General features: G+C 42.9%; 3 protein-coding genes across 8 annotated transcripts in view; 2 read left to right on the forward strand and 1 right to left on the reverse strand.

Annotated features, from left to right (window-relative positions):
- The first annotated feature begins 2,336 nt into the window (after positions 1-2,336).
- LOC139411958 (cilia and flagella associated protein 157) lies at positions 2,337-13,897 on the forward strand. The gene is made up of 9 exons (XM_071158725.1): positions 2,337-2,582; positions 2,984-3,255; positions 4,956-5,109; positions 5,202-5,469; positions 5,631-5,761; positions 6,327-6,477; positions 10,834-11,012; positions 12,484-12,642; positions 12,886-13,897. The coding sequence occupies exons 1-9, from the start codon at positions 2,428-2,430 to the stop codon at positions 13,040-13,042; spliced, it is 1,626 nt and encodes a 541-aa protein (XP_071014826.1). The 5' UTR covers positions 2,337-2,427; the 3' UTR covers positions 13,043-13,897.
- A 5,217-nt stretch (positions 13,898-19,114) lies between these two features.
- Positions 19,115-53,891, forward strand: LOC139410767 (spermatid perinuclear RNA-binding protein-like). Of its 6 annotated transcripts, XM_071156250.1 has the most exons (19): positions 19,136-19,290; positions 19,495-19,530; positions 24,310-24,468; positions 30,749-30,987; positions 31,209-31,374; positions 31,988-32,132; positions 35,497-35,582; positions 38,208-38,303; positions 38,425-38,536; positions 38,703-38,800; positions 41,376-41,481; positions 41,590-41,673; positions 45,145-45,353; positions 45,788-45,985; positions 47,379-47,513; positions 47,667-47,807; positions 47,924-48,050; positions 48,843-48,893; positions 49,753-53,891. In XM_071156250.1, the coding sequence occupies exons 3-19, from the start codon at positions 24,466-24,468 to the stop codon at positions 49,839-49,841; spliced, it is 2,085 nt and encodes a 694-aa protein (XP_071012351.1). In that variant the 5' UTR covers positions 19,136-19,290; positions 19,495-19,530; positions 24,310-24,465; the 3' UTR covers positions 49,842-53,891. The 6 variants fall into 6 exon arrangements, with proteins under 6 accessions (XP_071012352.1, XP_071012350.1, XP_071012347.1 ...); XM_071156251.1 differs by lacking the exon at positions 19,495-19,530 and having other exon boundaries at positions 19,115-19,290; positions 45,788-45,952; XM_071156249.1 differs by lacking the exon at positions 19,495-19,530 and having other exon boundaries at positions 19,116-19,290.
- Positions 53,892-71,668: 17,777 nt separating this feature from the next.
- LOC139411959 (probable G-protein coupled receptor 21) overlaps positions 71,669-72,089 on the reverse strand; it is a 1,124-nt gene continuing 703 nt past the window's right edge. The window contains exon 1 of the mRNA XM_071158726.1: positions 71,669-72,089. This exon is cut by the window's right edge and continues 703 nt beyond it. Coding sequence (XP_071014827.1) covers positions 71,669-72,089 — 421 coding nt within the window.

Consider the following 72,089-nt stretch of genomic DNA (forward strand, 5'->3'; position numbering starts at 1 on the left):
GTATATTATATTAGTCCTATTTTCTGTTATAACATAGGAAAAGTGAGTAATATTTCTGTGCTTGCAGCAAGCAAAGCACACTATTGTTATTGCTCATACTTTTTCTTGTTTATTATTCCTGACACTTTTTGGGACCTATTTCCTACAGTTTTTACACTACATACACAATTCATACATCAAACTCCTGCAGAGCTGGATGCTGATGTGACATGCTGTGACTTCTTGGGGGGGACATCTTCTACATCCTGAAATATTTTTTTTTGGGGGGGGGGTTTATCATTATTGTTGTTATCAAACTTAACAACCTACTTAACTTACAGTACACTATGTACATTGCAATGGAAGCACAGTGTGATTTCACTGAGGTATGTATAAATTATGAAATTCTCATCACTAGTGGATATAATGTTTTTTTGGTAAACCCATTCAATTATGTGATTTTTTTTTTTTCAAAGAAAAATACGCAGCAAACTAGGCGATGGTGGTGCCTAGTTCTCCTGCAGAACTTTCCCATACAGTAAGTCTTGAACATTACAAAATCTTTTCATTTGCATCCTTAAAATCACTTGTTTCACTGTAGCCAGACTGACCTGAATATATTGAATGTATGTAATGTATGTCATTCACTCACTAAGGTCTGAAGAAGAGAGGTTGAAAGATCTAAAAAGGTGGCAAAAACAAAGCACACTACAGGTAGGAGGTGTCATGATGAGTGGTATAGTCTTAAACCAATGTTTAAAGACTTCAACCCCGGCCCTCTCCAATATATTTCAGGATGATGTTGAAGATGTCCCCCCCCAAGAAGTCACAGCATGTCACATCAGTATACAGCTCTGCAGGATCAGGTACTAGGTAATAAGGCTATTAGCTAAAAAAGGTGGATTCTTTTTGGATTCTTCTTGGACCTTCTTTTAAGGTGCATTCTTGTACACACATCCCAAGAGGTTCCCTTACATTACTTAATGACCACAATCTGTTTTCTTTCTAGACGATACTGAAAACAAAATGCACGGCGAACTGGGAGCTGTAAACTGGGTATGTAGTCTACTGTGTTTAAGGCTTAAGGCATGATGCATGGTGAACTGGGAGCTGTAAACTGGGTATGTAGTCTACTGTGTTTAAGGCATGATGCATGGCAAGATATAATAGTTGTGATAACTTGTTGAGTAGTTATAGATAAAACCCCTTTAGTAATAGGGGCATTTGTTTGCATGGTGGTATTGTGAAAGTGGGGTGTAATTTGACTTGATCACCCAATGAGGCTCTACTCATATTTATTCTTCCTTTTTCTTCAAGGAATCAGATGTTCTTCAAATTAACACCCTAGAGGCAGCAAGGGAACGACAAAACATTTAAAGGCACCGTTTACCTCCCTAGTGTAATTGGGATGGGTGGGGAAGACCGCATTACAACCCTTAAAGAACTACGGTTGTATGATGGCCTGGATGAAGAGGAACATATTATCCTCTAGGAACCGTTCATGTTCCAGCTACAGAGAGATTATGAGATGTTCTATGTGGAGGCAGCTGATGTTCTATGTGGAGGCAGTTGATGTTCTATGTGGAGGCAGTTGATGTTCTATGTGGAGGCAGTTGACAACAAGAAAATGACTGTCTGCCTCTTTTGAGGAGCAGGAGTGAAGCCATTTTTGAGGAGTGGTCAAACCTTGTTTTTGTCTGCTGTGTTAATTGTTTCAATTGTTAATTGTGTTGTTTAGTAAAGATGATGTAGAAGTCACCCGAGTCTCTGATCTCTGTACTGGAGCTGGTATAACTTCATGTACAAAGCACATTCAGCTTGTCAGTATGTCTGTATGGTATATTCTGTCACCATTCTCATGTGGAAAGTAAATAGCAGTATAAATCAGGATGGGTAGTAACTGTGTGTGTGTGTATATGTGTGTGTGTATATATATATGTATATGTATATATATATATATATATATATATATATATATATATACTGATATTGTTGCAGGGAACAACAGACTTGTCATGTACTGTTAAAACTGTGCTGATAAATGTTATAACTTTGCAATTATATTATTTAATTGGTACAATTTAACAGTACATGACAAGTCTGTTGTTCCCTGCAACAATATCAGTAGCTGGCCTCAAATATAGGATGAAGCAAAAAACGTTACAACACATATGTTGGTACCACTTTATATAATATTTCTTATGATCTTCAAAAATGAAATACGTTTGTATTCAACGTGTGCCTTGCACAAACGTGTGTGTTTGTATTCAGTGTGGGACTGTCAAAACTCAGATGGACCAAAAAAAAAGTGGGCGGGGTCAAACGAGACTTGGCGCAGACTGACATTCCAATTCAACGGGTCAGCACCTGACGTCATTCTCTTGGTAACAACGTGTGTTGTGGTTGCCGAGTTGTTTAATAGTGCAATCACAACGTTTCATTGCAAATATGCCAAAAAAGAATGGAAAGAAAAGCGGAGATAAATCAACCAAAAAAGAGATCATTGGATTTGGAGACAAAACGTGTTTTGACGACGCATTGTCTGAAGGTGGAAAAGATTTCTACCGGTCGCAGATACGAGACTTGGAGGAACAATTGGAAAAGTGAGAGTTTTCATTGGGTGGTCCGCACAGATCATTTCTATTCATATTTAGGCTCTTTAGGCTCTGATCCTCTGAATAAGAAATAATGCTGCAAGTCAACACGCACTGACACCATCAGATTATTGTTGGAACAATATAACCACATAATGACAAAATAGAACCCATTGTCGTTATGAAAACTGCGGTGCATGTGCGTAAAATTGTCAATCAAACACGAATCAGTTAGGACTAATGCAAATAATTAAAATATGTGTTATTTATAAAATACGGCACATTAACGTTTAAAACAAAATACACCATAATAATATGAAACTAAATCATGAATATGAAACTAAACATTCCAATCAAGTTTCCATGACTGAATCCCACCATCATCCTATTTTCTCACCTCATATTTGCAGATATCAGCACAAATGTGATGAGTTGGAGGTGCAACAGAAGGACTTCTCCTCTCAGTATTTCACCGTTGAGAAGGAGAAGAAAGACATTGTGCTCTACCTGAAGCGCTCGCTGGCCCAGAAGGAGGATGAGCTAACAGACTTGTTGGAGAGACTGGTGGGACTGCAGCAGGCCAAGGATGCTGAGAAGGACTCCTTTGAGCTGCAGCTCAGTCAACTTCGCCAAGAGTTCCAGGAGAACAAGGACAAGTTTACCTCAGAGAACATGGTCCTTGGTAAGATACTAAGAACCTCGACACCATAACATTCCATCCACATGATCCACCACCAGACTTTTATTTAAAACCAGCTCTAAAATGTCTGATCAAACTTTGATCATTTACAGTTGAAGTTGGAAGTTTACATACACCTTAGCCAAATACATTTAAACTCAGTTTTTCACAATTCCTGACATTTAATCCTAGTAAAAAATCCCTGTCCTAGGTCAGTTAGGATCACCACTTTATTTTAAGAATGTGAAATGTCAGAATAATAGTAGAGAGAATGATTTATTTCAGCTTTTATTTCTTTCATCACATTCCCACATTCCAAGTTTACATACACTCAATTAGTATTTGGTAGCATTGCCTTTAAATTGTTTAACTTGGGTCAAACGTTTCGGGTAGCCTTCCACAAGCTTCCCACAATAAGTTGGGTGAATTTTGGCCCATTCCTCCTGACAGAGCTGGTGTAACAGAATCAGGTTTGTAGGCCTCCTTGCTCACACACACTTTTTCAGTTCTGCCCACACATTTTCTATAGGATCAAGGTCAGTGCTTTGTGATGGCCACTCCAATACCTTGACTTTGTTGTCCTTAAGCCATTTTTCTACAACTTTGGAAGTATGCTTGGGGTCATTGTCCATTTGGAAGACCCATTTGCGACCAAGCTTTAACTTCCTGACTGATGTCTTGAGATGTTGCTTCAATATATCCACATAATTTTCCATCCCTCATGATGCCATCTATTTTGTGAAGTGCACCAGTCTCTTCTACAGCAAAGCACCCCCACAACATGATGCTGCCACCCCCGGTGCTTCACCGTTGGGATGTTGTTCTTCGGCTTGCAAGCATCCCCCTTTTTCCTCCGAACATAACGATGGTCATTATGGCCAAACAGTTCTATTTTTGTTTCATTAGACCAGAGGACATTTCTCCAAAAAGTACAATCTTTGTCCCCATGTGCAGTTACAAACTGTAGTCTGGCTTTTTTATGGTGGTTTTAGAGCAGTCGCTTCTTCCTTGCTGAGCGGTCTTTCAGGCATCTTCACATGGTCCTTTGCTGTTGTGCTGGGATGGATTTGCACTTTTCGCATCAAAGTACGTTCATCTCTAGGAGACAGAACGCGTCTTCTTCCTGAGCGGTATGACGGCTGCGTGGTCCCACAGTGTTTATACTTGTGTTCTATTGTTTGTACAGATAAACGTGGTACCTTCAGGTGTTTGGAAATTGCTCCCAAGGATGAACCAGACTTGTGGAGGTCTACAATTTTTTTGTTGTTGATTTTCCCATGATGTCAAGCAAAGAGGCAATGAGTTTGAAGGTTGGCCTTGAAATACATCCACAGGTACACCTGAAATTGACTCAAATTATGTCAATTAGCCTATTATACGCTTCTAAAGCCGTGACATAATTTTCTGGAATTTTCCAAGCTATTTAAAGACACAGTCAACTTAGTGTATGTAAACTTCTGACCTACTGGAATTGTGATAAAGTGAATTATAAGTGAAATAATCTGTCCGTAAACAATTGTTGGAAAAATTACTTGTGTCATGCACAAAGTAGATGTCCTAACCGACTTGCCAAAACTATAGTTTGTTAACAAGGACATTTGTGGAGTGGATTGAAAAACAAGTTTTAATGACTCCAATCTAAGTGTATGTAAACTTCCCACTTCAACTGTAATTGTATTACTCCTATCTCCATCCCCATGCAGCTGGTAAGCTAGCAGCTCTCGAGGAGTTCCGTGTACAAAAGGAGGAGCTGATGGCCCACTTGGAAGGCCTGGAGGAGCAGCTTGGGAAGCAGAGACAGGAGCACCACACAGTCATCTACAGCCTGGAGAGGAAGGCTGTGCTGGACAATGACAGGTCAATGCCATTATGTTAAGAAGCCATTTGTACACTGTATGATCTGGTCATGAGCTCCTGCTCATGCTGTCCTCCCTCCCTGCCCCCTCTAGACTAAAGAAGGAGATGCAGCAGCACGTGGCGGCGGTGGCAGCCGAGTTTCGGCGCGTGTCGGACAGGAAGATGCCAGAGACGACCATGAGGGCCATCCACGAGAATGTGTCTGTGACGGCCCAGCTTAGTCAGCTGTCAGACAAGAGCAAGCAGCTGCTGGAGGAGAACGAGGATCTGAGGGATAAAGAGAAGCATATTCGCAGAGAGATGGAGGTCCTGGAGCCCTTGTTCAACAAGATGACCCGTAAGAGCCTCAGCAACCAGAAGGTACTGGGGAGGGATAAGGGGTGAGAGTGATGATTGTCAGCTTGCATGATTTTGGTGTATCAACAGCTCCACATGATAATGACAGGACCTGTCTGAAGCCTGATTTGATTGCTGACAGGTTACCCTGCTCTTCCTCTCTGCTCCTCTTCTCTTTTCATCAGGTGATCCATCAGCTCACAGAGAAGTGTAAGCAGATGCAGGCTGAGCTGGAGGAGTATGCTAGGGCTCAAGAGGAGCATCAACAACTGCAGAAGGATCATGTTGTACTGCTGGCAGAGATGCATGCCCTAAGGTCTGATGTTTCCATTCAGATTTCAAAAATACTCCAGAGTTCCTGTTTTGTACATCAGGGGTCCACAATTCTGGTCCTGGTAAACCGCAGTGTCTGCTGGTTTTGTTCCTTGTCATTCAGTGACTGTTCTCTGAGCAGTCAGTGTAATTTACTGATCAATGCCTTGGAGAAACCAAAACCAGCAGGACTGCGGCCCTGTACATGATTTAATTAGTATTTTGCCTGGCTAACTGACATTAATGTGTAACAATGATACAGTATATCTTATTCATGTCAGACAAAGAAATAATAATTCATTCAGCCTGTGACTGTGACATTTAAATGTCAGGTGCTCCCCTAGTCAGTTTATTGTTACACGAAGGCCTCAAATGCCAGCGACGAGTGAGAGATATGTTCAATTAACAGTCAAACTAATTCTCACAAAATCTATTGAATTTCAATGGAACTGCATGCATGGAACTTCCTGAAAAGTATGATTTCTGTCTTTTGTATTTTGTTTTTAACCCAATTGATATTGAAGAACTGAATTAGTAATTAACCCCAACCTTCTGGTTTGTTCCTACAGGCAGGTGCAGGCCTCTCTGTTGGAGGAGACAGGGAGGAACTGTGCCGAGGCAAACAGGCTGGGGAGAGCGCTGGAGGAGGAGAGGGACGTGAGAGGACAACTGGAGACCATCCTACAGGCGGCTGCATTCGCCCTGAAACAGGCCCTCATGGTAAAGAAGTGATAGGAATCAAAATCATAGCAGTGTAAACCAAAGGCGGTCGGTGCCGTTTAACACGAGCCTCCTATGTTTTGTATTGAAGTCAATGTACCCAGAGGAGGACTGAAACTAGGTGTTCTCCGGCTACACCATGGTGCTGTCCTACAGAGTGCTGCTGAGGCTACTATAGACCTTCATTACAAAACAGTGTGTTTTAATCAATTATTTGGTGTCATGTGTGACAAGATGGCGGCAGAGAACAAGGCTGACGTTTTACGTATTCCTAACCAGTTGTGGTTTTTTGTTTGTTTCTTAGCGTTGTTTGTAACTTATTTTGTACATAATGTTGCTGCTACCGTCTCTTATGACCGAAAATAACTCCTGGACATTAGAACTGTGATTACTCACCACGGTCTGGCAGAATCCTTTAATTAATTTAACAAGTCCGAGGAGCCCGGCGTGAATGATATACTGCTTTCCCGGGAACGCAATACGAAACATGTCCCAGTCCACGTGGTGGAAGCAGTCTTGGAGTGTGGAGTCAGCTTGGTCGGACCAGCGTTGGACAGACCTCAGCGTGGGAGCCTCTTGTTTTAGTTTCTGTCTGTAGGCAGGGATCAACAAAATTGAGTTGATCCTGTGTTGATCCTCAACAAAGGGGCCCCTCAGGGGTACGTGCTCAGTCTCCTGCTGTACTCCCTGTTCACTCATGACTGCACTGCCAGGCACGACTCCAACACCATCATTAAGTTTGCCGATGACACAACAGTGGTAGGCCTGATCAATGACGAGACAGCCTATAGGGAGGAGGTCAGAGACCTGGCCGTGTGGTGGCAGGACAACAACCTTTCCCTCAACATGATCAAGACAAAGGAGATGATTGTGGACTACAGGAAAAAGAAGACCAAGCACACCCCCATTCTCATCGACGGGGCTGTAGTGGAGCAGGTTGAGAGTGTAACGGTTCTCCTCTTGTGAAGTAAAGGCGGACCAAAGCGCAGCGTGGTGGTTGTTCATTGTATTTATTGACAAACCTATACATGAACAAACTAACGAAAACAAAACAAGAAACGTGAGAACTCAAAACAGCCCTGTCTGGTGCAAAACACAAAAACAGGAACAATCACCCACAAACAAACAGTGAAACCCAGGCTACCTAAGTATGATTCTCAATCAGAGACAACTAATGACACCTGCCTCTGATTGAGAACCATACTAGGCCGAAAACATAGAACTGACCCAAAACATAGAAAAACAAACATAGACTGCCCACCCAACTCACGCCCTGACCATACTAAATAAATACAAAAACAAAGGAAATAGAGGTCAGAACGTGACAGTACCCCCCCCCAAAGGTGCGGACTCCGGCCGCAAAACCTTGACCTATAGGGGAGGGTCTGGGTGGGCGTCTGTCCGCGGTGGCGGCTCTGGCGCGGGACGCGGACCCCACTTCGCCATTGTCTTAGTCCGCCGTATTGTCCGCCTCCGTGGCTTACTCCCCATGCCCACCCCTCTCAATGACCCCACTGGACAGAGGGGCTGCTTGGGACAGAGGGGCAGCTCGGGACAGAGGTGAAGCAGCAGCTCGGGACAGAGGGGCAGCTGCTCGGGACAGAGGGGCAGCTGCTCGGGACAGAGGGGCAGCTGCTCGGGACAGAGGGGCAGCTGCTCGGGACAGAGGGGCAGCTGCTCGGGACAGAGGGGCTCTAGCGGCCCCTGGCTGACTGGCGGCACTGGCGGCCCCTGGCTGACTGGCGGCCCCTGGCTGACTTGCGGCACTGGCGGCCCCTGGTTGACTGGCGGCGCTGGCGCTGGGCTGACTGGCGGCACTGGCGGCCCCTGGTTGACTGGCGGCACTGGCGGCCCCTGGCTGACGGGCGGCACTGGCGGCCCCTGGCTGACGGGCGGCACTGGCGGCCCCTGGCAGACGGGCGGCACTGGCGGCGCTGGGCAGACGGGCGGCACTGGCGGCGTTGGGCAGACGGGCGGCGCTGGCGGCGCTGGGCAGACGGGCGGCGCTGGCGGCGCTGGGCAGACGGGAAGCTCCGGCAGAGGCGCCGGAAAGGCGGGAGCCTCCGGCAGAGGCGCCGGACAGGCGGGAGGCTCCGGCAGAGGCGCCGGACAGACGGGAGACTCCGGCAGCGCTGGAGAGGAGGAAGGCTCTGGTAGCGCCGGAGAGGCGGGAGACTCCGGCAGCGCTGGAGAGGAGGAAGGCTCTGGACGGATGGGCCGGAGAGACAGCCTGGTACGGGGAGCTGCCACCGGAGGGCTGGGGTGTGGAGGTGGTGACGGATAGACCGGGCCGTGCAGGCGCACTGGAGCTCTTGAGCACCGAGCCTGCCCAACCTTACCCGGTTGAATGGTCCCGGTCGCCCTGCCAGTGCGGCGAGGTGGAATAGCCCGCACTGGGCTATGCAGGCGAACCGGGGACACCGTGCGCAAGGCTGGTGCCATGTAAGCCGGCCCAAGGAGACGCACTGGAGACCAGATGCGTAGAGCCGGCTTCATGGCACTTGGCTCGATGCCCACTCTAGCCCGGCCGATACGCGGAGCTGGAATGTACCGCACCGGGCTGTGCACCCGCACTGGGGACACCGTGCGCTCCACAGCATAACACGGTGCCTGCCCGGTCTCTCTAGCCCCCCGGTAACCACAGGAAGTTGGCTCAGGTCTCCTACCTGGCGTAGCCATACTCCCTGTTAGCCCCCCCCCAAGAAATTTTTGGGGCTGACTCCCGGGCTTCCATCCACGACGCCGCGCTGCCTCCTCATACCAGCGCCTCTCCGCTTTCGCCGCCTCCCGTTCTTCCTTGGGGCGGCGATACTCTCCTGGCTGAGCCCAAGGTCCTTTACCGTCTAGTTCGTCCTCCCATGTCCATACCTCCTCGCGCTGCTCCTGCTGCTGCTTTTTCCTTTGCCCATTACCACACCGCTTGGTCCTGTTGTGGTGGGTGATTCTGTAAGGGCGTTCGTCTATAGGAGGAGAAGAAGCGGACCAAAGCGCAGCGTGGTGGTTACTCATGTTCTTTAATTAATGGAAACTGAACGATACATGAAATAACTTAACTCTACAAAACAACAAACGGAACGTGAAAACCTATACAGCCTATCCTGTGACACCAAACACAGTGACAGGAACATTCACCCACCCAACTCACGCCCTGACCATACTAAATAAATACAAAAACAAAGGAAATAGAGGTCAGAACGTGACAGAGAGCTTGAAGGTCCTTGGTGTCCACATCACCAACAAACTAACATGGTCCAAGCACACCAAGACAGTCGTGAGGAGGGCATGACAAAACCTATTCCCCCTCAGGAGACTGAAACAATTTGGCATGGGTCCTCAGATCCTCAAAAGGTTTTACAGCTGCACCATCAAGAGCATCCTGAGTAGCTGCATCACTGCCTGGCATAGAAACTGCTCGGCCTCCGACCGCAAGGCACGACAGATGGTAGTGCGTACGGCCCAGTACATCACCGGGGCCAAGCTTCCTGCCATCCATGACCTCTATACCAGGCGGTGTCAGAGGAAGGCCCTAAAAATTGTCAGACTCCAGCCACCCTAGTCATAGACTGTTCTCTCTGCTACTGCATAGCAAGCGGTACCGGAACGCCAAGTCTAGGTCCAAGAGGCTTCTAAACAGCTTCTGGGTAGCCATTTGATTAGATGTTCATCTGATCAAATGGCTACCCAGACTATTTGCATTGCCCCCCCCCCCCCCCCCCCCCCCCTCTTTTACACCGCTGATACTCTCTGTTGTTATCATCTATGCATAATCCATTTAATAACTCTACCTACATGTACATATTACCTCAACTAACCGGTGCCCCCGCACATTGACTCTGTACCGGTACCCCCCTCTGTATATAGTCTCGCTATTGTTATTTTACTGCTGCTCTTTAATTACTTGTTACTTTTATTTCTTATGATTATTCATATTATTTTTTTAAACTATATTGTTGGTTAGGGGCTCGTAAGTAAGCATTTCCCTGTAAGGTTTACACCTGTTGTATTTGGCGCATGGGACTAATACGATTTGATCTAAAAAGGGCTTAACTTATTTTTTCAATTGAGATTTTTTCTAAAATTCACTGAGGATGGTTCTCCCCTTCCTCCACTGGTGTAAACATTGCATGCGTGTAGATAGTCTTCTATGTATTATAAACTGTTTCCTGAAGCAATTATTGTGTCATTACATTGTAGTTATGAGTCAGAATTTTGTTACTTTAGTTATAAACACGTGTGTAAAATGTTTCCACATTGAGATGAGTAATTAACACTTGTGGTTAGATTTACCTCGCATTTGCTCACCAGTTGGAAATGCGATTAGTAGCACTAACGTAACTCCTTCGCCTATCCTAACAGGAGGTGCCTAAAGAGGAGGACTCTGAGGTGAAGACTCTGGTCCGGAGGAACCAAATGATGCAGAAGCTGTTGGCTGTGTTGGACAGTGCTGCTCTGTTGGGGAAAGGGCCTGCCATGAAGGACTTCATCCCAGAGGGAGACTCCATCCACGAGCTCAAGACCGGCACTGGCCCAGGAAGGTACTGGAGGCTGCCTACGTACTGCCTTCCTCTCATCTAATGCTAGTGTAGCAGATGTGAGCTAGTGCACTAGTAACCATTGTGAGTATTGGAGAAAGCTGTCAATACAGAACTACAGCAACATAATTATTCTATAACAATTACTGTTTATTTTTTTTATGTTGCAAGAGTTAGTACATTGTTGCCATATGGTATGATTATCAAGAAGCTCAAGATTCACTACATGGTCAACATCATCCAACATCACATTCCAAAATAATGGGCATTAATATGGAGTTGGTCCCCACTTTGCTACTATAACAGCCTCCACTCTTCTGGGAAGGCTTTCCACTAGATGTTGGAACATTGCTGCCGGGACTTGCTTCCATTCAGCCACAAGAACATTAGTGAGGTCGGGCACAGATGTTAGGCTCGCAGTCGGCACTCCAATTCATCCCTAAGGTGTTTGATTCGATGGGATTGAGGTCAGGGCTCTGTGCAGGCCAGTCAAGTTTTTGCACACCAATCTCGACAAACCATTTCTGTATGGAGCCCGCTTGTCCACGGGGGCATTGTCATGCTGAAACAGGAAAGGGCCTTCCTCAAACTATTGCCACAAAGCACAGAATAGTCTAGAATGTCATTGTATGATGGCGTTAAGATTTCCCTTCACTGGAACTAAAGGTCCCAAACCATGAAAAACAACCCCATACCATTATTCCTCCTCCCCCAAACTTTACATTTGGCACTATGCATTCGGGTAGGTAGTGTTCTCCTGGCATCTGCCAAACCCAGATTCGTCCATCGGTCTGCCAGATGGTGAAGCGCGATTCATCACTCCAGAGAATGCGTTTCCACTGCTCCAGAGTCCATTGTCGGCGAGCTTTACACCACTCCACCCAACGTTTGTCATTGCACATGGTGATCGTAGGCTTGTGTCCAGCTGCTCGGCTATGGAAACCCATTTCATGAAGCTCCCGACGAACAGTTCTTGTGCTGACGTTGCTTCCAGAGGCAGTTTGGAACTCGGTAGTGAGTGTTGCAACCGAGGACAGACAATTTTAAGCGGTCCGCGCTTCAGCACTCAGCAGTCCTGTTCTGTGAGCTTATGTGGCCTACCACTTCGCGGCTGAGCTGTTGTTGTGCCTAGACATTTCCACTTCACAATAACAGCAGTTAGTGTTGACCAGGGCAGCTCTAGCAGGGCAGAAATTTGTTGAACTGACTTGTTGGAAAGGTGACATCCTATGACGGTACCACATTGAAAGTCACTGAGCTCTTCAGTAAGGCCATGCAACTGCCAATGTTTGTCTATGGAGTTTGCAAGGCATGTGCTTGATTTTATACACCTGTCAGCAACGGTTGTGGCTAAAATAGCCAAATCCACCAATTTTGGAAAAGTATCCACATACTTTTGTATATATAGTGTATTTCTCTAGCTCACTATGTTTCTTAAATGACATGCATACTTGTCTCCTACACCCTCCTCCAGATCATCAGGGCTTCTTGGTCCTCTTCTCAAGGACACCACCCAGCTGTCTCACTTCAAGACAGGAGACCTGGGCCTTGTACCGCGACGGACACACAACTACAACAACATCCTGTCCAAGATGGGACCCCTCTCCAAGAGCACCCGCCTTCAACTGCACAGGTGATTGAGCTGCATTTTATGCTTGCCAAAAATACTCTTAGATTAGGAAATGCAATGTCATCAGTGTATATATTAATACATATTGTAACTTAGTTACAGTAGATCATTGTTTTTATTGTGGGGAATGTTTTTATTTAATTCAATGGTCAGAGGGATATTTTATGTTAAGTGGATTTTTTAAATATAAACATGTAAACCGATTTGTGTCAATGTATTGGTGACCGTAGTGCCTCTGTTTGTCAGGAAAGTCTCACCACCCCAGAAGAGGACCAGCCCATCCAAACCCTCTGGTCCAGAGAGCCTGGCTCCTCCACTCAGGGACCCTCCCAGAGGGAGACTGCTTTCCTCCCACAGGCCCTCTCCAATCAGGGGCAGCGCCGCTGAACCCATCCTCAGATAGGCAGGACTGGGACTGGGATTTAAACCTCTTTTAATGGGACATTTCAACAAAAAATAAATGTTGCTACATGGTTATGCTCACTTTTTGGAATGACATGACTAATTCTGTTTCTTTTCCAACCACTAGGTGGCAGGAGCAACTCTTAGAATTTGTTGTACTGAAGCAGACAAAGACTAGACTATAATTTTATCTCTAGAAATCTAATAAAGGCTCTGTTATTTTGTGTTATGATTTAGGTCAAATTTATTTGGAGACTAAAACCAAACAATAAACATTAGAAATGTATACTCAAAATAATAAAGGTGATACTGTAACAAAGCCAATTGTCCATCTACTAAATCCAGTATGTAGTTCATGAAGTAATAAACAGAGGAAAATACTTTTAAAATGCTGATCTTTATAAGGCTGATTTTACAAGGTTTTCAATGGTTGTTATGAGGACAGAATGTGGGCTGTTGTACTGTACATCTTTTACATTAAGTGAAGTCTGGTGTTTGACATTGTCAAAGTCTCTATAATGCAAATAAACACAAAGTCTATGAGGACATCTGGTTTATCAAATTAAAATGGGCCCATCACTGCATTACCATCTGCCTTTTGAGATGTAAGCTTGTTCATTTATTAGGGTTACATTTTCACTGCACACCATGTACACTATACCTATCAAATCATTTTTAGACCTTCACAAGTTCCAAGGGTGTTAGAAACATATGATCATAGAGAGGATATTCCCCATGGAATATATATTTTAATAATGAGACAATGGCAATCTCACAGACCTTTATTGTAGAGCTGACATGACGTCCTGATTTTATGCATTGACGTATTGATTAAATCCTGATCTTCTTGTTCTCTAAACTCTTTGTCTTTGTATCCCTTTCTGATGGAGGCAACGTTTTTTTTTAAGTGACTCTATGGGACCCCAGGCACAATGGTGCTTGTGTTTCAACAGCAGCAATGTTTACATCTTTGTCATATGAAAGCTCTGTGACTAGATTCATGTGAATAAGGGAATGTGGATGGGGACATTTCTTAGATATCTTTTTGTGAGCTCATTGCAAACATTTTGGGACTACTACCCTGTAAATGTGCAGCTGTATCATATATCTTTTTCATAATTCAACGTGCTTTCATGATGTCTTTACCTGTCAAAGCTAGGTAAAAATATCTCTCCCTAAATTAATCAGTGTCTCATTTGTAGGGACATATAATTTGATGGGTCATGAGAAGACATCACAGGCAGTAACTCTTTTTAATTGGTGTGATTTATCACCTTCCTCTGCAGTAATTCCCAGGTGAACATACCTGTCTTCTCAGCCCTGATAAAATGATTTATTTCTTGGGCCAGTGAGGTTTTGAGAATGTAGATCTTTCCTTGCTGGATCCACACAATGTTTTGTTCCAGGCCGGGCTATCAAAATGGTTCCTGCCTCATTTTGCTGCTTGGAACCACCTCGGTGCAGCTAGAGCTTAAAGGAAAACAAAAGGTTTGTATGAGCTGACCAATGTCCTCTTTTATTTCCCTTCAACAGCAGACAGATGGACCTCTCAGTTCCTTTTAAAAGGCAGTCCGGCTGGATCTGAAATGGCATCCTATTCCCTATGTAGTGCGCCACTTTTGTGCACATAGGGAATAGGTTGTGGGCCTTGGTCAAATGTAGTGCATTAAAAAAGGTAACAGAGTTCCATTTCAGACTCAGAGCTATCAGAAGCTGTTATCACATCACGTTTTGAAGTGTTGCTGCCTTATTTTTAAAACAGATTGGTAAGCTACCCACCGTTAGTCTGGCTGAGACCAAACTCGAAGTCTTCCTGATTACAGTCTGGAAAGGCTCCTCCTATATGTTGTAGGCACAATGCATTGATAATGAAGGGAGCTGTGTTTTTTCTGATTGAGTGAGAAAGACAGGAGAACCATACACCCATATTGACAGCCACACAGCCCATGAGTGCCGCCCCCTTCCAAAACAACTGTTGAATTTTCAAGTCTAAACAATGAGATGTCTCAACCCCAGGAAAAAAAACTGAGAGAACCAATCAAAGCTCAAGACAATTTCTGTGTGAATATTACACCATCAATGCTCTCCTGTCCATACCAGTGTGTAACAGCACTCCCTTGCTGTGTACCATGTGAGTCGCATCAGCCAGGCTAACCCAGTGTAGGATGCACTCAGAAAAAGGCTTACAAACGGGTTCTTCGACTGTTCCCAATAGGAGGACCCTTTGGGTTTCATGTAGAACTCTCTGTAGAAAGGGTTCTACATGAAACCCAAAAGGGTTCTTCAAAGGGTTATCCCATGGGGACAGCCGAATAACCTTTTTAGGTTCTAGATAGCACCTTTTTTCTTAGTGTGGGCATCTATACTGATGCATGAGTGGCAACTGAACTGCAGTCTACTGAGACTGAGGCATTGGCATAGCAATCAAGTACATGGTTATTTTTATACAGTGCTCTCCTGCCATGCTTCAATTATGTATGTGTTCAGTATCGATGATACTTCAATGATGCATGAGTTCAGTACAGGTTTTGATTGAATGGATCAGGGATCTCTCATAGTCTTCACTCCTCATTCATACATTTTTCAATGGCTAGTGCGTTAGGTCAGTGCATGGTGTTTGTAGCATCAGGGTTGTGAGTTCAAAGCTCTCATTGGCCACTTATGCTGAATATATGTATCACTGTCAGTGTTGACAGTACTGTAATTTGCTTTGGATAAAAGTGTCCATAATGATATTATTATCATATTATTGTCAGCTGAACAGCAGTGAGGTGTGTTAGCCATCCATCCTCTTTCTCTCCCTATAGCTGCAGTCATTTCCTCTTGACCTTGAATGCCCATGAATCAGCAGAGTAGTTGTGAACATGCAGCAGCCCATCAATTATTTATACCCAGATCTAATTCAGGACTTCATGTGGTTTTCCTTTGCTTTGGGGCCAGGATCCATCTCTCTTGGGGTTGAGTAAAGTAAAAAGAAACAAATCTGTATGACTGCTCCAGCTTGCTTCAGAGTAAACATGGAGGAAAAAGGGATTTTTTTGGAGGAATGTATTTTATTAGATTTGTTTTTTTTAAATCTCCAATTCACATAAAAATCTGTTTTAAATACTCAAGTTAATTCGAAACACTGAGATGACCTCAATTTACTGGGAACCGCGATATCATTCACATCCCCTCCCTTCCACATCAACATGCTTCCTCCTTCTGTATCACATATTACAGCTCTTAATGTTACATGTAATGTGCTCACTGGCCTGGTAGCATCCCCCCCTCTCCCAATGCAGTTGATGCCCTGTCACCACTCCAGTAGCAATCCCCTGTTGATTTAGCAGACTGCTCTGCTTTGTTCCCTCTCTCTGTCCTGATCCCCTGATAGGAACTCACAGCAGAGGTGAAGGCCAAGCTGCTGTTTAGGTATCTGGGAAGGAAAGACCAGGAGAAATTCTACAGTGGGTTGGATTGAAAAATAAATCAATAGGGTGACAGTGAAGGTGACACTGATAAAGAGAGAATGAGCGAAATGTTTGTGTCAGAGAGAAAAAAGAATGGGGATAGAGAGAGGGAGAGGAAGAGAGCGAGGCAGCAAGAAAGAGAGGCAGCGAGAGAGAGAGGAAGAGAGAGAGAGATAGAGAGAGAGGGGGGGGGAGAGAGAGGGGGAGAGAGGCAGAGGGAGGAATAAAGCTAGGCTAATCTCTAACATCTGGATGGGCTGTTCAGTGTTGTTGTTATTAGTTGTGTCACAGAGTTTCTAAACCCAGAGGCGCAACATCGCGAGACATCCGGGATCGCTTGCGAAGCAGACCAAACAGCAGGCCGGGGTTTGGGGTTTGAGAAGTCAATGAGAGAAGTGACGTCTAGTTCAACGTCTAGTTTTGATTTACATTTGGTTGAGTTGTCAACTAATGTGAATTCAATGTTAAATCAACAAAAGGTTTATGGATGACGTTTTTAAAATCCAATCAGTTTTCCACGTAGATTCAATGAAATGAAGTGGAAACAATGTTGATTCATCCAGTTTTTGCAGTGATTTTTCTCAAAATCTAAAAGCACAACCAAGATTCAAACCAATGTCTTAAGTATAGAGTAAAAATAACTTGATGCTGGATAATGAACAATGCCGAAATAGCCAAAACAAACTTCCAGAAGTAATCAAGGCACTCTCATGTACTGAATATTCTTCTTTCTTCAGTTTTAAAGCTAATTTTCTTGCAATTCTATACATTTTGCAATGTGTCTAATGTGTATTCATGTGATATGGGCTAAAAAACCTACCTAAAAAATGCTAGCTGACGAGCTAGTTGATCTGGACATTTCTGACAAGTTATGAATAGCTTTCTAAGGTGTGGAACGACTGACATGAAAAGACGAAAACTGATGATGCACTACCCAATTTCGAAATTGCACTTTGTGCATTCTACTCTTACAACTTTCAAGAGTAAGTTGAAAGCCGTTATGAGTTCACCCCTGCCGACCCGAACACCCCCTAGCCCCTAGTGCAGGCGATTGCCGACTGACTGTTCTACAAATCACCTTGCATCCTAAATAACCCCTCAATAATATTTGTAAATCAGTCAATTTACCCATGATATATCACCCTTTTGATGATCTCGAACATGGCCAATGACATCACATGATTAGTTGGACTAGACACACGTTTCATACCTGTTTATACCTGAGTTTTAATTTATCTTTTGATATAGGAATATGTCATGTAAATTAACTACATACAGACAATAATTTTAAGCTACGATAAAGCCAGACAGTATCAGCCAGGTGTGTCTGCAGAAACACTCGGTGCTGGTGTGTGAACTCACACACTACAGGATAAGATGAAACACATTGCACTTCTATATACTTTCTTTTTCACCTCATTTTGTAAGTGTTGAAAATAGCTGTTCCTTGTCTACTATCCTACAGAACACCCAGATGGTCGTATACGGTTCCTATAATTGCAGTGTTTAGCATTGAAAGATTCAATCATAGGAGTTATTATTTTTCGGACATCGTTGTATCCACGCCACATTCCATAACCTGTAGATATGAAGGTCTGATGTGACTTGATTAATACCAGAGACACAACTACCTGGGTATCTAAGCACTGCAGTGTGTCCTGTCTATACGCATTGTCAAACCCCTGCATGTTTGCTGATCTTGCTCTGCAGTGCAATGGCTGTCTCACCTTGAGGTACACCTGCTGCTGTCTGACGCAGGTTGAGAACACTCCCTCCAGCCGAGCCTTCTGCTGATGGAGCTGAACCACAAGCAATCTCACAGCCTGAAACGAGACCGTTCTATAGCACAGTACAGTACTATCATATGAAACAAGATACTATTATAATATGACAATTGAAAACCATAACGTCTAGCACAGTGAATCAAACAGTCATGGGCATTCAGTGTATGAATGATCCGACACTGGAGATCAAGCAAAGAGCAAACTATTGATCTTGATGATATTGCAGGCTAAGAGTCAACATCACCAATGCCTGTGTGTGTGTGTGTCTGTGTGTTTGGAGGTGATGCACACAGGACTTAAATTATCAGCTGTCAGAGTGAGGCCAATAACTCATTCTCATAATCAGAGTGTATGTGAAAGGAGTGTGCAAGAGACTCTCAGCTGAAACTATATACTAATGGATGTTATTTAACAAACTGTATAATTATGCATGTAACATGTCTATTATATCCACCCCTGACATTTTCCTACCATTGAGGTTTGACATTATGTCCTGGTCTTATTATGCAGGGGTGGATGTAATTATTGTGCTGATTGACTTTGATTTTAAGTAACACTGGTTAATTCCATGCCGTTTCTATAGGCCTAGCCAATGTTTTATTGGCTTGTTCGAGGTTGTGAATAATTCACACTGTGAAATGTTGGGACAAAAAGCAAGCACCCACTACTTATTTTCAGTCATATTCATTCTCACACAATCATATAAGCCTAGTCCAATTCTCCAAGGCATAATTTGCTTACCAAATGCAGCCATATGTCTTGCGTTTTAGCGCTGAACAACCATAACGCGCGTGCGCAAATATTCCGCTCTTCGTTGCTGCCACGGTCAGTGAGTGCGCCTGACACGGTTGTGACCAAGAAACAAGCGTGTGCTGTCGGGTGCTGAATCCACGCTGTCCCAAACCGAGATGAAAACGGAGTTGGTTGCGCAAACACGAAGTCCTACCAGTAAAAAGCTACCATTGAAATATTTGGGATGTGTTGCCTTGGTTTGGTTCAAGAACTGTAACTATGTAAGTATTTACTCAATGCCAAATTTTGCTTGAAATAGCGCAGGCAAGGATGCATATCCTGCTGCACTGTTGGTCAGCGGTGCTGCTAGCAACTTAAAACAAGGCAGCATGCAAATTCCGAACGTTCTCTGAACATGATAGGTGGCGACTTGTTATTTCCCCCTTTATATGACATGCACTCTTCTGGATGTTTTTATTTTCCAGTGACTTTCAGTGATCTAATCATTGATGTCTGTCAAGGTAGGAAGCCATGCCATTTGGCTAGCTAGTTAACGTAATTTCACAATTCAAAAGGATTGTCAGAAACCAATTGAAAAGTGGACGAAATTAACTTATGTTGGTTCGAGTTTTTGTATATTTATATTTTCACTTGCGGTTGTTTGATGTATAAGTACACCTGTCATATCATGCTACTTATCTCAATTTACTCCTGAAAGTTGTAATAGTAGAATGCACAAGGTACACTTTCTTCTTGTCATTGCAGACCTTAGAGAGCTATTTATAACTTGTCAGAAATGTACAGATCAACTTGCCCATGTGTGCAAAATAAATGTTGCTCTGTTTTTTTTGTCCATAGATGTTGCTGTAATGTTTGTCCCTCAAATAACACATGAACACACATAAGACATGGCAAAACGGCAACATGTTATCTGCACCCAATGACAAAATGTGTAGAATTGCATGAAATGAGCTTTAAACCTGCAAAATGTTCTCTCTGCCAACAAGATGAGTGAACAGTTTTTGTCATGAACAGTGCTTGTGCCCATTGAAATAGAAGTGGTGTGTGTGTGCAAACGGGGGGGGGGGGGTGCGGAATGTTCCCCAATGCTGGAAGGGGGCCCTGAGTGAAAAAGTTTGGGAACCCCTGCTGTACAAGACTGTAGACTTGGGCGATATGGATGAATTTTTTTATTTTATTTTTAAATGACCCTTTTAAACCACTGCTACTACAAGTTTGGTTGTAGCCATTAACAATCACCATTATTAGTAAACCTAAGGAACGATATCAGCAAAATGCCTGCGATAAGTGTTTGTTATGGTCGGTGTCGATAATGTTTTATCGTCCCAGCTTTACTGCAGAGTAAGCAGCAGAGTGCACAGACTGTAGCAGGTACTGGTCCTTGCCTATAGAATGGAAACGGTAACCTGAGCCTAATTTCCTCAGGCTCCCTGGCCCAGTCAAGCTAAACTAAACGGGCATGGAGTGCACGGCTTGTAAATGAGAAGTGTGTGAGTGACATTTCGTTTTGCAATTATTGTTATGCGTCTTGTTTATACAGAGTACACCACTGTTTTCTCAACCACACGTCTAACAGTGAGGCTACTGTCAACAGTGCCAAGGTGGTGGTGGTGATGCAGTTTTTGCTTGCCAGTTTTTTTGGGTGTTACTTTTTCAGTAATAGGAGAAGCCATACTATAACCAGCAGATATGTCATTGAAGAGCAGGATAGAAAGGTTGAAAGGAAGAGTCCAGTAATGGACACCTCGGACTCGTAATATGACCACTTTGAAATTGATTAATTGCATTCCATTGATCAATGGTACATCTACAATGACCACTAAACCATCTCAATGATCCTGTTTTATCTTCAATCCTTTTCGTAATACATGATGGGTTGTCTGTTTGTGGGTGTGCATAGTTATACATTTTGAAAGCACCCAAATTCCCTGCTATCAACATATTCCAGTGTTCCATGCCCAAGGCTCCGCTGCTCAGAAGGGGATGTTTTGGAATTCAGTCGCTTCATAGCCTAACTGTTAAACTGAAACCATATCTGCCTCAACTAAGTGTTGGCAGTCATCAAGGCCTAATGGATGGAATGTTCTCTCTCTGACTTGATGGGTAAGATGTCTTAAGATATTATTGCTGAATTGCTGTTTTTTTAATCTCCTCTTACACACGTGTGCGCACACACAATCTTTGAAGATTATTGTTGGCTTATTGCTGGGTGGCTGAATCCCAGACATCAAAGACAGTATCCCATAATGACTAATAAAATGCTGATCACCAGAGGTGTGCTCTTATAGACATGACGCCCCCCCCTTTCTACTTTCCACACACAGGGAGGAGGATGCCTGAAACAAGTGTATATGGTGTGGAATAGCGAAGTCTTACTTAGAACACTCATTTGGCCTTGTCTGAAATATGTGCTTTACCCAACGAGACGGCAGAATTGAATGATCTCGGGGCTTCTTTCTTCCTCAACTATTTAATGTGCTATGAAAAATGAAAACAGTTTGAGTGTGTGTGGGCAGATTATTCTCTACTGCACCTGTAAGAGGTTTGCAATGCATTATCATGCTCAGGTTGTAGCTACACTACTAGCCAGTAGCCACATTGTTGACCAAATTCCCAAATTAAGTTCCATATAAAGGCTGGAACTCGATTTGCCTCTTGTTACTGTCACAATGGTAGGCCTGGTTTGGAGCAGGTGTGTGAATAAATAGGCCTACCTGAGGTGATGTCAAACCTCAGATAAACACCAGCTAGTTACTCCTCGACAGACTCTTTCCTTTGTTATCCTCACATGTCTTCTTCAGCACTTTAATGTACTGCTCATGAAGTCTGCCTCTAACTGTTTTCAGCATCACTGATAGAGGCTTTTTTACTGACTGTTTTACTGGCACTGAAATATTCATGCCAGAGTTTTTGAACAGGCACAACGTTCTCCTCTTTCACTGTGTTTTGAACAAGCACCAAGAGGCTCTCCTCTTTCTGACGCATTTAGCTCTCCCTTCAGCTCTCCCATGGAGGACTTTCTAGGTCCCTTGGGGTAGTCACTGACTTGCTGGTTGCTGCAGGCTAGTCAGTTGAAGGTTTGGTAGTGGTGGTGACAGTGGTTGAGTCTTTTACCTCGACACCAGTTAAGTGGTAAAGCTATGTGAGCAGTGGTTTAAACTTTAGACACGCACACGTAATCCAGAGTTGTTGTAAAGATATCCCCCCCAAGGTTGGCCTGCTGCTTGTCCAATGGACTTGGTGGATAATAGTCTCACGGATGGTGAATCTGAAGCTCTGAATCTGAAGCTCTGAATTGGCTTCTATCTCGAGGTCTACAAGCCTATATGTAAGCTGTCCTGATTGTGTCCACTTGATCTGCATGAAAGTTGTGTTTTGGGCACAGATTCATCTATGGTAGTCTCTCCGCCTTGTCCATTTTGGCCTACTTGCACCGTTTGCTGCCTGTTTGCTCTCTATCCTCCCCAGTACCGCCAATGTGGCTCTGTCTGATGAGGTGTAGTGGATGGGACTGTGATTGCTGCTGTTCAGTGCTCACTCATGCATGGGAACATGATGTTTCCATTACCTGGGAAATAGACAATGATAGCTCTCAGGTCAGGACAGGGGTACTCTGCTGCAGCTCCTATAGACTCATAGACCCAAACCCAACCTGTGTGAATAGGAAATCAGCTAGGCCTGAAACGAGGACACGAGCGCGCGCACACGAACATGCATACACACGCCCTTTCTGAGCTGCTTTTAGGAACAGACTTTGATAAGAGCATTGTACGTGTGCTGTAGGCATACAGCACATCGCACTGTTTTCTCATAGATCCATTAATGTATTAACGAAGGCATAATCCTAAATATAAAATGTGTTTTCCTTTTAAGCCGGACATTTCATAACAGATGCAGTTCTTTGTGCAGTCCCCATCAGGGATGTGTTGCCCAGTCTGACACAGCGGGACTCTATAAATACGCTTTTGAGAACAGATGAAACAGTTGAGGGAACCACAACATCTTCTAGGCCAGTTGTTTCATTCAAATGAACATGCAAGTTAAGTTACATTACTATAAGAATAGACAAAACTGTCCTCATGTAGCCTGTAAGTGAGTGGACTGGAGAGTCCTTGGGCAGATGGTTTGGCCTTTTGAGAAGGAGACCTCCTGTGTCACTATCAAGACACTTTAGACTACTTTATCAATCCCGTTGAATAAGAGCAGTTGTTAGCGAACCAAAATGGAGAGCTCTATGCCTTGCCCGCTGCTCAAATTGTGTACCACTTAGCCTAATCTGTTTTTTTTTTTAAAGCAGCCAGCTGTGCCTCTGTTACATAAGGGCCAATTTCACAGACAGATTAAAGCTTCCCCCCTGGACTAAATTGCACTAAGTTACTTGGTTGGTTTCAGGAACATGGATTAGGACTTTGTGTACTCTTAAGTCCCGGAATTTGACTCGTCCGCTAGTGCATATTTGACACTTAAATATATATATGTTTTGTCCAGTTATTTATGATCTGACTCCAGGACTGTGGGATCCAAGGTTAGTTATGGAATTGGCGTAAGTCATAACTTTGAAATCATGTTAACAATGTGATTTACTAAGTGAGAAGTTAACATTGTCATACATCAAATGTTGAGCGACGCACCATTTGAAGTGGATAGCTATAGGCTAAATAGGCCTTATTCAGTGAGCGCTCATCTGTCCTGGCCAGTAACATGGTGCAGACAGAATGTCATTTGGAAGAAGTCCTCTGCCAACATAAAATCCCAGCTCCATAAAGTCTACTGCAGTGAAAATGACCTAAATAAACACAACCCCAAAATAAACCTCCCTGGGTTCACATAACCTTCCCCAAATAGAGGACAGGAAGGGGAAGTGCAGACAAACCACTTCTCTAAAAGTTGGAAATGAGGCTACCTGAGCAGTGCCATCCTGGGTTTTAGATTTCAAGATCCTACACCGTTTGCTATCCTGGATCGGAGTACCCCTCTGACGATTTGTAAAACGCAAACACATTCTAACTGTTCTGATTGGTCCCAGAAACCGATGGATTGTGCCAGAGCCAGAACACACGTGGGTAAAGAGCCGTTTTGAAAATTTGGCATTGGGTAGAGATTATCTAATCGCTAATGACTTTTTTTTTTGTACAATACTCCTCATTTTGACATCACAACAACTAACTTCAGTGATTGCAGTCTCAGACTGAAGTATGTAGCAAACAACACAGCAGTGGAAGAATTCCATTTGTCGTCAGGCAATACAGTGTGCTAATGCCTATCATTGTATCCCACAGCTTTTTCCACAGCTGTGCTGATTTACCTGTATCTCGAGCTAGCTGAAGGGTCAGAGTTGACTGCATGAGGAGGCAGAGTTAAGGGAACCTGGTCCTGACCTGGACCCCAACCAGTCACACTTCTAGACCAGAGGTCTGTGGTCCTCTCCTCTAGAGATGGTGAGTGTTCTGTGTGTGTCTGAGGAGGCTGGTGGGAGGAGCTATAGGTGGACAACTCATAATGGCTGGAATGGATTCAATTGAATGGTACCAAACACATGGAAACAACGTGTTTGACTCCGTTCCATTGAATCCATTCCAGCCATTACAATGTGTCCGTCCTCCTATAGCTCCTACCATCAGCCTCTGGTGTGCCTGTCTGAGTGTGAGGATGTCTGTCTGAGGTGGCTATCTTTGTCTGTGGCTATAATGTATTTTGGGTGTGACGGTCTGTGTGTATGTTTCTGTATGTCAGTTCTTACATAAAGACAGGTTGTTTGAGAGGAGAGAGAAAGAGTCAGAGGTGATGTGTAATGTATTTGTTTTGGTTGTTGATGTGCACCCCTCTCTCTGATGTAGAGGTGTGGTTTTCCCTGCAGTGTTAATTTCACTTTAATGAAATTTAACGAGGCGATAATTCCACGTGAGACTAATGGACATTCAAGTAGACATGAAACTCTCATCTGTTTTGTCCAATCATAAGCATGCATCCCTGTGCAGAATATATCATGCAATCCTCTCATTGACTGATAACATCTTTCTGTTTCACAGGGTTTTTGCGTTGATCCGGCTCTCCCACACGCACACAGCTCCCGGACACTTCGGTCTCGGTCTCTTTTGAACTGATTCTTTTGAATTGCCTGCACAGTCAGGACAGTTCAATTGTAACAAACTAACCTCAATTAGAAACGATCATTTATTGGAATGTCTTTGCTTTCATATATGCCACTTTTGCTCTGATCACATCAAAGCTCTATTTTGCCATGTGCGCTGTCATTTATCTGCGTGTTGCCTTTTCTGATTGGAAAAACAAATGTTTTTCGCTGAAATATTAGGAGTACAGTAATACTTCTGGCTTTGTTGGAAGGCTCATATTCTCCCCTTTAAAAGGAAATCAATGTTATTTACACCCCTCCGACAGTTATTATGTAGAGAAAATCAGAGCTAAATCCTATAGCCTGTGGTTAATTTTGGCTGGCATTGGTTACAATGTTGTCAGTTAAGGAATATGAGGCAATAATAGGCTGAGTGTGCACATGATGCAAGTAAGAGGTAAATCTAAATTGTTTAATGGGGAAAAAAATGCACTGACTCAAACTAGATGGTAAATAACTAAAACAAAGAATGAAATTACTGAAGTGACTAAGACCAAAGTATATTTTAAGACTTAAACTAAGAATAAAACTGAATCTAAAATAGCTGCTAAAAGTATCCCTTTACACCTTTGAAAATGTGAGATTTGGGTACTGATAAGCTCCTCAATAGTAACGCATTAGCTGTACAGGAATATTATATAAATGACGTCAGCGCTCAGGCTGTGCTCTTCACAGCTCTGTATGGGTTTTGACTGACAGCCGTTCTGAAATTGAGCACCACACACGATATAAAGTTGCCCCCATCTCTCCCGCTAATTTGGCAACTTTTGCAAAACAAATTGTCTGAGTGAGGAAAATGCTATAAATTTAAGAGGGCTTGATATATTTTGAAAGATGATACGTTGAGGATTATAATAAATACCTGCTTTGATGTCATACAGGGCCTTCAGAAAGTTTTCATATCCCTTGACCTATTCCACATTTTGTTACAGCCTGAATTCAAAATCAATTATATTTATTTTTCTTCTTATCAATCTACACTCAATACCCCATAACAACAAAGTGGGAAAAAAAATGTGGGACATTTTGGCAAATGTATTAAATGAAATACAGAAATATCTCATTTACATAAGTATTCACACCCCTGAGTCACTACATGTTAGAATCAATCTTTCTAAGTAAGTCCCTTTAAGAGCTTTCCACATCTGCATTGTGCAACATTTGCCCATTTTATTATTTTCAAAATTCTTCAATCTCTCTCATTTGGTTGTTGATCATTGCTAGATAACCATGCTCCATCCCCAGTCCTGATTACAAGCAAACCCATAACATGACAGTCACCACTATGGTTGAAAATATGAGGAGTGGTACTTAGTAATGTGTTGTATTGGAATTACTCCAAACATGACACCTTTGTATTCAGGACAAAAAAGTGAATTTGCTTTGCCACACGTTTTGCATTATTACTTTAGTTCCTTGATGCATGTTTTGAAATATATTTGTTTTATTCTGTATGCGTTTCCTTTTCACTCTGTCAATTAGGTTAGCATTGTGGAGTAACTACAATGTTGATCCATTCTCAGTTTTTTCCTATCACAGCTATTTAAACTTGAACTGTTTTAAAGTCCCCATTGGCCTCATGGTGAAATAAATCTCTGATCGGTTTCCTTCCTCTCCGGCAACTCAGCAACTGAGTTATGAAGGAAGCCTGTATCTTTGTAGTGACTGGATGTATTGATACAGGATCCATAGTGTAATTAATTACTTCACGCTCTGAGGTATTCAATGTCTGCTTGTCAATTTTTTCCCATCTACCAATAGGTGCCCTTTGCGAGGCATTGGAAAACCTCACTCTTTTTTGTGGTTGAATCTGTGTTTGAAATTCAGTGGTTGACTGAGGGACCTTACAGATAGATAATTGTATGTGTGGGGTACAGAGATGATGTAGTCATTCAAAAATCATGCCAAATATTATTATTGCACACACAGTGAGTCCATTCAACTTATTATTTGACTTGTTAAGCACATTTTTTCTCCTGAACTTATTTATGCTTGCCATAACAAACGGTTGAATACTTATTCACTCAAGACTTTTCAGCTTTCCATTTTTTATTAATTTGCAAAAATTTCGCAAAATGTAATTCCTCTAACATTGTGGGGTATTGTGTGTGTAGGCCATTGATATAAAAAAGAAGCAATTTATTCCATGTTAAATTCAGGCTGTAACACAACAAAATGTGGAAAATGTCAAGGGGTGTGAATACTTTCTGAAGCAAGCCAGAGAGTCCAAATGTGCACTTCAGATTTCCATATAAAACTCATGTCATATACAGTGTCAACGTTTATGTTCACTATGTTTGATCATCTTGTACAGTTATAAGATGACATGGCGCCACACCTTGGGTTGTTCTGAATACAATGTTTTGTCTATTGTGAAGAAACCTTGCCACAGAAAACACACACCTGAATGCACTTATGACTCCTTTCTATTTGCACCAGAATTACAATCTGTTAGTCAGAATTGCCTTGTTAAAGTCTAACACAGTAAGATATTATAACTTCGCTGATCAGAACAAGCTTTCAAATGATGCCCACCTGACCCAGATTGCGATTTATAATGGGCCATTTTTGGATTGCTTTAACAACAGTAATTGTGTAATTACGGGGATGTAGGGTTCTGTTCCAAACAAAACAACTAAAAGTATGCTTGCTCTAGTTCCTCAACGGCACAGCTAGGAGAGCTCAAAAAAAGTTGAAGACTCTTCTTTGAGTCATAAATGTGCATTGCAATTACATAGGAACTGTGCACACTTTAGAGAGGTGTGGCCACTTGGAGACACCAGTTAGTCTTCTTACTCAGTTTTTTGTTGTTGTCTTATGTTACACCTACAGTACCCCACATTTTCCAGGAATATTCTCATCTTACTTAGGGATGTGCATCTTTCCCTTTCAAGATAATTCGTTACATGGACTCTGATACGATAAAGAAACTATACGTTGTAGTTTGAAACAATTCGGGGGGTGGGGGGCAGCAATATGTCATCTGTTTTTTGTCCCCCCACTTTGGTTCTGAATTTACTAGCACCCACTAATTAACTTGTAATTTTTGCAGATTAAGTGTTTGGGCTAGTAATGTATCCATTTTTATTGTTTACAAATTAGTTATGACATAGCCAATGAAAAATATATATTCACACAGTGCATTTGGAAAGCATTTCCACATTTTGTTACGTTACAGCCTTATTCTACAATGGATAGTGTTTTAAAGTCTTCATAAATATACACACTGCCCCATAATGACATAGCTAAAACTGATTTTTAGAAAATGTTGCAAATGTTAAAAAATATATAAAAAATAAAAAACCGGATACCTTATTTACATAAGTATTCAGACACTTTGCTATGAGACTTGAAATTGAGCTCAGGTGCATCCTGTTTCCACTGATCATCCTTGATCTTTCAACAACTTGATTGGACTCCACCTGTGGTAAATTCAATTGGTTGGACATGATTTGGAAAGGAGCACACACCTGTCTATATAAGGTGTCACAGTTGACAGTGCATGTCAGAGCAAAAACCAAGCCATGAGGTTGAAGGAATTGTCCGTAGAGCTCTGAGACAGGATTGTGTTGAGGCACAGATCTGGGGAAGGGTACCAAAAAATGTCTGCAGCATTGAAGGTCCCCAAAAACAGTAGCTTCTATCATTCTTAAATGGAAGAACTTTGGAAGCACCAAGACTCTTTCTAGAGCTGGCCGCCCTGCCAAACTGAGCAATTGGGAGATAAGGGCCTTAGTCAAGGGAGGTAACCAAGAACCCGATGGCCACTCTGACAGAGCTCCAGAGTTCCTCTGTGGAGATGGTTGTCTTTCTGGAAGGTTCTCCCATCTCTGCAGCACTCCACAATCAGGCCTTTATGGTTTAATACATGGATCCTGGACTTCCTGATGGGCCGCCCCCAAGTGGTAAGGGCAGGTAACAACACGGGGGCCCCTCGGTGTGTGCTCAGTCCCCTTCTGTACACCCTGTTCACTCATGACTGCACGGCCAGGCACGACTCCAACACCATCATTAAGTTTGCTGATGACAACAGTGGTAGGCCTGATCACCGATAACGATGGGACAGCCTATAGGGAGGAGGTCAGAGACCTGACCTTGTGGTGCAAGGACAACAACCTCTCCCTCAACGTGATCAAGACAAAGGAGATGATTGTGGACTACAGGAAAAGGAGGACCGAGCACACCCCCATTCTCATCGACGGGGCTGGAGTGGAGCAGGTTGAGAGCTTCAAGTTCCTAGGTGTCCACAACACCAACAAACTATCATGGTCCAAATACACCAAGACATTTGTGAAGAGGGCATGACAAAGCCTATTTCCCCTCAGGAGACTGAAAAGATTTGGCATGGGTCCTCAGATACTCAATGTTTTAAAGCTGCACCATCGAGAGAATCCTGACGGGTTGCATCACTGCCTGGTATGGAAACTGCTCAGCCTCCGACCGCAAGGCACTGCAGAGGGTAGTGCGTACGGCCCATTACATCACCGGGGCCAAGCTTCCTACCATCCAGGACCTCTATACCAGGCGGTGTCCGAGGGAGGCCCTAAAAATTGCCAGCGACGCAGATGTATAAGATCAGGAACAGGCCACCTACCTCACATGGGTCAGGAAGCAGGGCGCATTTGGACTAGGCTACAAATATTCCCTGGGGTGGTTCGGCATGAAAAATGATTTGTAGATCAATGACTGTCAACACAGCACAACATTGAAGGAGAGGAAGCATCAGTTGTCCTATAACACAGGGTATTTTCGGAAGGTAGAACGTAGTAATAAAAATGTGTGTGTGAATCGGCGATTCGTAACGTTTTAATCGATTTTCTGACCAATGCATGCTACATTTGGATCAGTTTGGGCTCCGCGGAATGTTGCAGTCAACTTTGAATCGGGGACCGATACGTGTTAAGTGAATTTTGTTATCAACAAATGCGGCAAAGTACAGTAAAATGAACAGTAATATTTGAATTCAGTCTTGTCACATGAACTATTGTCCTCAAATTTGGTCTAATAATTGTCCCATAATCACCAAACTCTTCCCTTTCAATTGCTACCATGATTATGCATATGCTTTTCATATTTGTTCTGTAAGAATATAATTTAGACCTTTCTCTATAAGCCAATTCTCGTGAGTGTAAAGCGTTAACACTGATGCAGACAGGCAGTGCAATGTATGTTTCCCATGCCACTAAAGCCCATTAACATTGAATAGAGAGGGGGAGAGGAATAGAGAGACTGACCTTGGACTCAGAGCTCCACATGGTGCTCTCTCTACTGTGTACAGTTAGGCTTGCGAATCGGCACACATTAGCTGATGCAGCTCATTTCTAGGCAAGCACGCTATCCCTACGAATATCTCGTAATGTTAATATTGTATTGAGCAACATTGGCTTTGTAAGTAGGACAAATGGAAATATGCTGCAGCACCTGTTGCTAGGAGGTGTTACTGTCAAGTATATGCAGTGTAAGATGGCTTGTCTGGCTCAGCAAACAAACACCTAACTGTAATTGGCAAAGTCATTTGGAGTTTTTCTTCAGACTTTTTTACAAAGGATCATGTTCTCAATTACTTTGTTCTTTCTTCCTCTCAGAGGTCCATCCGATTGTTTGCCAATGATGACCGCCACGTCATGGCAAAGCACGCCAACATCTACCCTTCGCCAGAGGAGCTGGAGGCTGTCCAGAAGCTGGTGTCCACTGTGGAATGTGCCCTCAAGCAGGTATCAGACTGGATGGACAACCTCAACGCCTCCCAAAGCAAGGTCCCGACCCCCACCACCAGCGACCCCAAGGATGTTGAAGACTCTACCGGCAGCCGCAGCACCACAAAGTGAGTCTTCTTCTCCCATGTTGCAAAAGCTTGAGACACTCTACATGGTAGGTTTTTACAAAGCACTTATACAGTTACTGCCACCTATGTTCTGGTGAAAATGTGTGGGCTACATCAATTTAATTTTGAGCGTCTGAAAGCAAAATATTTTTAGTAAAAATTGACATCCTTAGAAACTAGTGTTATGTGGCTGATTTACTGCTCTGCTCTATCCTCACCAGGCCCCAGAATGCTTCGATCCTGTGTGGGGTTATGCGTGTTGGTCTTGTGGCTAAAGGCCTCCTGGTTAAAGGAGACATGGACTTGGAGCTGGTCCTGATGTGCAGAGACAAACCCACCAAACTACTGCTGTACACTGTCGGCACCAACCTGCCAGTGCAACTACAGGTCTGTTTCCACTCAAGCATTTTACATGAGCAAACTAACTGTAACATTTTAAAACGGATGGGATGGCGCGGCACATTATCCTAAAAAATTTACAATTTTCCAATGTGAGTTTCGAATACCAGTACTTTAGGTCGTGCAGTGCAGATCTGAGCCTACCACCATTGCTTTCTGTAATATAGTGCAGACCTAACAACATCCACAACTGCAGTCTCTAGTGCATTGCAGAGCTGACTACTGTACTGTACATGGTCTCCTCGTCAGCCAGTTAAATACCGCTCCAGCCTGCTGTGAAGGTTATCATCAAGGGACGATTCCATTAGCACCTTTCGGCTTCACAGCACAGGGGGTGGAGAGAGGTTGTCACAGAAGTAGAGCGATGATGCATTCTTCAAAGGAACTAGCAGGAACTAGACTAGATAATACACCTGCATCTTTCTCCCTTTGAACATAATCACTACAAAATAAGATGCCATGCATAGAAAATTGAATTGGAAGTTTCTTAGTATGTTGCCTGTAAAGTTGAAACTTTAGTAATATAATAGTGTGTGTGTGATGTTGGACGTACCACAGCTGGCTTATGATCTATCTCAACCCTGGTTGGTTGCCCTTTCAGACGCTGACAGAGGACAAGTATGAGGTGCGGCCGAGTGTGTCGGAGTCAGCCATCCAGGTGGTCAACACCAACAACCCCAAATTCACCCTGAAGATTACCCTGTCCTCTCTGGCCATGAGAGAAAAACACACTGCCACAGAAGAAGGTATTTACCCCTCCTGTTTGTCCTTGCCATGAGATGTTTTTTCTCTCTTATTTAACCTTTTAATAGAGTTTAAAAGTATATTATGTTGTCTCCAGCTGAAACAGTTTTATGTTTTAATTGTCTGATAAAATCATACATTCATACCTTGAATTCCTTAAAGATGTACACAGTAAAACCTTAACCCTTATTTCCGTTGTGGTCTTCTCCTTAAATTAGCGAGGCAGAGTTGAGGGAGGGGGAGCAAAGGAAAGAGGAGGGAGACTGCAGGAATGAGGGTAGTACAAAGCAGAGGTGAAATGGGTTGTGGAGATAAGGGAGGGTGATTGAGGAGCGTTTAAAGGGGACAGGAGAAAGGGGAGGGACGGGAGGGACATGAATCTGGTAAGTGTCTCGATAGTAAGATCTGGAAGCGGATCTCCGTTGGGATACAGCCAAGTGTAAAAAGAGCCATCTCTGCTCAGGTTTCTCCTACAGCGTTCTGCCTCATCATTCTTGTCTAACAGAGAATCAGGATGCTTATTTCCTTGCCCAACATCCAGTTAGTGGGAAACTGGAGAGTGAGAGGAGTGCTTATGCTGTGGTTTTTAAAAAGGGAATGAATGAAAGGTGAGTCAGACATGAAGAGCAGCCATTATGTAACACCTATTGTTGTGTCAACCCCACTGGGGGAGACTGAAAAAGGTTTTCAGCATTCTGTACAAAAGGTCGTTGCAGCATAAATATTGCATTGAGTTTTAAGTGTAATACTGGAGGAGATAAATTCTAGGAGAGAAAGATTTTGTCCTGAGCCTCCAAATAATCCAAACAGCACAAGCAAAGAAGTAACCAATACAATATGCCAGCACAAGTTCTCCGGCAACCTCTAGTTTTGGGGAATAACCCGAGCGGAACATTGACTGACTATTCTATCCATAGAATTTAAATTAGGATTAAATTTACACGGTTCCATCTGGCCTCGCAACTAGTTGTGGTACTTTACCGTAACATCCTCAACCCTGAGGAAGGCACATTGCCCTGAAACAGTTCTCTCCATTGAATGTTTGGGAGTATATGTGCAAATGTCTGTATTTTACCACAGCACTCCAGCCCAGCGTGTGTGGATTATTAAACCTGGGAGCTCCGGGCTGGGAGCCCGCCTAGCAACGAGGCCCAGCGCAGGACGCCCGGGTACAAGGGGCTCCCCCTTCTCTTCACTGGTTTACTGTATACCATGACATTTTGGTCCATGTACATTTCAGAGCTGACCAAAGACAGACAAACTGGTATCCAACTGCCTTCTTGACTCCTGATATTCATTATATTTTGTCATTTGTGGAAGACTGGTGGTCTATGCCCATTGATAATTGAGGCCTCTCTAACGTTGCAGTTGATTTGCTCAGAATGACATCCCATAAATTCATGTTGTAAAGTCAGTGGTATTAATTTTCTTTGGTTTTTGGTCACTAATCAAAATCTAAGTTGATGACGTGTGGGATAGCTCATTGGTGTTGTCTTATTGGAATGTGGTACTTATGGTTGATGGCTTCTTCATGACCTGCTGCTGGTGGAGAGCATAGGAAGGGCTCAGGAGGTTCCATTTGCCTGGTTTCTTGGACAATCTCATTTCCGCAGAAAATATCACAAAATCCCTGAGAAATCCTGAAAAGACTGAGATTTAGTGTGTATTCAGTGCCTCTATTGTCCTATTTATGTCCTTGCAGCCTCTGGGCCAAGATCCTTATCAGATGCCTGTATTTTATTTCCCAGATCTCCCCTGGCTCAGACCATGAAGGCCCTCAGTCTAATATTTGGAGGTGGGACATGGAATGACCCTGTGTTGTGATACGGGTTGACCCTGGCCTGTGTCACTCATTGGCTTGTCTGTTAGTCCTCCACCTCTTCCAACCTCTTCAGCTTTCACAATGGACTCTATAGCAAAGATCTGCAAAACCACACACACAGTGCTCTTACAAACCCTTCCGTAAATACAGTATACTACCGCACATGGCTACCTGCCATGCATTTGAAATGGCCAGTGTGGCCACTAAATAGCTTCCTCTATTCTCCACAGCTCAATAAAACAAGCAAGGAATTAACATTTAAAACCTACAAATAAGTGTCTCTTACTGTCCAATTTCATTAGTCTTATTGATATAAATATTTGCAGGAAAATATGTCCCAACGGAGTCAATTATCCATCAAAAAATACAATTACTAATTCTAAAATAAGAGGTACGACCTAATATAATTACTGCCGAAAAGGCATTTGATTGTGAGGAGTGGGGGCTAAGTTTTTGTACCTTTTTGAAATAGCCAGTGTCATTTGTGGTTCTAGCTGTAGGCCAATATACAGTAGATGTAATTGAATGTGAATTCCATTGCCAATTTGCCACGGTAATTATTTGGGAGGAGATGGAGAGGTTCTCTTACTAAGCTCGGAGTTCTTTAGTGTGGTGTGCAGTATGTTTGCTCGGCCCAGAGTAATCACCTCCTAGCTAGTTGCTCCCGAGAAAATGAGCTTCCACTTTCTTTCCAGGGTGGCGTCCTCACTCTGATGTTTATGTTGTGCCGTTGCTTTTTATTTTCTCCCACGGCTCAGTTCCAGCCATGGCACGGCACGGTTGATCCCACAGGAAGCCAGTGTGGAAACTTTTTAATAAACATAAACATCTGATCAACCTGCAAGACAGAAAATACTAGCATGGCATCCTACTACAATACATTACAAATGAATTGAATTATGACTAAATTACATTTTTACAATTTCAATTCCAAGGCTTTCCAACTACTTCTCTAAACATCCTATGGTTACAGAACTAATCTCCAGACATGATCCCCTTACATTATTCTCATCTAAAAGTTTGTCGTGTGTCCTGAGATGTGGCCATGCTCTCATTTTCTTTGTCCTGCACTGAACCGACAACACACTATTCTGGTGGTGAAGCCATCTCAGTGCCACTGATCTGCATCCAGACTTGAGTGTCCATCCGGCAGAGCCACTGCAGAAGCATGCACTCACATTTACTTATGTTACAGCTCTGTAACACTTCTGTCAGCTTCTGTGCAGGAGGGGGAAAAAATCTAACTTTCAAACTTCAACATTTCCCCTCAACTCATTCTATCAGATCAGTGGGATGCTATTTATAGCCGGCCACCCTACTTGCCTGTGTGTCGGTCCTAAATGATAGCCTATTCCCTAAACGTGCCTGTGTGTCTGTGGATACATCCTAAATGGCAGCCTATTCCCTAAAGTGCTCTACTTTTGACCAGCGCCCACATGGGTAATAGGGTACCATTTCAGATGCAGCCCGTGTCTGTGTGGCAGTCTTTCTGAAGGTCCCCTCGGCCAACACAATGTGTGTCCTCATCCTGTCCCTCTCTCCAGAGGAAGGCGTGGGGGACCTTGAGGTGCTGGACGAGCGGCGGTGCCAGGCCGCACTGGCAACACTCAGACACACCAAATGGTTCCAGGTGGGACATCTGTTCTGATTTCATGGTTTGATATTCAATTCATATCTCATTCAGATAGAACAGTTTGCTTCCTGGGAGATATCTAGGGAACATTAAATGGCTGAGGGGAGAGTGGGCTATGTTTAGAAATGCTTTGTCAAGGGATTCTTTCTAACAAATATACACTGCTCAAAAAAATAAAGGGAACACTAAAATAACACATCCTAGATCTGAATGAATGAAATATTCTTATTAAATACTTTTTTCTTTACATAGTTGAATGTGCTGACAACAAAATCACACAAAAATTGTCAATAGAAATCAAATGTATCAACCCATGGAGGTCTGGATTTGGAGTGACACTCAAAATTAAAGTGGAAAACCACACTACAGGCTGATCCAACTTTGATGTAATGTCCTTAAAACAAGTCAAAATGAGGCTCAGTAGTGTGTGTGGCCTCCACGTGCCTGTATGACCTCCCTACAACGCCTGGGCATGCTCCTGATGAGGTGGTGGATCGTCTCCTGAGGGATCTCCTCCCAGACCTGGACTAAAGCATCTGCCAACTCCTGGACAGTCTGTGGTGCAATGTGGCGTTGGTGGATGGAGCAAGACATGATGTCCCAGATGTGCTCAATTGGATTCAGGTCTGGGGAACGGGCGGGCCCGTCTATAGCATCAATGCCTTCCTCTTGCAGGAACTGCTGACACACGCCAGCCACATGAGGTCTAGCATTGTCTTGCATTAGGAGGAACCCAGGGCCAACCACACCCGCATATGGTCTCACAAGGGGTCTGAGGATCTCATCTCGGTATCTAATGGCAGTCAGGCTACCTCTGGCTGTGCGGCCCCCCCTAAGAAATGCCACCCCACACCATGACTGACCCACCACCAAACCAGTCATGCTGGAGGATGTTGCAGGCAGCAGAACGTTCTCCACGGCGTCTCCAGACTCTGTCACATCTGTCACATGTGCTCAGTGTGAACCTGCTTTCATCTGTGAAGAGCACAGGGCGCCAGTGGCGAATTTGGCATTTGCCAGAGAACACCAAGATTGGCAAACGTCCTGCATGGTGTTGGGCTGTAAAGCACATCCCCCACCTGTGGACGTCGGGCCCTCATACCACCCTCATGGAGTCTGTTTCTGACCGTTTAAGCAGACACATGCACATTTGTGGCCTGCTGGAGGTCATTTTGCAGGGCTCTGGCAGTGCTCCTCCTGCTCCTCCTGGCACAAAGGCAGAGGTAGCGGTCCTGCTGCTGGGTTGTTGCCATTCTACGGCCTCCTCCACGTCTCCTGATGTACTGGCCTGTCTCCTGGTAGCGCCTCCATGCTCTGGACACTACGCTGACAGACACAGCAAACCTTCTTTCCACAGCTCGCATCGATGTGCCATCCTGGATGAGCTGCACTACCTGAGCCACTTGTGTGGGTTGTAGACTCCGTCTCATGCTACCACTAGAGTGAAAGCACCGCCAGCATTCAAAAGTGACCAAAACATCAGCCAGGAAGCATAGGAACTGAGAAGTGGTCTGTGGTCCCCACCTGCAGAACCACTCCTTTATTGGGGGTGTCTTGCTAATTGCCTATAATTTCCACCTGTTGTCTATTCTATTTGCACAACAGCATGTGACATTTATTGTCAATCAGTGTTGCTTCCTAAGTGGACAGTTTGTAACTTGGAGTTACATTGTGTTGTTTAAGTGTTCCCTTTATTTTTTTGAGCAGTGTATATATTTACATATATTTCAGGATGTTTGTTACCTTTTTAAAACCATGTCCATCTTTATTTCCCAAACACAATTCAACACAGTCACAATTGCATTTTTGTCGATTTTAATAATTGTAAGACTTTTAACACTTAACATAGGCCAGGCCCTGTTATTACCTCATATCCCAGTGATGTGGTATAAAAGGTTACGCCTCGGAAGAAAACACTTCAATTTGCCATTTGCTCAACTTACCCCAAGGCAAACATTTATACTATAGGGAAAGGAAAGTTGTCCAACTAAATGTATTCAACTGAAATGTGTCTTCCGCATTTGAACCCAACCCCTCTGAATCAGAGAGGCTGCCTTAATCGACATCCATTTCTTCAGCGCCCGGGGAACAGTGCTCAGGAGAACCACAGATTTGTACCTTTTTACCTTCGGCCCAACGCTCTAACCACTAGGCTACCTGCCGCCCTTGTATATTAGCCCACACAGCTACAAGAATGCACTTTTTGTTGTAGCTTATAGCGATCAATCTACACTGAACAAGAATATAAATGCAATTTCGAAGATGCAAGCATCATGAAAACGCTAACACAATTTAATTTGACTTGGTGAAAATAATTATTGGGAATCTAACTTGCTTAACCTAACTTACTTTTTCCATGCGTACTCTTCCTTCTCACTCCATGAAATGATGACCTCTTCTTAAATATTTGGTCAGATTACTAATTTTCTGTATGGTTTCCTACAAACAAGACTGGCTCAATTTACCCCTTTGGCTCAACTTACCCCACTCTCCCCTAATATCCATTGTATGACTGAAGGATGGAGTAATTATTTTGGTAGACTGTACATGTTGTTTTTAGCATCACTGGACTTTGAAGGTATATAGAGTTTGTTTACATTGTCTTGTCTGTCCCCCATGTAGTCCAGAGTGACAGATCTGAAGTCGTGTGTCATCGTCATGCGTATTCTCAGAGACATGTGCAACAGACTAATTGTGTGGGAGCCTCTCAAAGGATGGGTAAGTGGTCCAGGGAGAGATGTGTGTGTGACAGAGTACATCATGTCTCTTTGGTCCCCCCCCCCCCCCCCCACCACCACAGCCCATGGAGCTGATCTGTTCTCTCACCCCCCCACCACAGCCCATGGAGCTGATCTGTGAGAAAGCCATTGCTACCTGTAACCGGCCCCTGGGGCCCGGAGAGGCCCTGCGCAGGGTCATGGAGTGCATTGCCTCAGGGATCCTCCTCCCAGGTTAGCCACAGGGAATAGGTTTTATATCCAGGCCTTCCTGGGAAAGAGGTCTGCATTTAACTGGAACTTTCCGGTTAAATAAAAATATTACTTGCCTGTTCACTAGCCCAGTAAGCCCATACAATGTAAGAAGCTTTTTGAATGTTGATTTTGACTGCTGTTCCAGATGGGCCGGGAGTTCACGACCCCTGTGAGAGAGATCCAACAGACACCTTGTCAGTGATCACTGGCCAACAGGCTGAGGCTATCACTCAAAACGCACAGGTGAGACACCCTAACAATACATCTACAATACTGTAAAGTCAGACAGTTGAAGTCGGAAGTTTACATACACTTAGGTTGGAGTCCTTAACTAATTTTTCAACCACCACAAATTTCTTGTTAACAAACCATTGTTTTGGCAAGTCGGTTAGGACATCTACTTTGTGCATGACACAAGTAATATTTCCAACAGTTGTTTACAGACAGATTATTTCACTTATAATTAACTGTATCACAATTCCAGTGGGTCAGAAGTTTACATACACTAAGTTGACTGTGCCTTTAAACAGCTTGGAAAATTTCAGAAAATTATGTCATGGCTTTAGAAGCTTCTGATAGGCTAATTGACATAATTTCAGTCAATTGGAGGTTCTGCTGTGGATGTATTTCAAGGCCTACCTTCAAACTCAGTGCGTCTTTGCTTGACATGATGGGAAAATCAAAAGAAATCAGCCAAGACCCTGGGAAAAAATTGTAGACATCCACAAGTCTGGTTCATCCTTGGGAGCAATTTCCAAATGCCTGAAGGTACCACGTTCATCTGTACAAACAATAGTACGCAAGTATAAACACCATGGGACCACACAGCTGTCATACCGCTCAGGAAGGAGACGCGTTCTGTCTCCTAGAGATGAACGTACTTTGTTGCGAAAAGTGCAAATCAATCCCAGAACAACAGCAAAGGACCTTGTGAAGATGCTGGAGGAAACAGGTAAAAAGTATCTATATCCACATTAAAAAAAGAGTCCTATATCGACACAATCTGAAAAGCCGCTCAGCAACGAAGAAGCCACTGCTCCAAAACCGCAATAAAAAAGCCAGACTACGGTTTGCAACTGCACATGGAGACAAAGATTGTACATTTTGGAGAAATGTCCTCTAGTCTGATGAAACAAAAATAGAACTGTTTGGCCATAATGACCATCGTTATGTTTGGAGGGAAAAGGGGGATGCTTTCAAGTCAAAAAACACCATCCCAACCATGAAGCACGGGGGTGGCAGCATCATGTTGTGGTGGTGCTTTTCTGCAGGAGGGACTGGTGCACTTCACAAAATAGATGGCATCATGAGGGATGGAAAATTGTGGATATATTGAAGCAACATCTCAAGACATCAGTCAGGAAGTTAAAGCTTGGTTGCAAATGGATCTTCCAAATGGACAATGACCCCAAGCATACTTCCAAAGTTGTCTCAAAACGGCTTAAGGACAACAAAGTCAAGGTATTGGAGTGGCCATCACAAAGCCCTGATCTCAATCCTATAGAAAATTTGTGGACAGAACTGAAAAAGCGTGTGCGAGCAAGGAGGCCTACAAACCTGATTCCAGCTCTGTCAGAAGGAATGGGCCAAAATCCACCCAACTTATTGTGGGAAGCTTGTGGAAGGTTACCCGGAACGTTTGACCCAAGTTAAACAATTTAAAGGCAATGCTACCAAATACTAATTGAGTGTATATAAAATTCTGACCCACTGGGAATGTGATGAAAGAAATAAAAGCTGAAATAAATAATTCTCTACTATTATTCTGACATTTCACGTTCTTAAAATAAAGTGGTGATCCTAACTAACCAAGGACAGGGGATTTTTACTTGGATTAAATGTCAGGATTTATGAAGAACTGAGTTTAAATGTATTTGGCTAATGTGTATGTTAACTTCCTACTTCAACTGTACATCAGGAAAGAAATGACACTGCTCTCCTCATTGTTACCTTCCCCCTAGCGTTGATTGGATGATGATGTTAATTTAAAGCCGGCTACGGCCACTCCAGAGGCCCAGTCCAGGTCTATAGTTAGATCAGTGCTGCTGCAGTACTTCAGACTCGACCTCTACAGCCCCTTGGAGCTGAGGAGACTGACGATTAGCCCACTAATGAGCGTGGGAAAGCACTCCCTGCACGCCAGCAGTGCTTTGTGCTGCTTACTACATGAAACACTTCTAGACTGCCCTGAGCAGAATGCAATGTGAATGTATAGGGAGGTGAGGATCTCTCCATTTCTCGCTCTAGGCAGGAGGAAATCTGTTCGTCCTTGCACTATGCAGTAAGTCGAGGTTTTTGTGAGTGTGAATCTGCTCCCAATGTAAAGATTCTCTCCAATGCCCAAAAATCCCATAAGGACATTGACCTTAATAAAAATCCCCCCCTCTGTGTAAAGGTGAGACACCCACAGGCCTCACGACTCACCTGAAGGTCCCTGGTACCAGTTCAAAATTCATGGAAGTACTGTGTATACAGTTGAAGTCGGAAGTTTACATACACCTTAGCTAAATACATTTAAACTCAGTTTTTCACAATTCCTGATATTTAATCCTTGTAAAAATTCCCTGTCCTAGGTCAGTTAGGATCAGCACTTTATTTTAAGAATGTGAAATGTCAGAATAAGAATAATATACTTAGACTTAGACTCTTATGGGTTAAATACACACTTGATTGATATTTACATTTAATTAATCAGTTGATTACATCCTCGTAGGTATTTCTAGCATTACTCTTTCCTAGAGGAGTTGTGGGTGTGTTTGACTCGTTTTGTGCCCTCATTCTATGTGGTTTCATACTGTGTTTCTGCTGTGTGTTTCAGCATGCCCTACGTCTCCTGGCCTTCGGACAGCTTTATAAGGTTCTGAATATGAATCCTCTCCCTCCAACAAAACCCTCACACAGACTCTCAGGGTCAGACAAAAAAGGTGTGTGTGTGTGTGTGTTCACCCTTGAGTGTATGTGCTAGTGCGTAAACTCAGAGATCTCAGGTGGTCTCTGCCCTCCTGAAGGTGAATCCATACTTTGTTCCACAGGAACCTGCCGGAAAAGGCAGCATGAAGATGAACACACTAACGACAGACAACTCTTCAAGAAGATGAAATGCAACCTGATGGGAGGTCAGATTCACTGTTGCTCTGGCTCAACATTTCTGAATCCTTTTCCTCTCTACTTAGCCTGGAGAACAACTTAAAGTAATGTAGATGCATAGTCTTTCTAAAGATCAGCCTATGCCTGTCGACCATACAGGAACTCTAGAATAGAATGCTGGTTCATTTCAGAATGTCATTACTCAAAAACAGCAGTCTCACACACAATTATCTATCTCTCTCAGGAAACCCTACCTACATTACAGGACACTCTACCTACATTACAGGACACCCTACCTACAGTGCACTCAAAGTATTCACACCCCTGGACTTTTTCCAAATTTTGTTACATTAGTCTTATTCTAAAATGTATACCAATATTTGTTTCCTCATCAATCTACACACAATACCCCATGATGACAAAGTGAAAACTGTTTTTAGACCTTTTTGCACATTTATTATTTTTTAACAGAAATACCTTATAACTATTCAGACCTTTTGCTATGAGACTTGAAGTTGAGCTCAGGTACATCCTGTTTCCATTGAACATCCTTGAGATGTTTCTACAACTTGATTGGAGTCCACCTGTGGTAAATTGAATTTATTGGACATAATTTGGAAAGGCACACACCTGTCTATATAATGTCCCACAGTTGACAGTGCATGTCAGAGTAAAAGCCAAGACATGAGGTCGAAGGAATTGTCTGTAGAGCTCCGAGACAGGATTGTGTTGAGGCACAGATCTGGGGAAGGGTACCAAAAAATGTCTGCAGCATTGAAGGTCCCCAAGAACACAGTGGCCTCCATCATTATTAAATGGAAGAAGTTAGGAACCACCAAGACTCTTCCTAGAGCTGGCCACTGGCCAAACTGAGCAATCAGGGGAGAAGAGCCTTGGTCATGGAGGTGACCGATGGTCACTGACAGAGCTCCAAAGTTCCTCTGTGGAGATGGGAAAACCTTCCAGAAGGTCAACCATCTCTGCAGCACTCCACAAATCAGGCCTTTGGAAGTCACTCCTCAGTAAAAGGCACATGACAGCTCGCTTGGAGTTTGCCTAAAGACTCTCAGACCATGAGAAACAATATTCTGGTCTGACGAAAAGAAGATTGAAGTCTTTGGCCTGAATGCCAAGTGTCATGTCTGGAAGAAACCTGGCACTATCCCTACGGTGAAAAATGGTGGTGGCAGCATCATGCTGAGGGGATGTTTTTCAGCGGCAGGGACTGGGAGGCTAGTCAGGATCAAGGGAAAGATGAACGGAGCAAAGTACAGAGTTCCTTGATGAAAACCTGCTTCAGCGCTCTCAGGACCTCGGACTGGGGCGAAGGTTCACCTTCCAACAGGACCACGATCCTAAGCATACAGCCAAGACAACCAAGAATGGCTTTGGACAAGTCTCTGAACGTCCTTGAGTGGCCCAACCAGAGCCCGGACTTGAACCTGATCTAACATCTCTGGAGAGACCTGAAAATAGCTGTGCAATGACGCTCCCCATTCAACTTGACAAAGCTTAAGAGGATCTGCAGAGAAGAATAGGAAAAACTCCCCAAATGCAGGTGTGCCAAGCTTGTATTTTTATTAGATTTTTTTATTTAGCTAGGCAAGTCAGTTAAGAACAATTTCTTATTTACATTAACGGCCTACCCCGGCCAAACGCTAACCCGGATGACGCTGGGCCAATTGTGCACCGCCCTATGAGACTCCCAATCATGGCCGGTTGTGATACAGCCTGGAATCAAACCAGGGTCTATAATGACGCCTCAAGCACTGAGATGCAGTGCCTTAGACCGCTGCGCCATACCCAAGAAGACTCAATGCTGTAATTGCTGCCAAAGGTGCTTGAACAAAGTATTGAGTAAAGGGTCTGAATACTTATGTAAATGTGATATTTACATTTTATTTATTTTTTTAAACCTGTTTTTGCTTTGTCATTATGGAGTATTGTGTGTAGATTGACGAGGGGAAAATAAGGCTGTAACTGGAATTGGGGAAAGTCAAGGGGTCTGAATATTTTCCGAATGCGTTTTTTTTTATTTTTACAGGACACCTTACTCACAGGACACCCTACCTCTCACAGGACACCCTACCTACATTACAGCACAATCCATGTATTACCACCACCACCTCCCACTCTGACACACCTGTTCCCTCCCTCACTATCACTCCTCGTCGGCCTGGGCATTTAGATTAGAACACACCTTGAACACCTGCCGTGCTGATCTAGTACAGAATCAGAATCCTCTGTATAGAATTAGACCTTGAAAGTACTGTACAGAATGAAACTACTCAGTTGTTCAGAATCACAATGTACCACATACAGTTGAAGTTGTAAGTTTACATTCACTTACGTTGGAGTCATTTAAAACTTGTTTTTCAATCACTTAACACATTTCTTGTTAAACTATAGTTTTGGCAAGTCTGTTGTGTCATCTACTTTGTGCATGACACAAGTAATTTTATAACTATTTTTTACAGACAGATTATTTCACTCTATCACAATTCCAGTGGGTCAGAAGTTTACATACACTAATTTGACTGTGCCTTTTAAACAGCTTGGAAAATTCCAGAAAATGATGTAATTGCTTTAGAAGCATATGATAGGTTAATTGACATCATTTGAGTCAATTGGAGGTGTACCTGTGGATGTATTTCAAGGCCTACCTTCAAACCCAGTGCCTCTTTGCTTGACATCATGGGAAAATGAAAAGAAATCAGCCAAGACCTCAGAAAAATTGTAGACCTCCACAAGTCTGTTTCATCCTTGGGAGCAATTTCCAAATGCCTGAAGGTATCCCGTTCATCTGTACAAACAATAGTACGCAAGTATAAACACCATGGGACCACACAGCTGTCATACCGCTCAGGAAGGAGACGCGTTCTGTGTCCTAGAGATGAACATACTTTTGTGTGAAAGTGCAAATCAATCCCAGAACAACAGCAAAGGACCTTGTGAAGATGCTGGAGGAAACGGGTACATCTATATCCACAGTAAAATGAGTCCTATATCGACATAACCTGAAAGGCTACTCAGCAAGGAAGAAGCCAGTTTGTAACTGCACATGGACAAAGATTGTACTTTTTGGAGAAATGTCCTCTGGTTTGATGAAACAAAAATAGAACTGTTTGGCCATAATGACCACCGTTCTGTTTGGAGGAAAAAGGGGGAGGCTTGCCAGCTGAAGAACACCTTCCCAACCATGAAGCAAGGGGGTGGCAGCATCATGTTGTGGGGGTGCTTTGCTGCAGGAGGGACTGGTTCACTTCACAAAATAGATGGCATCATGAGGGATGGAAAATTATGTGGATATATTGTTCTTAAAATAAAGTGGTGATCCTAACTGACCTAAGATAATTTTTATTAGGATTAAATGTCAGGAGTTGTGAAAAACTGAGTTTAAATGTATTTGGCTAAGGTGTATGTAAACTTCTGACTTCAACGGCATACTTTTGATTGATGTTATTGAATGCCTGTATGGTCTCCATGTTTCCTCCTCCTAGTTCTGGACAGTAAGATGATGGACCCCAACCACCCCATAAATGCCCTGATGAGACTGAACCAGGTCCACCCGGGGCTGCATTATAAGCTGTTGTCCCAGTCTGGCCCGGTCCACACTCCAGTCTTTACCATGTCTGTGGACGTACAGGGCACTGTCCATGAGGCCTCTGGCTCTTCCAAGAAGACTGCCAAACTCAAAGTAGCACTTAAGGTAACAAACCTATTTCTGTAAATGTAACTTGAGGTTGGTGGCAGCTTTAATTTGGGAGAACGAGCTTGTGGTAATGGCTGGAGCGGAATCAGTGGAATGGAATATGATGCCATTCCATTAGCTCCGTTTTGGACATTATTATGAGCTGTTCCCCTCAGCAGCCTCCTGTGAATGGGATACATGTTACGAGAGGATGAAGATTAACAGGTAGGACATGCAGAGGACAGAAGTGGATTTTGAACAAAGACGTAGAATCATCTGTACCTGTACTGTAGCACTGTGACACGGACAGTATTACATGGACTCATGGCAGATATGACAAAACTTTGAGGTGCTGTCAATCATGATAACACACTGTGTCCAAGTAAGTGCTGCTCCTCTTACAGTGCATATTATTTGACCACACCTTTGTTCCTCTTGCTCATGGTCTCCAGGTCCTACAGGCTCTTGGTTACCCAGCTGGCTTCGAAGTGGACCTGGACTCCCTGAGTGCCGATGAGAGGTCTGACAGTGAGGGACGCAACCACAGAAGTGAGAGAAACGACAGAATGTCCACCAGCTCCAGAAGCAACTCTGTCACCTCCACAGACACATGTGAGGTAACCACACAACCGTCACACCGACAACACGAGGTAACCTCACAACCGCCACACTTGGGCTGGGCGGTATACCGTATTTTACTATATACCAGAAGTGATGCATGGACCGGTTTGGGTTTTTACTTTACCTTATATAACGTTATTTGACTGTTTGGTTTGTTAAATGTGATATGCGGTGTGTAACTTCCATTTTTATAGTTTACTCCGCTACTTGAGTCCTCTCTCTCTCTCTCTCTCTTTCTCTTTCTCTCTCTCTCTCTCTCTCTGCTTTCTTCCACGCAGACCTACTAGTCCCACCCCGTCACTCAAGGAGTGCATTTGTTGTTGCTTGACCACATTGACCAATTTGATCTTAATATAAATCCACAAGCATTCTATAAATACAATATTAGTTTGTGTTTCTTACATCTGCTAACAGCTAGTTTGTATTTTCTTATTAAGTTAAGCTAAACCGTGTTAGCCACTAATGATAATAACTAGCTAATAAAAGTACTGAGTCAGAGCAAACGAAGCTAGCTGATAAAGCCTGATACCAGTGCTGGGGAGGCCTAAATCAGTATGTTGTTTGTGCAACAGTATCTTCTAAATCAAAGAGTAATAGGCGAAGCATGAATATGTTGGCTATATGAATAAAGATTTCATGTAGCCAAAGATTATAGGGTCCCCTAGGAAACACAGAACATCACTTTAATTCGTTGTCATGTCAAACAACACTGTATTCAAAGTGCCCACTATTATTTATATTCTAATTAGAGTTATAAGAAACATTTTATATTTCCATGATTCCAGAAGTTCACCCAAGTGTTTTGATGCGAGTCGCAATTTCAACATTTGGTTAAAAATAAGGCCTAGTATTTTTGCCCGTATTGGGGCAGTGTGAAAATTCTCAAATGAGTGCAGGAAATGCAGAAATTGATGGAAATGCAGGAAATTATTTTTTAGGTTGAATTGAACTGTATAAAACAATCAGAATGGAGAAAGACCCATTAAAATAATTTAGAATAGATGTGTTGCCACCCAAGGGTCACGCACTTCTCACAAAGCAAGTGTATTACTTTTATTAATCAAAACATAAAATACCGTAAAAAAGTTGAAAAATACCATGATATTTTTTGGCCATCTCGCCCAGCCCTATATCACACTAACCGCACGAGCTAACCACACAACCGTCACACTAACCGCACGAGGTAACCACATAACCGTCACACTAACATGACAACCTGTTCTGTCATAACAGCATTTGAAAGCTCATTATTCAGGTCCAGATTGTCTGACTTTCATTGTGTTTGCTTATAAGTTAGAATGATGTTAGAAGGGTGTACATCCCGGATTAATGTTTTGTGTGGTTCACCGACTAGACTCATCCCTAACATTGCTCAGTTCAACTATACGGGGGTAGTGATTTCCCTCATATTATCATCCCTAGTCCCGCATCCCAGGCCCTCTTCTCACGCCAGGGGGCAAGAACCCAGTGATGGAGCTGAACGAGAAACGCAGAGGCCTGAAGTATGAACTCTTATCAGAGACTGGTGGCAGCTACGACAAACGCTTCATCATAGAGGTCTTTATCCACACACACACACCACAGCCTTGCACCTGCTTGACCTTTCACTTTACATAATTTATCTGAATCTAGAGCTTTGCTATTTCACTGGGCTGTGACATGGCCCTAGTGTAGTTCTGAATGATTGACAGTGTGTGGTGTGTACTGTAGGTGGAAGTTGATAAACAGAAGTTCAGAGGCTCTGGGCCCAATAAGAAAGCAGCGAAGGCTAGTGCTGCCCTCGCTGCTCTGAAGAGACTCTTTTCTGACTCAAAAGACCCCCACAACAAGACGATTGGGCCCAGGACACCGGTGGGTGGACAAACATCACTGTCAGCACATCCATAGAATTCATATTAGTCGTGCAGCATACGTCCAAATGTCTGGAAAGGTGACGCCATAACCGTAATGAATGTGTGTGTTTGCAGGTGAAGAGAACTGTGTCGTCAACCGTGTCTATCCCAGTCCATGCCCACAGCAGGCCTAGAACCAGGCCAGTGATGCACAGAGCACCTTATATCAGCGCTCCACCTACCCATGGGTACCTCCCACCAGGTAAGACCCGGGCCTTGGTGTGTAAGTGCGTGGTCCGTCAGGTTTGGGGTCAAATTCATTTAAATTCCAATCAATTCAGGAACAACACTGAAATTCCATTTCTCTTCAATGCTTTAAAATTGGGACGATTTGGAATTTGGTGAATTTTCTGAATTGACTGGAATTTAAATGGTATTGACAACACTCCTGGTGTCTGTTAGGTTGTTGCTATACACTGAGTATATAAAACATTAAGAACACCTGCTCTTTCCATGACATAGACTGACCAGGTGAATCCAGGTGAAAGCTATGATCCCTTATTGATGTCACTTGTTAAATCCACTTCAAACACTAGATGAAGTGGAGGAGACCATTTAAAGAAGGATTTTTAAGCCTTGAGACATGGATTGTGTATGTGTGCCATTGATGGTGAATGGGCAAGACAAAATATTTAAGTGCCTTTGAATGGGGTATGGTAGTAGGTACCAGGCACACTGGTTTGTGTCAAGAACTGCAACGCTGCTGGGTTTTTCATGCTGAACAGTTTCATGTGTATCAAGAATGGTCCACCACCCAAAGGACATCCAGCGAACTTGACACAACTATTACAAGCATTGGAGTCAACATGAGCCAGCATCTCGGTGTAACGCTTTTGACGCCTTGTAGAGTCCATGCCCTGACAAACTGAGGCTGGTCTGAGTACAAAAGGGAGGGGGGGCGCAACTAAATATTAGGAAGCTATTCCTAATGTTTGGTATACTCAGTGTAGAAGTACTACTCCTGTAACTCAAGTTCCTTGACCTCTGTTTTCAGGCTATGGAGCTCCATTTGGCTATGGTCCTGCAGCTCCCTTCCCTGCCTATGGTAAGCAGGGGCCAGCAGCTACTAGACCGTGTCATGCATGTGCTTGTTGTTCCACCTCACCTTTCCATTTCCTGATTTCTTAATGAGGGTGGTCAGACATAGAACAGTCAAATGTGAGATCAGTATTATATCTGCACTTTTCCATTTTTGATCTCTTGACTGGTACAGTCCACTGGACTGATACACAGGACTAGACTATGTTCTAAGTTTAATTTTAATGGATAGACTACATTTAAAAAAATAAATTTAAAAAATCTTTGTAGGTTTTTGCTCGAGAATGCCCTCTGTAATGTTCCCTGTTCTACAATTGTCCCGTCTTCCGTCTCGCACCACGACTCCGATTTAGGACGGCTGTTCACCCCCATGTGTACAACTTAGACAGAGACTTTAAAAAATATGATATGATTGTTTTTATTTTATATTTTGTATAGTTTTTGTATGATATATTTTTAAGGGTACAAAAATACTTGCTTGAATGCACTGTAAAATCGATCTTGTTCAATGGATATTGATTGTAAATACATCTGTTATTAATACGTCTTTTGTTCCTAATCTATACATTTAATTGGTTACTTGAGTTGTTTGAGACATATTTTGAGATAAATAATATTCATTTATTTTTTTCAATTGTATATCATTACTTCTTGCCTAATGTTCTGAAATTCACAGCTAGACCCAAGTCACCACTTTTTTGTTTTAAATATCCTCCGCAATCCTCTCATTCTTCACCTGATCCAACACAGCAAATCCTGACCAAAAATGGCGTCATGTCTACTAGTGTGTAACACTGATTCCTACAGGCCACGGTCGTAACTAAAGTCTCTCTGCTCCCTCCCCTTCTTTCTCCCTCTCTCTGTAGGTGGTTTGTACATTGACAGTGCCTTTTACCAGCCACAGACAATTGCCACTCCTATTATCATTCACCTGGGTCCTCAGGATTTCTTCTGATCTCGCAGCCAGTGGGGGATGACTTGACATTTTGAAACTTCCCGTTTCCTGTCTGACCAGGCTTTATCTACCTTACTAAGGCTGTCCAAATTCTCCACCCTTTTCACGTATTGTGCAAGTGCACACAAGGGTGGAGAATCAGGACCCATCTCTCTGAGCAGACATCAATCCAAGAATGAGAAGAAGCACAACATTGTCAGGGTTGGAACTTTCCAGTGTGTTGCAATACTTGACAATCTTTTATATCTACTTGAAATAGTGGAAATGTGCTGTTTTGGAATGGACGTTGCATAACACTGCAATATTCGTGTGATATAAACTCAGCAAAAAAATAAATGTCCTCTCACTGTCAACTGTGTTTATTTTCAGCAAACTTAACATGTGTAAATATTTGTATGAACATAAGTTTCAACAACTGAGACATAAAATGAACAAGTTCCACAGACATGTGACTAACAGAAATTGAATAATGTGTCCCTGAACAAAGCAGGGGAGGGTGGTCAAAATCAAAAGTAAGTCCGTATCTGGTGTGGCCACCAGCTGCATTAAGTACTGCAGTGCATCTCCTCATGGACTGCACCAGATTTGTCAGTTCTTGCTGTGAGACTCTCCACCAAGGCACCTGCAAGTTCTCTGACATTTCTGGGTGGAATGGCCCTAGCCCTCACCCTCCGGTCCAACAGGTCCCAGATGTGCTCAATGATATTGAGATCCGGGCTCTTCGCTGGCCATGGCAGAACACTGACATTCCTGTCTTGCAGGAAATCATGCACAGAACGAGCAGTATGGCTGGTGGCATTGTCATGCTGGAGGGTCACGTCAGGATTAGCCTGCAGGAAGGGTAACACATGAGGGAGGAGGATGTCTTTCCTGTAACGCACAGTGTTGAGATGGTCTGCAATGACGACAAGCTCAGTCCGATAATGCTGTGACACACCGCCCTAGACCATGATGGACCCTCCACCTCCAAATCGATCCAGAGTACAGGCCTCGGTGTAACGCTCATTCCTTCGATGATAAACATGAATCCGACCATCACCTTTGAGACAAAACCATGACTCGTCAGTGAAGAGCACTTTTGCCAGTCCTGTCTGGTCCAGCGACGGTGGGTTTGTGCCTACAGGCGACATTGTTGCCGATGATGTCTGGTGAGGACCTGCCTTACAACAGGCCTACAAGCACTCAATCCAGCTTCTCTCAGCCTACTGAGGACAGTCTGAGCACTGATGGAGGGATTGTGTGTTCCTGGTGTAACTCGGGCAGTTGTTGCTTCTATCCTGTACCTGTCCCGCAGGTGTGATGTTCGGATGTACCGATCCCGTGCAGGTGTTGTTACATGTGGTCTGCCACTGCAAGGATGACCAGCTGTCCGTCCTGTCTCGCTGTAGTGCTGTCTTAGGCGTCTCACAGTACGGACATTGCAATTTATTGCCCTGGCCACATCTGCAGTCCTCATGCCTCCTTGCAGCATGCCTAAGGCACGTTCACGAAGATGAGCGGGGATCCTGGGCATCTTTCTTTTGGTGTTTTTCAGAGTCCGTAGAAAGGCCTCTTTAGTGTCCTACGTTTTCATAACTGTGACCTTAATTGCCAACCGTCTGTAAGCTGTTAGTGTCTTAACGACCGTTCCACAGGTGCATGTTCATCAATTGTCTGGTTTATTGAAAAAGCATGGGAAACAGTGTTTAAACCCTTTACAATGAAGATAAGTGAAGTTATTTGGATTTTTATGAGTTATCTTTGAAAGACAGGGTCCTGAAAAAGGGACGTTTCTTTTTTTGCTGAGGTTTTTATATATATATATATATCACTCACACACACACACACACACACACACACACACGGTACCAGTCAAGTTTGGGCACAGCTACTCATTCAAGTTTTTTTATTTATTTATAACTTTTTTCTACATTGGAAAAAATAATAGTGATGACTTCAAAACTATGAAATAACACACATGGGATTATGTAGTAACCAAAAAAGGGTTAAACAAATCCAAATATATTTGAGATTCTTCAAAATAGCCACGTTATGTCTCAACCAGCTTCACCTGGAATGTTTTTCCAACAGTCTTGAAGGAGTTCCCATATGCTGAACACTTGATGGCTGCTTTTCCTTCACTCTGCGGTCCAACTCATCCCATACCAATTGGGTTGAGGTCAGGTGATTGTGAAGGCCAGGTCATCTGATGCAGCACTCCATCACTCTCCTTCTTGGTCAAATGGCCCTTACACAGCCTGGAGGTGTGTTGGGTCATTGTCCTGTTGAAAAACAAATGATAGTCCCACTAAGCGCAAACCAGATGGGATGCCGTATCGCTGCAGAATGCTGTGGTAGCGTGCCTTGAATTCTACATTTTTCACTGACAGTGTTACCAGCAAAGCACCCTCACGACACCTCCATGCTTCATGGTGGGAACCACACATGTTGATATCATCCATTCACCTTCTCTGCGTCTCACAAAGACATGGCGGTTGGAACCAAAAATCTCAAATTTGGACTCATCAGACCAAAGGACAGATTTCCACTGGTCTAATGTCCATTACTCGTGTTTCTTGGCCCAAGCAAGTCTCTAACTTCTTATTGGTGTCCTTTTAGTAGTGGTTTCTTTGCAGCAATTTGACCATGAAGGCCTGATTCACGTAGACTCCTCTGAACAGTTGATGTTGAGTTGTCTGTTACTTGAACTCTGTGAAGCTTTTACTTGTGCTGCAATTTCTGAGGCTGGTAATTCTAATGAACTTATCCTCTGCAGCAGAGGTAACTCTGGGTCTTCCATTCCTGTGGCGGACCTCATGAGAGCCATTTTTATAGCGCTTGATGATTTTTTTGCGACTGCGTATGAAGAAACATTCAAAGAAACATTCATTTTCCGGATTGTCTGACCTTCATGTCTTAAAGTAATGATGGACTGTCGTTTCTCTTTGCTTATTTGAGCTGCTCTTGCCATAGGCCTATTTGGTAAAATACCAAGTATATACTATCTTCTGTATACCACCATTGTCACAACAGAACTGGTTGGCTCAAAATGCATCAAGGAGGCGGCAAATTAACTTTTTTAACAAGGCACACGTGTTAATTGAAATGCATTCCAGGTGACTACCTCGTGAAGCTGGTTGATAGCTTTGCACACTCTTAGCATTCTATCATCAAGGAAAAGGGTGGTTACTTTGAAGAATCTCAAATATATTTTGATTTAACATTTTGGTAAGATGATTCCATATGTGTTCTTTCATAGTTTTGACGTCTTCACTATTATTCTACAATGTAGGAAAGTGTACAAATAAAGAAACCCTTGAATGAGTAGGTGTGTCCAAACTTTTGACTGGTACTTTGTGTGTGTGTGTATGTATGTATGTTACAAGTTTAATTTGTAAGTACTGTAAAAACAATTTCCACATTTTAAGTGTTAGCAGAGCTTAGACTAATACTAGTCCATTTAAAAAAATGTCAAAGTAGCAGTTAATAGCATAACTCTACTCAGGCCAGCACATTTACATCTTGAATGATATCTATAACCAGGAATTAATAACTAAATTTCTGTCTCCATCTCTCACACATGCACCTAATCCTGTAACAGTGGGCAAGACATGCATGTATTTTTCAAGTTTTCTCTGTAATTGATGTATCTATCTTCAGAAAGTCTTAGGTCCTGTTTGTTGTGGTTTAATGGCTTTGCCTGCACTTGATCAAATGCTGCTGGTATTGAATGTCCTCTAAAGTTAGTGCACACTGTCGTGTCGTTTGTCGTGTGCTCATGGTATTACGTGTTCTATCCATTATTTTCTCAGAACAATATTCAGATGGACTTGTGATTTGATTTGTTAAAAAAAAAAAAATTCTCTGTGAGAATGATTTCTTTGTAAAAACACAACACAACTTTCTGAAACCTGAGCGCTCCTTCAGTGGCAGCTTTGTTTACCCTCCAGTTCAATTATTTGTTGTTTTCTGGACATTTTCTTTTATCTTTTTGTGAATGTACGGTCTCATTGACCTCAACTATTTCTACAGTCTTATGAGTGTCTCAATCCTAGAATAAAGGGCTGACTATACCTGTTATTAGTGATTTTACTGCTCTTGGACCCAGTTATCCATCCGTTTCCTCTTGAGCTGTTACTGCTTACCACAGGATTCTGTTTTGTATGAGCATGCAGTGGGGAGTATCTATGTACAGTACAAATTGAATTTAGCATTAAACAAACCTTTTAAAGAGAGTCTTGGACATGTGAGTTAGTTATAAGCCTTGTCACCTGGAGTCAAGCTCTCCATGGTAGCCACTAGAGCCCCTTGCTTCCAGCCTTGCCCACTTAGCAGCTTGTCCTGACGTTGGCCCCGAATGGGACCCAAAATAAGCTCTAGTTGCATCTTCACACACTGGGCAGGCTAGCGACTGCCTGACACAGAGGAATGGTGAAGTCATTTGATCCTAGACACACATGATCATATCGGATGGATCTGCAGAGACGCTGGTATTTTTAGCAGTGTGAGCCAAGCAGGAGGTGGCGTACGATTACGCAACGCTGGCACTTGCGTTAGTGGTGGTAGCTTTGCTGCGGTCTGTCATCCTATCTTTCCACCGACTCTGTCCCAATAAAACATGTAAATGTATATTCATCTCCTTTTGGTCTGTGACCACTGATAGATGAAAGTAGATTTTGGCGCACCATTTGAGTAAACTTTTCTAGAAATTTTTTCTTACTTTACAGTGCTGTATAGTCCTTTTGAGATCAGTGGTCACGAAGTAGTCAGACCATAACTCTATATGTATATATCACAGGAGGTTGGTTGCACCTTTTTTAGTTGGGCTCCCCAGTGACGCAGCGTTCTAAGGCACTGCATCTCAGTGCTAGAGGTGTCACTACAGACCCTGGTTCGGTCCCAGGCTGTATCACAACCGGCCGTGATTGGGTGTCCAATAGGGCGGCACACAATTAGCCCAGCGTCGTCCGGGTTAGGGTTAGGTCGTCATTGCAAAGAAGAATTTGTTCTTAACTGACCTGCCTAGTTAATTAAAGCTTACGTTTTTAAATAAAAAAAAGATGCTGGGCTGTCAGTATTTCAGGGCCTCCATCTCAATCCTCCTGCCCCTATTGGGTGGCAGGCTGTGTTTGAAGACATGGGTTTAAGAACAAGATAATTTATTCAATTTTAGCATGTGGAGGGTGCATTCTAGCACTTCCAAGCCAAAGCCTATGGCAATGTTTTGTAAATATAGACTCTGCTTCAAACCATTGATAACTGAAGGGCCCAGTTTGATTGTTTGGGACAGATCCTCATGAGTTGTGGCACATTCATCTCCGTCCCCTTTATAAATCCTCTGATCACGTAATTACCTTTTTAGGTTTGTCATTTTTTTCAATGACTTCAAATGCAATATGTAATATGGTTCCATTTCAGAGCAGCAGTGGTCTCCATCACTTTACAGCTCTCTTGCCAATCATTTTCCTCATTTTTAGTCAGGGTTTAATTAGTAATTACAAACATTAGCTTTCAACCTCTACTTAATAAAAGTAGCACACCAACACCTGATTCAACTAATGTCAACTTCTCAAAGGCTTGATTATTATACTTTTTTTGTTGAATCAGTCGCTGCTCTGGATCCAAAACCTGCACATCTGGGAAAAGCATGTGGAGTGTGGCAGCAGCACCCTCTACTGGCCTTTAGCCTCTACACGATCAGGGTCGTCAGTGGAGGTACCAGTTTAGGTTTCTCTCCACTTTCAAATATACTGAACAGAAATATAAAAGCAAAATATTAAGTGTTGGTCCCATGTATCATGAGCTGAAATAAAATATCCCAGAAATGTTCCATATGCACAAAAATGCTTATTGGCTAAAATTTGGTGCTCAAATTTGTGTACATCCCTGTCGTGAGCATTTCTCTTTTTCCAAGATAATCCATCCACCTGACAGGTGTGGCATATCAAGAAGTTGATTAAACAGCATGATCATTACACAGGTGCACCTTATGCTAGGGACAATACAAGTCCACTTTAAAATGTGCAGTTTTGTGTCACAACATGTGACAGATCCCTCAAGTTGAGGGAGCATGTAAATGGCATGACTGCAGAATTTAATGTTAATTTCGCTACCGTAATCCATCTCCAACATTGTTTTAGAGATTTGGCAGTACGTCCAACCAGCCTCACAACCGCAGACCACATGTAACAGCGCCAACCCAGGACCTCCACATCCGACTTCACCTGCGGGATCGTCTGAGACCAGTCACACAGACAGCTGATGAAATAAATCTTCATTCTGATTGGCTAAGTCAGGCTCCCAAGTTGGTGGGCCTATGCCCTCCCAGAACCACCAATGGCTGCACTCCTGCCCAGTCGTGAAATCCATAGATTTATTCTAATTCATTTATTTCAATTGACTGATTTCCTTATACGAACTGTAACTCATTGAAATTGTTGCATGTTGTATTAATATTTTTGTTCAGTATAGATCCATTTGGAAGTCATAAGTTTACATACACCTTAGCCAAATACATTTAAACTCAGTTCTTCAAAATTCCTGACATTTAATCCTAGTATAAATTCCCTGTCTTGGGTCAGTTAGGATCACCACTTTATTTTAATAATGTGAAATGTCAGAATAATAGTAGAGTGATTTATTTCAGCTTTTATTTATTTTATCACAGTCCCAGTGGGTCAGAATGGTACATACACTCAATTAGTATTTGGTAGCATTGCCTTTAAATTGTTTAACTTGGGTCAAACGTTTCGGGTAGCCTTCCACAAGCTTCCCACAATAAATTGGGTGAATTATGGTCCATTTTTCCTGACAGAGCTGGTGTAACTGAGTCAGGTTTGTAGGCCTCCTTGCTCGCAGACGCTTTTTCAGTTCTGCCCACAAATTTTCAATAGGATTGAGGTCAGGGCTTTGTGATGGCCACTCCAATACCTTCACTTTGTTGTCCTTAAACCATTTTGAAACAACTTGGAAGACCCATTTGCGACCAAACTTTAACTTCCTGACTGATGTCTTGAGATGTTGCTTCAATATATTCACATAAATTAAATTTCTCATGATGCCATCTATTTTGTGAAGTGCACCAGTCCCTCCTGCAGCAAAGCACCCCGACAACATGATGTTGCCACCCCTGTGCTTCACGGTTGGGATGGTGTTCTTCACCTTGCAAACCTCCCCCTTTTTCCTCCAAACATAACGATGGTCATTATGGCCAAACATAATTATTTTTGTTTCATCTGACCAGAGGACCTTTCTCCAAAAAGTACAATCTTTGTCCCCAATGTGTAGTTGCAAACCGTAGTCTGGCTTTTTTATGGCGGTTTTGGAGCAGTGGCTTCTTCCTTGCTGAGCGGCCTTTCAAGTTATGTTGATATAGGACTCGTTTTACTGTGGATATATATACTTTTGTACTTTTGTGTTTCCTCCAGCATCTTCACAAGGTCCTTTGCTGTTGTTCTGAATGCACCAAAGTACATTCATCTCTAGGAGACAGAACACGTCTCCTTCCTGAGCGGTATGACGGCTGTGTGGTCCCATGGTGTTTATACTTGCGTACTATTGTTTGTACAGATGAACGTGGTACCTTCATGCATTTGGAAATTGCTCCCAAGGATGAACCAGACGTGTGGAAGTCTACATTTTGTTTCTGAGGTCTTGGCTGATTTCTTTTGATTTTCCCATGATGTCAAGCAAAGAGACACTGAGTTTGAAGGTAGACCTTGAAATACACCCTAAGGTACACCTCCAATTGACTCAAATGATGTTAATTAGCCTATCAGAAGCTTTTAAAGCCATGACATTATTTTCTGGAATTCTCCAAGCGGTTTAAAGGCACAGTCAACTTAGTGTATGTAAACTTCTGACCCACTAGAATTGTGGTACAGTGAATTATAAGTGAAATAATCTGTCTGTAAACAATCCTGTCCTGTCTGAAATTTGTGGAGTGGTTGAAAAATGAGTTTTAATGACTCCAACCTAAGTGTATGTAAACTTCTGACTTCAACTGTAGGTAGGTAGTATCCTCCTCCTTGTCACCCTAAGGTAACAGTACAAAGTTTGGTTTAGTATTGGTTACGGTCAGAGAAAGGGGGTGGCAGGGTAGCCTAGTGGTTAGAGTGTTGGACTAGTAACCGAAAGGTTGCAAGTTCAAATCCCCGAGCTGACAAGGTACAAATCTGTCATTCTGCCCCTGAACAGGCAAAATAAGAATGTGTTCTTAACTGACTTGCCTAGTTAAATAAAGGTAAAATAAATGGGAGGATGTGGAATCATTGTCATTGGCAATCAAACTGTAAACATGCATAATGTGTTGGCACTTCTAGCCACAAGATTTGTCCATTCTTCAAGGCAAAAGTTTTCAAGCTCCTTCAAGTTGGATGGGTTCCGCTGGTGTCCAGATTCTCAATTGGATTGAGGTCTGGGCTTTGACTAGGCCATTCATTCCAAGACATTTAAATGTTTCCCCTTAAATCACTCGAGTGTTGCTTCTGCAGTATGCTTTGGGTCATTGTCCTCCATCCCAGTCTCAAATCTCTGGAAGACAAACAGGTTTCCCTCAAGAATTTCCCTGTATTTAGCACCATCCATCATTCCTTCAATTCTGACCAGTTTCCTAATCCCTGCCGATGAAAAACATCCCCACAACATGATGCTGCCAGCACCATGCTTCACTGTGGGGATGGTATTCTCTGGTTGATGGGAGGTGTTGTGTTTGCACCAGACATAGCGTTTTCCCTGATGGCCAAAAAGCTCAATTTTTGTCTCATCTGACCAGAGTACCTTCTTCCATATGTTTGGGGAGTCTCTCACATGCCTTTTGTCGAGCACCAAACATGTTGGCTTATTTTTTTTTATGCCCAGCTCTGTGGAGTGTACTGCTTTAAGTGGTGCTATGGACAGATACCCCAATCTCCACTGTGGAGCTTTGCAGCTTCTTCAGGGTTATCTTTGGTGCCTTTCTGATTAATGCCCTCCTTGCCTGGTCCGTTTTGGTGGGCGGCCCTCTCTTGGCAGGTTTGTTGTGGTGTCATATTCTTTCCTTTTTTTAATAATGGATTTAATGGTGCTCCGTGGGGTGATCAAAGTTTCAGATATTTTTTTATAACCCAACCCTGATCTGTACTTCTCCACAACTTTGTCCCTGACCTGTTTAGTGGTGTTGCAGACTCTGGGGCCTTTCAGAACAGCTTTATATATACTGAGATCATGTGACAGATCATGTGACACTTAGATTGCACAAAGGTGGACTTTATTTAACTAATTATGTGACTTATGAAGGTAATTGGTTGCGCCAGATCTATTTTAGGGGCTTCATAGTGGGCTTCATAGCAAAGGGGGTGAATACTTTTGCAAGGCACTGTAGAACTCACCTCATTGTATCCTGAACATGTTTAGTAGGCTAATAGTGGGTTCATTGCACAGTAATAAGTCATGCCCACTAGATGGCTCTGGATTTCTCCAGTTTCTATTGACTGTTTGATAACAATGTAAATGTTATGTAAACAATGTAAACCTCTGCGCTTTCTTTTTATATAACCTATACAATCCACAGTACAATACATGATCTCATCATCCCCTTTCAACGGATAGCATACAAAGTCTATTCAAATCTTACGCTGACAATTTTAGTAACATGAAGTCAGCAGCAAGGGAATATGCTGCTTTGTTTTTGCACTATAAATCACTAGCACTGTGTTGTGTTTATAAGGAGTCCTTTTAAACCAGAAAGAGATACAGTATGATGTTTGCACTTGAAAATTATGAGACTGGACTCAAGACTGGACACAAGAAACCCCAACACCATTAGGACAATGATTCCATTATCTATCAATGAAGCAGAAGACCAGAAAAGCCTGTTAAATCTTCCCACGATAGTTGTTCTGTTATAACGTCAACATCAATTAGTTGATTGAGCTGCTTTGTTTTGCTCTCTAAATCATGTAGTGTTTCTGGTGCTTCTAATTTACTGCACCTAGAGATCATGAGACAAGCCTTACTGGATAGATAAAGGAGAGAAATAGCATCATCAACAGCCGCTCTCTGTCACGTCATTAACACTGGTCACTGTTGTGTGGTGTAAGGGGGCCGCTGGACAGTCTGGGCAGCTAGGAAGCCTCAGGCAAATTGATTTGGTCTGGAGTCAAAGTCTTCATGGCTCCATCTACTGCCTCCTCTCCCTCAGGGGTGTAAAAAGAAGGGCAGTGGGGAAGAACCTGCAGCTCTGTCTTCTTAGCGGCCCAGTTCCCAGGGTTGCCTGGACAGAGCCTGCCGCCTTCTAAGAGATGTGGAACTATTGAGCTGTAGAATCTCATGATGTAAAGAGATAGCATGTCAGGTATCAGGACTTAACTGGCTCAGGGATCGGATCAAGCTATAGGTCCCGAGATTGGTTGATTAGAGGGGAAGAATGAATCCTAGTGATGCTATGGGACCATGAGGGCCCGAATTGTAATACTTTTGCTCTGTAGGGTTGTTACAGTATAAAAATATGAAAATGTGAAACTTAGCCGTGGTGACTGAAGTAGGGAGATTCATGCTGTAAATGGCATTGTTGGGTTGGGGGCATCATGTATTACTTGTCCTGTCGCTTATCTGAGTCCCTCCCATTAGATCTTACCTTTATGTACAGTGGCTTCAGGAAGTATTCACACCCCTTTGACGTATTCCACATTTTGTTTTGTTACAGCCTGAATTCACAATGGATGAAATTTGTTTTTTTTCTATCACCCATCTACACACAATAAATACTCCATAATGACAAAGTAAAAACACGTTTTTAGACATTTTTAGCAAATATATTGAACATTTTATACAGAAATATCTAATTTACTTTGTAGATGCACCTTTGGCAGCGATTACAGCTGTAAGTTTTTCAGGGTAAGTCTCAAAGAGCTTTCCACAACTAGATTGTGCAACATTTGACCATTATTCTTTCAAAAATGTTCATGCTCTATCCAATTGGTTGTTGATCATGGCTAGACAGCCGTTTTCAGGTTTTACCATAGATTTTTAAGTAGTGTAACTGTAACTTGGCTACTCAGGAACATTCACTCTCCTCTTGGTAGGCAACTCCAGTTTAGATTTGGCCTTATGTTTTAGGTTATTGTATTGCTGGTTGGTGAATTCGTCTCCCAGTGTCTGGTGAAAAGCAGACTGAATTTTGATTGAATTTATTAGGATCCCCATTAGCCTGGTTTTCCTCTAGCATTTTGCCTGTGCTTAGCTCCATTCCATTTCTTTTTATCCTGAAAAACCCCCCAGTTCATAACAATTACAAGCATAATGTGTTGTATTGGATTTGCCCCAAACATAACACTTTGTATTCAGGACACAAAATGTATTGCTTTGACACATTTCTTGCAGTATTACTTTAGTCCCTTGTTGCAAACAGGATGCATCTTTTGGAATATTGGCATTATGTACAGGCTTCCTTCTTTTCACTCTGTCAATTAAGTTAGTATTGTGGAGTAACTAAAATGCTACTGATCTATCCTCAGTTTTCTCCTATCACAGCCATTAACTCTGTAACTGTTGAAATCTCTGAGTGGTTTCCTTCCTCTTCGGCAATTGAGTTAAGAAGGACGCCTGTATCTTTGTAGTGACTGGGTGTATTGATATACCATCCAAAGTTTAATTCATAACTTCATCATGCTCAAATAAATATTCAATGACTGCTTTAAATGTTTTACTCATCTGCCAATTGGAGATTTATGTGCTAATGCTAAAACAAAGGAAGGAGGTAGGCAGGTAGATAACTAAGTGTGTCATTGTAGCAAAGTATTTATAAATGAAAAATCTGATCTCTTAAAAGTTTTGTTTATTTTTGTTCTATTATCTATTCTATACAATAGGTCATAATCCAACTTTCAAGGAGCTTTCCATTTTGATTTGGTTATTTTGCCTAAAAACCTTTAGGCCTACCTATAGAAGAAAAAAACCCATCTGCATCCATGCCCAGCCTGGCAAGTGTGGGCAAAACGGTGTTTAGCATCCCCAGTGGCTCTGCTAGCGCAGTGTTTCTAAAAATGAATTAAGAGGCAATGTAGACTGAGCCTAATAAGGCACTTTTTGTTAAATGTATATTTAATTCTAAGTAATTCACAGCAAAAATTTGCAATTTAAAGACTTTAATGATTTACTATAGCTAAATGTTGTTTAAATGCTGAACGCTTAATGTCCCTGACTCCCTACCAGTCTAGTGTGTTGCACTTGCAAATGCTTCACAATGTATTTCTTTGTAGGCTATAGCCTTGAAATAATTGAAATAATATAGCCTAAATAATTAGGCTCCCTGTCTGGCTCCTGACCTTTAGAGTGTTTATAGTGTTCATATGTTTAAATGTGTTTATATGCTGTTTAATATGACATGTTTTTATTTTCATTTATTTCACCTTTATTTAACCAGGTAGGTAAGTTGAGAACAAGTTCTCATTTACAACTGCGACCTGGCCAAGATAAAGCAAAGCAGTTCGACACATACAACAACACAGAGTTACACATGGAGTAAAACAAACATACAGTCAATAATACAGTAGAAAGACGTCAATATACGATGTGAGCAAATGAGGTGAGATAAGGGAGGTAAAGGCAAAAAAAAGGCCATGGTGGCAAAGTAAATACAATATAGCAAGTAAAACACTAGAATGGTAGATTTGCAGTGGAAGAATGTGCAAAGTAGAAATAAAAATAATGGGGAGCAAAATAAATAAATAAATAAATAAAATACATACAGTAGGGAAAGAGGTAGTTTGGGCTAAATTATAGATGGGCCATGTACAGGTGCAGTAATCTGTGAGCTGCTCTGACAGCTGGTGCTTAAAGCTAGTGAGGGAGATAAGTGTTTCCAGTTTCAGAGATTTTTGTAGTTCGTTCCAGTCATTGGCAGCAGAGAACTGGAAGGAGAGGCGGCCAAAGAAAGGTGTATGTAGCCTATTTGAAATTATGAGCGCTTCTTACATTCACCCTTTTTAGTGTTTATTGTAATACTTTTCATTCAAATCATATGGTTTAGTTTAAATACTTCAAAACCAAATGGTAGCTGGAGATAGTCCAAAAAACGGATGAATGTTTTGGTTAAATTGTGATTTTAATGAATGGAGCGAATTTGGAGCAGCAGTTTTTTTCTGTGAGAGAGGAGTGTTTTTTAGTGGAGCAGAAGGATGTGGAGCGCTGGAGCGGTGTTCAAGCACCTTTCCATGAGTGATGAGCGGGATTTCCGACCACTCAACTCTTCTCACATGCTCTGGTGTAGGCCAGTGACAGAAAACCCTGAAGGGGCTGTACACTTGTTCTCTCTTTCTCCTACCTTCAAACTCATGCACACTGTGAATTATTTATCAACCAAGGCCTGTATTAATGTGGATGTATGATGCCATACATGCCATGAGGTCGAAGGAATTGTCCGTAGAGCTCCGAGACAGGATTGTGGCAAGGCACAGATCTGGGGAAGGGTACCAAAAAATGTCTGCAGCATTGAAGGTCCCCAAGAACACAGTGGCCTCCATCATTATTAAATGGAAGAAGTTTGGAACCACCAAGACTCTTCCTAGAGGTAGCCACCCGACCAAACTCGGGGGAGAAGGGCCTTGGTCAGGGAGGTGACCAAGAACCCGATGGTCACGCTGACAGAGCTCTAGAGGTCCTCTGTGGAGATGGGAGGGAGAAACTTCCAGAAGGACAACCATCTCTGCAGCACTCCACCAATCAGGCTTTTATGGTAGAGTGGCCAGACGGAAGCCACTCCGCAGTAAAAGGCACATGACAGCCCGCTTGGAGTTTGCCAAAAGGCACCTAAAGACTCTCAGACCAAGAGAAACAAGATTCTCTGGTCAGATGAAACCAAGACTGAACTCTTTGCCCTGAATGCCAAGCGTCACTTCTGGAGGAAACCTGGCACCATCCCTACGGTGAGGAATGGTGATGGCAGTATCATACTGTGGGGATGTTTTTCAGTGTCATGGAGACTAGTCAGGATCTAGGCAAAGATGAACGGAGCAAAGTACAGAGAGATCCTTGATGAATACTTGCTCCAGAGCGCTCAGGACCTGACTGAGGCGAAGGTTCACCTTCCAACAGGACAACAACCCTAAGCACACATTCAAGACAATGCAGGAGTGGCTTCGTGACAAGTCTCTGAATGTCCTTGAATGGCCCAGCCAGAGCCCGTACTTGAACCCGATCTAACATCTCTGGAGAGACCTGAAAATAGCTGCGCAGCAACGCTCCCTATCCAACCTGACAGAGCTTGAGAAACTCCCAGAATACAGGTGTGCCAAGATTGTAGAGTCATATCCAAGAAGATTCAAGGTTGTAATTGCTGCCAAAGGTGCTTCAACAAAGCACTGAGTAAAGGGTCTGAATACTTATGTAAATGGTATGGTAACTGTGTAGCAGTTACCATTCCACATAGGGATTCGATACCACTACTACTATACACTTACCAACCAGTTTATTATTATTAGGTACACCACCCGTTCACTTCTACAGACAGAGAGTCATGTGACCACGGCTTGCTATAGTATATAAAACAGGCATCGAGGCATGCAGTTACTGTTTGATTGAAAGTTAGAATGGGCAAAACGAGTGACCTAAGCAGCTTTGAGTGGGGTATGATCGTCGATTGCAGGCACGCTGGATCCAGTATCTCAGAAACGGCCTCCTGGGCTTTTCACGCATAACAGTGTCTAAGGTTTCCCAAGAATGGTGTGACAAAAGATAATCCAGTCAGCGGCAGTCCTGTGGGTGAAAACAGCTCATTGAGCTGAGGTAGAAGGAGAATGGCAAGCTAACGGGCGGACCAAAAACAGACAAATGACAGCACAGTACAACAGTGGTGTGCAGAACGGCATCTCAGAACACATAACCCGTCGATTGTTGTCACGGATGGGCTATTGCAGCAGACGACCACACCAGGTTCCACTCATATCAGCTAATAACAAGAAGAAGCTGCTCCAGTGAGCACGCGATCACCAACATTGCACAATTGAGGAGTGAAAAAACATTGCCTGGTTCGATGCATCCCGCTTCCTGTTGCGTCATGCTGATGGCAGAGTCAGGAATTGGCATAAGCAGCATGACCTGGTGTCAACGGTACAGGCTGGTGGTGGTGGTGTACCGCTGTCAAATCTGCAGCAACTGCGTGATGGCATGGACCAACATCCCTGTGGAACATGTTCAACTTCTAGAATCCATTCCCCAGATAATTCAGGCTGTTCTGGAGCTAAAGGGGGGTGCAACCCGGTACTAGATGGGTGTAGCTAATAAACTGGCCAGTGAGCGTATTTAATCTACTGTTCACTGAGAGTGAGTTCCCCTTTACAGCATGTCTACATGTTTACTGCGAGAGATCCATGTCCTCATCTTACTGTGCTCTATTGAGTTACAGGACCAAGGCTTCAGAAGAACTGCATTGCCATAGGTTCTGGTATAGTCTGCATTAAATGATGATGTCTGGAATAGTGCCATTTCACATTTCCATAGGCTCCCACATCATGAATCTATCATGATCTATCATGATGGAAGGGAGATGAGCTGTTGCAAGGATTACAGTATACTACAGGGCCTGTCGGCTGGCGCCCAGACCCAGGCATCCAACCATGTACAGAGTGCCACATAGATTGCAATCCTGCTCTTTTCAATGATTAATTACCTGTAGCTCAATTATTCATGCTATGTTTATGTGGACCAGAAAAGCCTCTATGAATAATAGATTGGGGCTGGCTCCATCATGTTCACCAGCTCTGGGTTGTTTGAGGAAATCAGAGAGGAGAGGGGGAGAGAGGATCCAGAGTGTTGTCTCAAGCTCAACACCTCTCAGCTCATCTCTCATCCTACTCTGACTTCACTTTATATATTTACTGTACAGTTTAAGGAGGGATTCCTTCTTTACATGTTTTTATTTTAAATTATGTGACTGTTTGCGAGATAAAACGGTGTTGGGTGGTAGGGTTTCCTGAAACTGCTGAGGAAGTGGATGAGAGCTGCCAGACCGGGCTGAGAGCTAGGTTACAGTACAGTAATGTTATTCTACTGGCCCATTCATTTCCATTTAATCTCAAACGGAAATCTTCACACAATAATCAACCACCTACCATGAACTTTACTTGCTTGTTTGCCATATCAAGTGTCTTGAGAACTGTACAAAAAGTAATGTGATTTAGACAAATCATTCTACAGTACATTAATAAGTGTATAGTGGTTAGCCTGCGGTGGTACGGTTATTGTAACTGTGGTATGTAGTGGTAGGGTTATTGTAACTGTGGTATGTAGTGGTAGGGTTATTGTAACTGAGGTATGTAGTGGTAGGGTTATTGTAACTGTGGTACACTCGCAGTAACATCTGCTAACCATGTGTATGTGACAAATAAAATTTGATTTGATTTGTTTTGTAGTGGTAGGGCTATTGTAACTGTGGTTTGTAGTGGTAGGGCTATTGTAACTGTGGTTTGTAGTGGTAGGGCTATTGTAACTGTGGTTTGTAGTGGTAGGGCTATTGTAACTGTAGTTTGTAGTGGTAGGGCTATTGTAACTGTGGTTTGTAGTGGTAGAGCTATTGTAACTGTGGTTTGTAGTGGTAGGGCTATTGTAACTGTGGTTTGTAGTGGTAGGGTTATTGTAACTGGTTTGTAGTGGTAGGGCTATTGTAACTGTGGTTTGTAGTGGTAGGGCTATTGTAACTGTAGTTTGTAGTGGTAGGGCTATTGTAACTGTGGTTTGTAGTGGTAAGGCTATTGTAACTGTGGTTTGTAGTGGTAGGGCTATTGTAACTGTGGTTTGTAGTGGTAGGGCTATTGTAACTGTGGTTTTTAGTGGTAGGGCTATTGTAACTGGTTTGTAGTGGTAGGGTTATTGTAACTGTGGTTTGTAGTCATGTGCCCTCCGGCAGAATGTACTGTACATTTGCTACAGCAAAGCTTGTCTGACTGCAGCAGCTTCACATCAGAGATGAAGTTGCTGTTGGCTATTTCTGTGTACTGAGGGAACATCCACATTAATTGGGCATAAACAACAAACTTACCTAAGATTGTTCTCGCTCTCACGCTCTCTCAGCTATCAGAACCCCAGTTCCCATTTAGATTAGAAAAAGGGTAAAACCAACAAGAAAGAAAGCAAGGAAGAAAGGGTAATAAACAAAGAACTTCCAGTAGGCAGGAGGGATATCGGAGGTTCCACATCGGAGGTTCCCACCGACTACAGCTGCCATCCCGTCCATGGGCGGTGACTCAGGCCTGGACCAGGTTGGCAGCATCCAGCGATCCAGCCAGCCTGGTCACGATAAACATCAATGCTCGTATTCCCTCTATTTCTGGCTTGACATACACTCCGACATGGTTACCTCACAGCCATTGCTGCACCACAGCACCTCTACATCAACACACTTTGTGTGTGAGGGAGAGAAACACTACAGAGGTGTGTGTGTGTGTGTGTGTGTGTGTGTGTGTGTGTGTGTGTGTGTGTGTGTGTGTGTGTGTGTGTGTGTGTGTGTGTGTGTGTGTGTGTGTGTGTGTGTGTGTGTGTGTGTGTGTGTGTGTGTGTGTGTGCGCGCGCGCGCGCATGTATTTGTTTGTATGTTTGTGTGGACAGATGAGCCTGAAAAACAGAGGGTAGAGTCCGTGCCATGTCAATTTGAGGAAACATTTTTCTCATTGCCCACAATACTAAAGCAAGAACGCACACAACCTAAAAGAAATGAGCCAAAAAGTGCTCCAGCAGGTAAAGTCACATTTAGTTGTTGGTTGCAGGCTACAATCAGAATCAAAATGGTCATCAGTAATTGTCATAAAATGTCATAAAATACAGTACGTATCATCACGTCAGGTACAGTCACCAACACGTGAGGTACAGAACATTTGTTGAAGAGCTTTGCTTTTTACATTGGAAAACCAGCATTGTTCCACCTTATATTTGAGTTAAAATGTGCAATAAAACATCACTTGTGGAGTTTCTAATGGTGGCAGCAAAGCAAAAGTCTCTTTCCTGTTCAGTATGTATAATAAACTAGTTGTTCAGTTACACGTTAATTAAAAACACAACACCAGGAAACATTTTATATTTCATGAAGTTTGGCCATTATCTCTCTGTATTCCTCAGAATGAATGATAATTAATTCCTTATCAGAATTCATAGGAAGGTTGAGATGGTGGTCACGGTTCCAATCTAAATACATTACAACTCCCCATCCCAAACCTGCCCTCAATTTCAACGCTTCTGGAAGTTTCACTTCATTTCACAATAAGGTACAGATATGAAGTGAAACTTCCAGAAGCTTTCAAATGAGGGCCAGGTTGTCAGGATGGGTAGTGTACTATACAAGTACACATTAATTACAAGTAAGTACCACTCAAAGACACTTCATTATAACTAGCTAAATCCTGTGTAACACCTAATAATTACATTGTACTTAGGCAAACATTCCATGTACTACAGTATGCTTGAAATAGTGTGTTTTTCCTCATCTGGGATGACCAAGATAACCCAGATGGTACACTTTATTTTGGTGGCAAGTGCTAGCAATAACATTGAGTGGAGATATATTTTCAACAGTGCACATTCATGGGTAAGTAATTAGAGCCTATTAAGCATAATCTCTCGGACACCCAGCACATCCACGAGGGGTCACAACCTTTGTGACAGTTGTTACTGAATCTAATGCAGCTGAGAAGAAACAAACCATTAAGCCCATTTGAAACAAGCATGGTAAAAATAATAGATTGTTACACCTTTGTAATTACATACTGCAATTACTACCAGGTACATTTTGTTACTACACTGTAACTATTGGTTGTTACTGTTAACTACAATACATGCTACAGTGTAATTACATTGTAATAAGAACCCCTTAAAATGAAGTGTAACCTAAAGTACATTGAGTACTGTACTTTCCCATTGAAGAGCATTCATGTGAGCTCAATATAAAATAAACGCTCACGTTTCTAGTCATTTGAGCGCAATAGAACACACACTACATGCTCCCATTCTAGAACAGTCATGTGAGCCAGATAATGCATAACTACTCTCCAATCAGATACAGATAGATATCAAATATCACATGCGCATAATGCAGTTTACCAACAAGCTTGTGTTAGATATCCAAGAAGAGCCCTTTTGTGGCAGGCCCGGCAGTCATTGTAAATAAGAATTGGTTATAAATGGACCTGCCTGGAAAAAATGTAAATAAATAAAAGTAATACCACTACTGATATGTTTTTACTGTCTTGAGAAGAGTTGGGAGAGGACAGAGACTTGTATTGCACAGACCCCCACTGCACAAACAGACAAACAGAGACAGCAGCATGGGGAGAAGGAAGCCCTACAGATGGCCCCTGAGGAAAAACAGACATCTTTCCAAATATTCTAATTAAATACAGACTCTTTTCTGACATGGCCTTTTCCCTGTGTAAATCTGATCTTTTGGAATCTGATCTTTTGAGTTCAGATTTATACCACATCCATGTGTGGATCTCAATTCTGATACAGTTCTGATGCTCCATATGTAACCTCAGTCTGGACGCTCAGATCAGATTTTTTTGCTCTGAAGTGCCGTTACCAAGATGACTACCCAAAAATGTTAAGGAACACTGACAGGAAATGAGCATTGAATCTATGTGCTACTTCAGATAGAATGCTCAAATCTGATATGGGTCACATATAAAACTGAGTGTGGACAGTCAGGAAAAAAATCTGAATTGGGTTCTTAGTGTGGCTGTGTAAACACAGCCATAAAGACCCATACAAAAATAAATCTGTTTTCTTGAACTACAAAGGTCGTTCCCGGAAAGGTGACGTTTCTGAAAACTAGACGACCTAAAGGAAATACTGTATAATATGCTATTTACACACCATCATACATTGTTGTGTAGGCTATAGCTGGAAAAGGTCATTTCCATAGCATCATCCTAAAATGAGTGTTGATTATCTCACCCATTATTTATTTGAAAAAATCTAGGATTATCCTATATTAACCTGGGATATCAACTGTCATAACTCCACAGTGACACACTATTCTTGCAACAGATATCCAAAAACATACAGAACAGTTCATTTTTGAAACATAACAGATGTTGTATACAAGCTTTGCACACACACTATAGTAAAAAATATGCCTGCATGCTGTCCTTGTGGTTCTTGAAATTCCTAGAATGGAATGCAATCTTTCCTGGGTATAAGAATACAGAGTGGTGCACTGCAGACCCATCTTAAAATGCTCTTTGCTTAATTGCCATGGTAGGTTGACCCTAGCTTGCTCTACTGTGCGTGTGAGGGAGTGATTGTCTACACCTGGGTACCCATGGGTTCATCATATAAGAAGAGTCCCGCACATACAAAACAATCACCTTTGCACCTTTTATTGTATTGTTTCAATGAAGTTTACACTGACCAAAGTCTGCTCTCCTATCCTACATATCAGATCTAACTTAGTTCACATAGAAACCTATAAGCAATTCACAAATCCACTGTCCATACAAGCCTTCGAGACCCACTGGAGTTCCACCTAAACCTACTTTACATGAAACCCTTAGAAACACATTGTCTCCATGACCCTTCTGCCTTCTAGAAGGACAGTCTAGACCTCTGATTAATGTGCTACTCCTCCACTCAGTTCATCTGTACAGATATCAGGAGCCAAGGAGCACAGAGGGAGAGAATAGCTCGACTGTAAGTAGTCAGCATGCACACGGTAATGAGTGTGTCTCTCTTTGTATTTTGTTGTGCATCTGGATCGGTAGCATGCCTAACATGATGCAATTCCAATCTATAAGAACATCTTGACTATGTTATTGCTGCCATATTATAATGTGGAGCATGTCATGCATTTGCAATTTCAAGACCAGTCTAAAGGCATCAGCAATTAAGGGTGTACAAACAACTGACGTTCAACCTGAGGGAACATGGACAGAAAATACAATTCTCAAATAAATCTACTTGTCTCCTTGTTGAGAATGCAGAATGAAGACATAGCTCCAAGATAAACCAGAATGCCGGTGGGCATAGAGTCGGCCATCTTGCCAAAATTGGCAATTTTATACATCAACATTCCCGCCTAGAAGAATCCTTTTGATAAAATACACAAAATACGCTTCTGAACAAACTAAATGATTTTCTTGGAAAGTGACTGTTACTGGTAACTGGTATCCTTTCTGTATGTAATACTGTAATGTACTGCACAGCATCATTAACAGATAATTTGACACTCAAATATTTGAAGTTTTCAATAACTGCTACAAAATGGAAACTGTCTGTTGCAGTTTCTAAGAGAAGAAATACAGTCTTTTTAGTACTTTCGTTTCGAAATACTTGTTTTGATTCACTATTGTCTACCCTGAAAGAACACAATGTAACAGTTTTGCATCAATGTTGAAATAACGTTTTTCACTGCAGTGGTTTACACAATGCAAGTCGTGTTGTGCTGATATTGTCCTTTTTTTTTGCATTTGGAAGATATTTGGTAGGCTAAAGATTCACAGGCGCCAAACATGGCACCAGAGCTATACGACTGGAGTTGCTACTTTTTTCCTCAGATCCATTCTGATGTTCATCTAAACTACCTTACACCTTCTCCTCCATGCACAGTGGTGATCCACACAGCCAGAAACAGACGGCCCACGCTTGGGAGAACACTGCAGAAAAAGACTGGAGAAAACCCCACCCCTCTGTAAACCACCCCTCTGAAATGAAGGGCATAGACATGGGCACCTCTCTGGCCTGGCCTCAGGGGTCTATGCACTACCATTGTAGCGAGACACCCTGTGACATGCAATGTAGTAATACACTGCACTCACCAGGAGCTAAAGCAGAGGCCTTAGCTTACTGTAGCTAACCAACCAGACAGTGTCTGTAGGAGACTGTCACACCTAGCAGGCCTGGGCTGGGCGCTGGCTGGGTGGAGCAGGACCCTTCTTCCCCTCGGTGCAGCAGTCCAGTTCCAGACAGGGGGAGAAAAGTGATGTGAACAGGCGGCCCAGGCCCTTCCGGAACATGCTGTTGGAGAGACTATAGATGAGGCAGTTGCAGAAGCTGTTGCTGATGGCTAGCCATGTGGTGAGGAAGGAGGCCACCAGGTCGCAATAGAGGCCGGCGCTCTCCAGCAGGAAGTAGACGATGTAGGGCATCCAGAGCACGTAGAACACGCTGGTAATACGGAACAACACCATGGCGTAGCGCTTATCCAGGCACCCTTCACCACGCTCGCCCCTCTCGTTCCCCTGGGGGCCGAAGCGTGTGAGGCGTTGGATGATCTTGCGGGTGTGCTGACGGCAGATGAGGAAGATGCTC

The sequence above is a fragment of the Oncorhynchus clarkii genome, chromosome 6 (assembly GCF_045791955.1).
Source record: "Oncorhynchus clarkii lewisi isolate Uvic-CL-2024 chromosome 6, UVic_Ocla_1.0, whole genome shotgun sequence".
In the NCBI taxonomy this organism is placed as follows: domain Eukaryota; kingdom Metazoa; phylum Chordata; class Actinopteri; order Salmoniformes; family Salmonidae; genus Oncorhynchus; species Oncorhynchus clarkii.

Bases quoted from the DNA above. Each gene is read 5' to 3' on its own strand.
- LOC139411958 (XM_071158725.1), top strand. From the start codon at position 2,428: ATGCCAAAAAAGAATGGAAAGAAAAGCGGAGATAAATCAACCAAAAAA. The intron at 5,762-6,326 runs GTCTGATGTTTC...TTGTTCCTACAG, and splicing joins GCAGAGATGCATGCCCTAAG to GCAGGTGCAGGCCTCTCTGT. The intron at 11,013-12,483 runs GTACTGGAGGCT...ACCCTCCTCCAG, and splicing joins ACCGGCACTGGCCCAGGAAG to ATCATCAGGGCTTCTTGGTC.
- LOC139410767 (XM_071156245.1), top strand. From the start codon at position 19,186: ATGAAAACGGAGTTGGTTGCGCAAACACGAAGTCCTACCAGTAAAAAG. The intron at 38,537-38,702 runs GTTAGCCACAGG...CTGCTGTTCCAG, and splicing joins CTCAGGGATCCTCCTCCCAG to ATGGGCCGGGAGTTCACGAC. The intron at 41,674-45,144 runs GTCAGATTCACT...TCCTCCTCCTAG, and splicing joins GAAATGCAACCTGATGGGAG to TTCTGGACAGTAAGATGATG.